General features: G+C 45.1%; 1 protein-coding gene across 2 annotated transcripts; it reads left to right on the top strand.

Annotated features, from left to right (window-relative positions):
- The first annotated feature begins 10509 nt into the window (after positions 1-10509).
- On the top strand, positions 10510-45489 carry LOC135378648 (uncharacterized). 2 transcript variants are annotated; one of them, XM_064611737.1, is made up of 8 exons: positions 10510-10622; positions 11838-11965; positions 13373-13441; positions 21412-21554; positions 37173-37225; positions 37308-37419; positions 41008-41115; positions 45250-45489. In XM_064611737.1, exons 1-8 carry the CDS (start codon positions 10565-10567, stop codon positions 45395-45397), a joined length of 819 nt encoding a protein of 272 aa, XP_064467807.1. In that variant the 5' UTR covers positions 10510-10564; the 3' UTR covers positions 45398-45489. The 2 variants fall into 2 exon arrangements, with proteins under 2 accessions (XP_064467807.1, XP_064467808.1); XM_064611738.1 differs by having other exon boundaries at positions 45256-45489.
- Positions 45490-72089: the final 26600 nt, after the last annotated feature.

Here is a 72089-nt window from a genome sequence, read left to right on the forward strand (position 1 = left end):
TCTGGCACTTGGCTCGTCCGCCTTGTCCTCGAAGTACTGTATCGTACTCTGAATGTGATTCCAAGCTGAACGAGCTGTCACAGCTTCGGAACAGTCCTGCTAGTTATCTTCGCTCTCACTGCATGATCATCTTCGTTACCATCATTTGACAACTGTCCTAAAGCACCATCATCAAGCGGCTCACATATGCGTTCACCGTCAGCAGTGGAAATCCACTTCTCTGTTTTCTGTCTCTCATTCTTGTGGCTGCGGGACACTGCACGGGTGTTTGACATTTATGCTTTATCTTTATTGACGCAATACCAATACTTCCCCGTGCATTAAAAACCCCGTTCATAAATCGATGTCAGGACACACATATTTTTGCAGGTTCGGATATCAAGCGTTCATAAACCGAGGGAGGAATACGTAATGGAGAGAGTTTGGTTCCTTCTGACGCCGTTCATAAACCGAGGGAATTCGTAAATCGGAGGTTCATAAAACGAGAGCTGACTGTATATGATGTTGCGACATGCGTAAACGTGCACCAGATTAATTTTTTTTTCCAACACAGTGTAGAACGACCGTAGGGCAGGGTCGCCTGTGGGCTCCTTGCCAAAAACCAAGGCACGCTTTGGCGCTTGTGGAGGGAATATGGCTACAAATAAATAAAGAAATTCTCATTAGATCGTTTTGAGGAAGGATAGTTTAATCTCTGACAGCTTCCATACCTCAGACCTGGACAACTCAACAGACCTGGACAACTGGCAATCGCCTATGGGAGAGCCGGGTCATGGGATAGTTACGGTAGTGGCCACTGCTAGCGCCACATAGCAATATTGGGGAGAGGGAATGTTGCTGTCGCCTTTGCCACCGTCTTTCGTGCTACCAAGCTGTTGCTAAGAACGCGCTATTTTCTCTCTCACTGCTTCGTCGTCGTTGTCAACTCAGCCCACCATGCATTGCCGCGGTTTCGGCAAGTCACGTGGTAACGAATAGTGCGAGCTAGCGCCACATCCCATAGCCAAGCGGCGATTGCCAGAACTACTACCTCAGCGCTGGGAGCTTTGCGGATGTCCAAGTCTCTAGTATAGTAGTAGGTCGTGGTGCAGCGGAGGTGCGGGACCTTTGTACCGCGGCACAAACCTTTCCTAGTGCTGTCAGCTCTGTGGCTGCCAGGGTATGTTGGATGCTGATGTGCACTACAGCTGCAGCCCGCACCATTGTATGCGATTGTTTGTGCCACACGCATGAAACGCATCGGTATCCGTCATAATCAAAAACAGCGGTCGCGTGATAGCTGCAATGGGTAATTGTCTACGACGATGTGGCTACAGATCTTTAACCATGCTCTTAATCTCGTTCTCGGAACTTTTGTTTTTGAACACATCTGTTTTGCAATACACAGGCAGAAAAGGGTGTGTGTTAGAATCATGCAAATAAAGAACAAACTTACAAAATGAAGTATCAATGTGGTAATGGCTACATGTGTGAGAGGAATCCTGACATGCACCGTACTTCCACAGTCCGTTTGCATTGGCGTTGCACTGTGCATTATCCGGACTCGTAAAACTATGTAAGGGTGCCTTTTCAGCAGCATAAGTGACGTTCGTAGTGCAGAGTACGAGAACACGGGACACAAGGCTACATTGAACTACACACATTGGATCCACAAGGGATGAACAACAGTGTTCTTTCTTCCAGTAAATACTGCACTAACTGTTTCATCCTTTCTGCTATGTGCATTATGTAGCCTTTTTACGGATGTCAGGCGTTTGTTGTACCCTAAGTTCCTTGCTTCCAGCAGGAAGAGGGCATGATCAAGTAAATATTGAAACAATTGAATATGAATATCTCAAATTGTCATTCACATATTGAACTGAGTAACAGAAATATTCTATGTCTTTAGTGTAATAATGAACATTTGTATATCTGTACTAAGATTTGTGAAATACAACTTGGAAATATATTTAATGAAGCGTTTGTGCATGTCACGCAGAGCCTTTTCAGACATTTCGAACTAAAAGACATGGGAATGCATCACAGGCATCATACTATGGGCCCAATGAGGCAACAGCATGTTCCTGTTTTTTTTTTTTTTTCAATCAACTTAGCCTCTCAATTGGTCGCATGCTGCAACAATTTGCACCATTCCTTCTTGCTGAGACTGCTTCCTCATAGCCATGTGACTTCGCTGCATAAGTGTAATGAAATTTGATATAGCAAACTTTGCTTTAATGAAATCTTTTAATATACGACTTCTCTTGTACGTCTCATAGAGGCCAATGCATTTCTGTGCTCAGTTTAATGAAGTGTCCTCATTGAACATGTTTTGATTAACAGTCTGTAGCAAAACAAGCCCGACAAAACTTCTTACATGCAGTTAGTCTTTTCTTTTTCACCCTTGGACGTGGCATAAATTATCACGAGTTTCTCGTCAACTGGCAACACCTTTATTTTTCTGGCAAGACTAATCGCAAGGAACTGCTCGAAAGCTACAGAAGAACACATGATCGACCGCATGGTTACATAGCAGAAGCGTTTCGGTGGTATAATAGCAACTGTATTTGCAGGTTATGTCATTGCATGTGACATCAATAATGCGCTCTGATTTTGACATTACTCCCCTTCTCTTGCATGCAGTGTCGCAATAGTCTTTTGGGGTTCTTGTGTTTTAAGCCTAGTTAAACAGAACACGCTGAGCCAAGACGCTTCGTTGAATTGACCTCAGAAATGTATTGGCCTCTATTGAGAAGCATACGTGTCGCAGATAAATCGATGTTTACTATATCACGGTTGAATGCCTAACATTGAGTTCTCCATGTAACAGGTACCCAGATTTTTACACTAATTCAGGAATCTGTCGCTCGTTTCAGTGCCTCTGAAGATGTGTGCCCCATCACAGGCCAGGTTTCTAACTCAAGAAGAAGATACGCTCTGCCTTTTCCTGTTTCTGCTTACCTAAGAGGACATTGATGAATCTGGGACTTCCGCAGGTGTATAATTGTGAACTGCCATACGTTTCATAAAGGTGTCAAGGCTAGATGGCTGGTGACAGTATTTGTAAGTATAGGTGATAGCACGAAGCATAGTTTTCAGTGAGCACCCTTCTGGATATTTATTCTAATAAAAAGCGACAATGTACTGACTGCAATATTCTTGTCTGGAATCACTCGCCTGTGGCCCAAGTGGCCCTTTCCCTATAAGAGGTAGGCGGACTTGTGTCTGAGGGAACAATACAATTATCACCTCCTAGGGGAAGTGATTCCAGACAAGTATGTCGCAAGAAGTACATGCAACTCTGGACAAGACGTGTCAAAACAACAGTTCCTGATTCACATGAATTAACCCAAGCAGCACACAATATTAGGCCCATATTGGCTGGTCATTGGCGATACGGGTCCAATATGGGGCCCGTTTCCCCCATATTTGCTGAAACTGGGCAATATGGGCCCCATATTGCCCAGTTTCAGCCAATATTGGGAAAATCCCCGCAATATGGGCCCCACATTGCCCGTGTACACACCATATTGACTCGAAATACAGAAAGTGGTAAGTACCCGTGTTACACAAATGCCAAAGCACGGCAAGATTGGACGTCGAAGCTTGTGAAATGTCCAATTCAGTACGTCGTTACATCCAACAACTTCCCGCAGATGATACACATTGTCCGAAACAGTCAACATACGTGGCAATCCCATTGTAACGTTCCCTAGAACGCGACAACTAACTTTCCACGTTGTGGAAGCAGCCGCCATCTTGCTTCGCGATGCCAATGCCAATCGGTCAAGACGACTGAGAGCGAGCGGGTGGTTTGAGCGAAATCACGCGTCCTTCAACTAATGCCCATGCGCGACAGCGGGATCGGACGTTTCATACGCGCTAAAATTTCGCTGGTTCCGCTAATGACAACGGAATTGCGGAAGGCCAAGTAAAAAAACACAATGTTTGATAGGAATGGATGGCTCTTGTGTAAAGCAAGGTGCTTTTAAGTTGATGCAAGCAGTGTGAGTTGCTCTGGCGTATGTCCGTCACCGTCACGAAAGTGTTTCGCTGCTTTGTACTCTGGGAGCGGGTTGGAAACTTTTCGTTCATAGAATATTGCGGTCCCAATGAACGCTTCTGAGGGATCATTGGCATTGCGGTTCCGTGGGGCTGCTTGTGTCCTTCAGCAAGACGGGCGTAGCACCCGTTCTCTGTTTTTGCGGCGATGCATTTTTTTTTTGTGTCTTTTTTTTGTTTGTTTGCGACGTGGATCAATGAGATCTGCAAAAATGAAAAAGCAAAAAGAAGAGGGAAGTAATTTCAGTGGTGGATATTAAACCGGATAATGCTTTGTTATTACACGGACTCCCCGTTGGTGTTATCACAGAAATATTGGCAATATTGGCGCAAAATGGGCTTGCCAATATGGGCAGCCCATATTGGTCCAATATGCAGCCTGGTTGCACTCACCATATTGGTCCAATATTGGCAATTTCGGCAGCCCATATGGGTCCAATATTGGCGTGCTGCTTGGGAAGTCATTCACTAATTGCTTTTTTCTGTGTGTGTGTCTGTGTGTGTGTGTGAAGTATTTGTTAGCCAAACTAGAGGATTTTGCTGCAGAGGTACCAGAAACATTCCAGTAGCACATGCGTTTGACCTCTTCTAAGATAGAATAACAGTCCAGTAGGGTGCTTCTGAAAAGTAATATTCGCTCTGTCGGCTATTTACGAATTAGTCATCGGGGGTCCTTTGTTAAACGCTGATTCAAGAAAACTTGAACGTGTGATAAACTCACCATTGTGAACCTCAGAAGCGCACCTTGTCGATAAGAAGGGAAAGCTTGTGTTGTAACTAGTCACTACTCACAAGAGAATACCCAGCAGGTGACTTGCGTGTGTGAACTGCAGCAGCAACACTTAAAAAAATAGAGTGCAACGCATTGGTGGTAGATGCGTTTCTCAAGTACAACTGCATTACTGTTATCAGGATTAGAGCTGCCTTGCATGCGAAACACTTACAGTTTGCACCCTCTTAGCATTATTTGCAATTGTTGTCATATTTTGACATGCATAACAAGGGTGGGGAACCTGCGGAGCGGGAAGACAGCCACCCTAGTAGCGCTTAGGAGTAGTAAAGGGAAATAGTGTTTCGACTGTCTCACTTGTGCTATGGGTGTGTCAGCCTCGCCACGAGCCGTTCACTAGGCATTACCCTCAACTGTTATCATCGCGATGTTTATTTGTGTTTGCGACGATCATGTGAAGGTATGCTGGTGTGTTGCCTTCGTGTGTATCATTGAGATAACGGCATTGCATCTGTGCGATATCGGCCTACATACACTTTTACATAATCGCAGCAAACCCAAACAAACATCGCGATGATAACCACACCTGAGGGCAGTGCAGATTCAACAGCTCGTGGTGATGCGGACTCCCCCAGAGCACAAGTGTGACAGTCGGAACGCTCTTTCCCTTTATTTCTCCTGGGCGCCGCTAGGGTGGTTCTCTTCCCGCTCCGCAGGTCGGAGGCGCGTTCAAGTTAACTCTGCTTCGAGCTGTAGCTTATGTTGCCACACATCACATTTTGACACCTGAGTGCATAAAAACACATTTTAGATTCTTCTGACCTTATTCAAAATTGTCATTGTGTTGAAATTGTCAAAATTGTCATTCAATTGTCTTGTGTTCTGTCAATTCTTCTTCTGTCAATTCTTGTCATCTGTCTTCAATTTTAGGGGCATAACCTTTATATGTTGGTGCACATTTCAGGAGATTCTAACATTTGTGTGCTTTATAATTTGCACATGTTTATGAATGAGAACTACTCAGTACAGTGTTTGGCTGAGTGCAAGCGCAGGAAGTGGAAGGAATTGGAAGAAGGCTTTGTTCCTAATATGATACTAATTATCTTTATATACATGCAGGAACGGATGTGTTCCTGAGCCATGCTGCCGTTTTGCTGTATAAATGTTGGCATATGTGGCCTTTCTTTACAAAAGCAGTTGCATGCCATCTACTCAGTATCAGCTCATGCATGATCATGATGATGATTTAACGCAGCACACACCCTCGTGCTTTTTCAGGCTGATTTCGCAGATGCTGACACACTAGTCATTGTTGTGTTCAACTATAAGAGATTTATAAAGTTTTGCATTTAAATCAATTTATCCAAGATTACTGCTGTCAGCCTGCTTTATTCACAAACGGCGCACACATTCCTGCAGCTGTGCACAGGGAGCTACGATGCTACATGTAAGACATCGAAACTACGTTTCAGGGCAGCAGAAGTGAGGTATAACAAAATGCGGCAGCAGGGCCCTTTAAAATGACTAAAATCATTTGTATCATGGTGCCAAAAAGATACTATGAACAACTTGTACTGGGATTGTAACAGAGGCTACCACAACGTTCGACAGCAGATCGCGCCCTTTAAAACGTGCGAAGCCCCTTTAATCCTGGTGCCACGGCGTAACTGTTTCCCCTGTACATGGAGAGGTCGCGTTTGAAGAAATTGCTTCCAAAACGACACTCGCGAATGTAAAAAAAAATAACAAATAAAATGCTATCAAATTTGGGGCTTAATATGAGCTCATATAAAAATAATAATAATAATGTCTTAAGCTGGTTTTACAGAATGTATACATGGAATCCAGATTTCGGAGTTTGAGCCCCGTACCATTTTCTCCTGTTGCACCCTGACAGGTAGCGTTTGACAAAATCGCTTCCAAAATAGCACTCGTAATGGCCACGTGGCCAATTTCGTCAACTTCGGGGCTTAATATCATTTGATATAAAAATCATATTAAAGATGTTCTAAGGTGCTTTTGTAGTATGTATATATGAAAGTGAGATCACGGGGTTTGAACCCGGTATCTTGTTCCCCTGTTGCAGCCTGAGAGGCCGCGTTTGACAAAATCGTTTCCAAACCGGCACTCGAAATGTCCAAATGGCGAATTTCATCAAGTTCGGGGCTTAATATCATTTGATATACCGATGATAATACAGATATCCTAAGCTGATTATGTAATATGTATATGTGAAAGTAAGATCACGGGGTTTGAACCCCGTATCTTGTTCCCCTGTTGCACCCTGAAAGGTCGCGTTTGACAAAATCTCTTCCAAAACGGCACCCGAAATGGACTTTTTGGACGTTTTATCAAGTTGCATAGTTTAATATAAAAGCGGTATAAAATACAAAACGGAATCATTTGTATATTACTCACTCAATATAAAGTTATCTATTCTGTCAGCTCTTTCGAGTTGACCGAGTCGAGAAAAAATGACCGTTTGCCTTTCGAACTCTTTCAGACCGGCCGTACAGTCTCAGCGCATGCGTATTACGATAGCACTGGGACTTAGTCCGTCGAGTGCCTAGGAGGGGAACAATGTCTGAGTCGCAACTTTGAAGGCCCTGGGTGCATCAGGATTAACACTCACACATCGTGCCGTGGTTGGTATGTGGCCTGGAGGACGCACTGAACTAAAATAGGTGATGACATTTCCAGAATTTGACTGTCTGTGTCGAAAAATCGTAGTCTAAACATGGGCGCTGTGCAAAATCGACGGAATCCCCATAGGCGCAATGCATTAAAATTCATTTGGCCAGGGTGCGCTAGGTTTATATTCTGCTAACGCCTCTCATGTCTCCAGGGGTTCTTTACATGGCGTTCTTCTCTATTAGACGATGACATCTTTTTATTCTGTTTTGCTGTTAATTGCATAAACGCTGTCTCCCATTGAATTTACATCCTGTAAGGCAGCTTCCCGCATAGCGGCTGAGCATAGTGGCGGAGTGCGCCTGCGGGGGGGGGGGGGGGGGTGACCGCGAATTTTGCGGTTGTGCCGTACAAGAAAACGAACAGCTTTGAGTAATCAAAAGCAGTAGTTTATCTCGATATATTTACAAGACTACACAAGCCGAAATTTAGAATGAGAGCGACAAATGATTTCACTCAGTTTCTATGACAAGGTCACTTTTCTGCATTCGCTGTCCATTGAGCTATGAATGTTTCCCGGCCTCCACTTTCCGATGTCTTGCTTTGCCACGCATGCAAACCTTGTATGCCACTTTGATGCAGTCTACATTTACCCATTCCTTTTTCTTTGGCATTCTAAAAGAAGCCGCATACTCAGCGCATAGATGGAGTAAATAAACGCGCTTTAGGTGTTTTGGCAAGCACGTTATACTATCTTGTGACCCTAGGATGACATCTTGCTCGGGTGAACGCAAGTTGGGTGTAGTGCCATGGTGCTTGATTATTTCACCGATCCTGTCACCCGCACTTCTGTCGTGGCCTGTTCCTGTGAACAGCCAGGACGCGCTCGCAAAGCTAGATTTGGAGATCTCATGGAGCCCATGCCGATTTTTAAAATGGCTCGCTGCTCCATCTGACATGTAAATCATTAACTGCAAGAGGAACAATCTCATCATGCCACTCTTCAACAACGACGGAAGCTAACAGTGAGTATGCTGAATTGTGACACAAGTCTTCCCTCACCACATCAAAACTGTACGTTTCCGTGCCAGCTGCTATCACACATGTGAATATGGAAATCTGTTTTTCCCCAGTGGCACGCTTGTATTTCGCTAGGCATAGCTACTGTTTACTGTTAAGCGAAATCAAAGTGCATTATGTGCGTCTTGGAAGGTAGATTAGTATTTTTCTCCCGTATGGCGTTGCTCTGAAAGTCTCTAATGTAATTATGACAAATGTGAGAACTCGGCCACTTCCTTAGTTATGAGAGGAAATGTACTTCTGCAACTTCAGCACGGAACACGCGTTTTGTGCTGAAAGCCCTCTACATAACTTAAAAATGTCGTAAAATGAAGCAAAGCAAGCTTCTAAGGAACTTGCGGGAACCCTGGAAAAAGCAACTCCTAACCCGATATTTATTTGTACCGTTTGCTTATCACAATGCAAGCAGCTTGCAAGAGAGGTTTTACCTCCGCTGACCATTTAGATGTTGAAATACTGCTTTACGGCAACATAGGATTTCATTCAGATGCTTTGTGGGAAATAACGAACTCCCAGGCGTGGATTCTTTCTCAGCAGGACGTCAAAAGTTTGCCGACGGATAGCTCAGGTAAGGCTAAGGCCAGACAGCCTTGCCCAAACAAAGGACGCATCGACTGGAGGCCCGTCAACCCGCGGTACCGCCAGTCGTACGCACGCAGAGTGGGGCCGCGTATTAACGCGCTAATCCCCAGTGTACGAATTTTGAAGCAGCATTTTTTTGCATCACGTGAAAGGTCTAACATCGGGCCATGCCCTGGCAAAATATGTATAAATGAAATTAAAAGGGGCCTTTTCAAGAAACAGACACGAAAAATCCTGGTTTATCGAAATACGCCTAAACATTTGCCTGCTTCGAGGACTGTGAGTGGTACACGTGTGAACGCCGGGTACTTCAACGCCAACTTGAACTCCTCGACCATAGACCATTCAGCTTGTCCAAAGTACTTGGCCCATGGAGCTCCCCTGAACATCAGTGCCGGGCTCTTCGCTCCCTTTTCGTTTTCATGCAGGCCACTGGACTCCTTGAAGAGCTCTAAACAGAACTCCGACCTGTCGTTGCTTCATTCTCACCATAATTCATCCTCTCATATTAACCACTGTGAAATGGGGCAGTGTCCTGTGGCTACCACGGGGAAACATCCCATGTCATCATCACTTCTTCATTTATTGTTGTTGTTGTTGTTGCCTGCTTCACCAGATACCTGCGGGAGGATACGCACGATAGATATGACAAATGAAATAGCATTAAAAGCTGAGTAAACTGAGTTTAATAATGAGTGACATGTACAGTCAGAGAAATCATGCGTCGAAGTTGGAACCAAACTGCGCGAGAGGGCATGTTCGCCATTTTTTATAGCACAGAGTATTGCACCTGCACGCCAAAATTTGCGCTCGAACTGCTGGCCTGCAGGCATACTAAAGAAAAAGACAAAATCACTACAATATATCTTAAAACTTAAGAGACAAACGCGTGCAAACACGGCAAAACTGAAACACTCGAATTCAGGGCGGGATTTTCTCGATTTTTTGCACGAAAACTATTGGGTAGAAATTATTCATTTTACAGCTGCTGTAGAAGCTCATCATGTACGATGAGCTTCTACATATAAAAAATAATGAAAATTCACGAGGTCGATAGGACCTCCCTGCCTGAACTGACGTGAAACCGACCTTCTGTTACCCCATAACGATGACCCCGCTACAAATTGTCATTTTAAATTCTTCTGGACTTTCGCTTTGTTCGGCGGCGTAACCGATTGAAACCGTAATGTCCCGTTAACTTGGTTCTGAAGTAGAACAATAGCTTACTACACATAATAAGAAAGCCTTGATACGTCTGCTAGGTACGTGTCATGTGGATGACGGGAAGCGCGGTAATGCGTTCACGCTGGATATATCATATGCGAGCCGATATACATTGTACTCTGGGCACGAAATGTCATGGCGCACTTGAATACTGTTAGATGAAATTTCACGTCTCCTATAACGCGCATGCATTCGTTCGATTTGTGAGTGGAAGCGTTCACCTAAAAAGGCAGGTAGCACAGCGGATAGCTGCGCGCACAAGCACGTGCAAGTAACATGAAATCCGGCGGAGTTGTACTTTCCTTTGTCTGGGGTGTCGTTGCTGCCACTGCCAGTAAGTACACAAATTTGCCACTGCAAATTCCGCGAGTCGTGAGCCAGAAAGCGTTGGCGCATTCAAGAAGCTTACACTAAGTGGTAGTGGGAGAGAGGAAACGTATGTTCGCGTTTAAACATCAGAAAGTTCTCACTCGTGCACCATGCGTATGTTACCCCAGGACAGAAGACTCCTGACCTCTTTTCCCAACGCACTCTGGACCTCACTCAATGCATTTTCCGAGCGGGATACATTTTCTTCAAAACATCTGAAAAGAGAATTTGACTAAACAGAATAAATACGTCCAACGACAATTCCCAGTCCACGAATGAATGAGAAGAGGCTTCCTGTACGCTACCGGATATTCGAGCTAAATTTAGGGGCTGGCTATGTAACATCGATGAGAATTTCGCATATTCGGTTGAGCTGTTGTCTCTCAGAAGCTCGGTTCGTGTTGCTTAGTAGTCCATTCGTGTGATCGCTTTATCTGAACTCGCCACTAGGTCGAAATATTAATTCTTTCTGCACTGCGAGCCCTACTCTTTCTCTCCATTCGCATTCTTCTTCCTGGGTGCACCGTCTTTCTTTCTCACCTGTGTGCATGTTTCATTGCATGACACCACCCACGTCACAGAAACTGTGACATGGGTGGTGTCATGTCAGTGCTCCGCGACAGTGAACGGAAACGGTTCACTGTCGCGGAAGGCGCAAGCACCGATACACTCGATATCTCGTAACCGACCAGTACTGCTCAAATAACAGATACATTTTTGCATTACATGATTCTTGTGAATTCACAGTTGAATGGTATGTACATATAGAGTAGGTGTAGTAAAATATCTCACCTTCTGAACGAACTGTGGTCGGGATCGCCTCATCTCATACGTGTTCCATGGGCAGTGTGAAGAAGCCACGCAAAGTAGTAAGCTCCATGAAGAAATGGTTTCATTCAGCCTTACATACATTTGAAAGCGAACTCGTTCGTCATCAGCACGCGCTCCCGCAAAGCCTGAAGCGTCGAAAGCATGTAGTACGCATCCATATACCTGAACGATGAACGTGGTGGTTACAACAGCATGATAACAAGACGTAGGCGTGAAGCCATGTGACGTACCGTTTTTGAACTTGTATCTCGCGAACTACGAGCACTACACTGGCAAGCTGCGCTATGCCTGCGCTATGAAGAGAGTCCATCGGTCGCAAGCCGTTTAATTACGCTTGTATCCCACGCAGGTGGAACAAGTTATGAAATCCCAGAAGAAATCACATTTCAGGTTTACGTCGCTTTCGACGACGTCCTGCATACCCATTTTAGCAACACCAATCGGGCAACGCAGTACACCAGCGTGTTCTTCAACGCAGTAAGTTACACTGCATTACTACATTGCTCTTTTTTGTGTCGTGGCAGACCGGTATTATCGAAAGGCATCCTACACACCGCAATATGGTTGCCTAAAGCATGTATGATATCACTTTTAACACGTTTTTAACTTTTCGAATGAGGATCTGGAAGGGAAGAATAGAAGAGACGTAACGTGGTACAGAGAAAATTAGCTGAGCTACTATCTTCTGTATTTTTGTCTCAATAGAGCAGAGACAAATAATCGAGCTTGCACCTAGCTCGCAAGTTAACTTTAAATCGGCATGAAATTAGGTCTACGAAATGAAACATGTGGGGATATTAATCTTGTCCAGAGAGGATACCCACTATTCGTAGAGTGCGTATGGGAAAACATGCAGAGGAAATATCTACAAAAGGAGGAAGGACCATGATAGAAAGGTGCATACACACCCTTCATCGCCTGACATCACAGATTGCATACTGCCTTGCACGACTGCCTGCTTTTCAAGTCAATGTTAACACACAAGAATAAATCCAATACTTTTTCTTTTCCCATGCGCGAAGCAAGATGAAAGCGCCACCGTTCGGCCATTCTGTTAATGTTTTCCACCACACACACACACACACACACACACATACATTGGGTGGTGGTGGGGTGGGTGTTTTCCACCAGCTCGGCATTTGACTATCCACATATCGGACATGGCGTTCGAAATGTTTCCACATTTATCAAACCTGGAACCTGGAGGTAAGTATGTTCATTTAAAAAGAGAGAGACAGAGAAAAAAATAACGACGAAAGCAGTGGGATCGCTATTCAAAAAAGCAAAGAGAGAGAGAGAGAGAGTGTGTAGGCAGTGACCACAACAACGTAACAATCTCGCGGGCTGTTAATGAGTACTGAGGTTCCTAGTTAACGGAAGAGAGTGGTGGTGACAGCCAACTGGAGGCTGCAGGACGGCAGGCGGAGCAGGCTTCAGGTGCAGGACGGAGCTAAGCAGAGTGACCAAAAGGAAAAGTGCCTTTTCCAGGAAGACTACCCCATATTGAAGAGAAGAAAAGGGAGGAAAGGGGGCTAACATTTAGGAGTAGGTTGGTGTCTTTGCTACCGCAATGTCGAGCTAGGATAAACTCCAAACGCAATGGGCGAATAAAATGCCAGGACACATTGTAATCTCGTCCCGAAGGACGCAATGTAGTCCAGGTTGCACATGCGGAAAGGTGTGGTAACCCAAATTATAGCGAAGGCACATATGATGAAATTGTCGATCTCATGTCGTATCCTGCCTGCGGCAGGAATGGGTCGCGCTATCTTCCATAGCCGTTGTGGCCGATTATTCATGCAAGCTAAGATTAAGTAAGCGTCTCCCTTATAATGACCAGCGCGGTCACTACAATTTAAAGAGGAAATTAATCTCACCATGCAGATTAACCTCCACTTTCGAAAGATGCAGAATCCGAGAATCAAGTTCGAAGTCGTCATGTTTCACAGTCAGGTAAGAATTGTGCCACCAATGTAGTAGATACTTTTTGTTCGCATCCAGGTTCCACTACTGACTAACTGGAATTCTGAAATGAAATATTATAGCTTATTATTCTATCAGTTACATTGTCCATCCCACGAACGTGTGGGGAATTGACGGAGTTCGAACAACAAACTCGCAGCTTTTGCAGTGAATGGCAGTCGTTGTAATGACTGGCAATGAATAAATCTCGCATATAAATATAAAAATATATAAACAAATCAAACGTCGAGTGTTTCACGTGTGGAGAGGCATGCACGTCGAGTTCGAGTCTCAAACCCAGAGGCTAACTAATCAGGGTGCTGATGACTACGGGACCGACGAAATCAGACGTTCCCGTTAGAGGGACTATCGCATCCCACCCGGTTATGAAAGTATAGTGCCGGCTTGCTCCACGTCCGTCATTCATAATAACGCCAGAAATCCGACATGGAGTGGTGGCGTTGTTCATGCGCAGTTTGATATAACAATGGCAAGAGTAGACCACGCATGTTGAGAGTTTTCCGGGATTTCCTTTCTGCGTACGTCTGCCGCACAAGGCCGATCAGTTAGCGCCCTTCGGCACGGGTGACAGCAATCAGGTTGTGGCTGGAGGGATTTTGGTAGCCATGGGAACCAATGCACCAGGCAGTCCCCGACACTTCAAAGAGGCGGTCACCGCAAAGCTCGATCAAGACCATGCCTAGCGACGAACAGGACAGTTCCTCAGACGAAATGGCCGACGAATGATTGTCCAAGGAAGTGACAACCGACACGCTTCGATGTCAGAAGCAGTTGCAAGTTTGCACACATATGAGTGACCGTTGAGACGGAGAACTACCTGCAAAGAAACCGAAGTTAATACCAGCTTGCAGTCTTCTCACATGAAAGCTGGTACGGTACATCATTTTGTAACTTCCGTCCTTGCAACTGATACAGTCCCACAGTCATCTGGAATGTAAGGACACAATTAGCCTCACTTGTAATGTACGCCGTTTCTTCACCCATGTATGCGGTCCTCGCCTGCCGCCATTTGCAATGCGTCCACCGATGTCTGCAACAGAACGTACTTCATGCTCAAATACAAGTAAAACGTCGGCGTCGTACGATGCATCGCAGCTAGGTTCACCTATTTTTCTTGTATTTAATCAAACATTAAACCCAGTGAAAAGCACGGTTGTCATCCTTGTCAACGACGAGGTGCAACGCAGACAACGGGCGTGAAAGGAAGGAGAGCTATGCGGAAGAATACGCGGTGCCATGTCACTCCTCACCGGCCTCACTGGCGGAGCAATGTAGTGCGCTCCAACAAGGGCACACATATTCAGCGGGCACGCAAACAGCTGAACAAGCACACGAGTACACAGCTTATGAGGCACACATATTATTCAGCGGGAACACAAATTATTCCAAAGGCACGTGACAACGACATGTCAAACTACAGACAGTTTTTGTGTATTGTTTTAGTTGCCCTAGCATGTTCCCTAGCGTGCCTCAGTGTTCCTTGCCCATGCGAGAATGTTCTGCTTGTTGTGATTGAGTAGCCCATTCTACCAATATTGAAAATGTGTTGTTCAAACGAGAGCACATGGGAAGTGTGAAAAAGACATGCCTCCATGTAATCTTATGCGAATGTATCGCTATTACCATCGATGGCAGACGCTATGCTTGTCCACTAAACGTCAAGATCAAGTGTCGGTAAGTGCATGAGGTGACGCCACTAGATTGCGCAAATGGCTTTTTGTACTTATCTCAATCTCGAGTAAATTTTGTATGATGGCATTTCCACCCAAAAAAATTGATGCTGTTGACAACGGATGATCCCACGGGTGGCCCATGTGCTTCTATGTACAACTTTGTATTCAACCCCCCCCCCCCCCCCCCATATACATAGACTTCTGTTCACAATTTTTATACATTTTTAGCCGGCCTTTTCTATACACAACTTTTATACATTTTTGGCCATAGGCATAGCAAGCATATAGAATGATATAGGAATATATAGGTGCTATGTACTCAGTCTATAGGCCGTTTTCATAAGGGTGACGCGTCGTCGTCATCGTTAATGGGTCGCCAAATATTATCCGGTTCCCCTTGGTAAAAAACTAAAAATTCATGTCATACTCCTACAGACAACATACAGCCTCCCGAGGAATCCCAGACATCCCCACCTTCGATGGAGTTGACTTAGGGAACGCTTGCATGTGATGAAAACCGCCCACTTCGTTCGCCATCAATTGATTTCTCTGAATTGAACTCTGAAATTTGTAATGTTGGCATACTGGAAAGCGTGGATCGACCCAACCATGGCTGACTCGATACCCGAGTCAGCCACGGGAAATTTGGGCTCGTGCAATGACACTAATCTGAACGAAGTTGTCGAAGCGTTCATCGGGTAGCACGTGCTACTCAGACACGAACAATTACTTTACCGCTTATCGCGTTAAGTTATACAGTTACCCTCGATTTATGAACACCCTCGGTTCCCCGAAAAATCGTTCATAAATCGAGGGATTCATAAATCGAAAATTCAGTTAACTGAGTACTATCGAGCAAATGGAACAGTATTTCCGAGTTGGGATTGTGTTTATAATGCCATATATTGCGTAATTTTGCTTTTGACCATGCCTTCTGCTGTATCAATCTCACAAAAAACAGACGTTAGCGCATTCACACTCTGTTTATTATGCAGTACTAAAGAGTTTAATTTTGCTTTGGACCATGCCTTCCGCTGTGTCAATCTTGGAAAGAAGAGATGTCACCACATTCGCACTGGACTGGTCTCGGATTTCCTCCGGGATTTTTAACCTCCGTTTATTAATCTCCGGGTGACAGCGACCACCTTATTCATCAACTGAGGTCTGAAACACTTGGTCGCATCTTGTGCGACCCCGGAAAACCCGTTTGTTGTTCGGATTTCGAGGGGTTAAGAACCGAGGGTGCAATACCTGGAAAACGTTTTGTCCGTTCAGGCGTCATTCATAAGACCACGGAATTATCCCTTTGAAGGTTACTGTTGACCTCGGAACGATCCGTTCATAAATTGAGGGCAAAAACGCTGGGCAACTCCTAGTTGGTTCCCAGAAATTCCGTTCATTATTCGAATATCGAGGTTCATAAAACGAGGGAAAAATGAATGGAAAAAGTTTGGTTCCCCGTGCTCGTGTTCATAAAACGAGGCAATTCATAAATCGAAGGTTCATAAATCGAGGGTTGACTGTATACTGCTTAACCCTTTGAAGGGCACTACATTTAGAATCAATTTTTTTTGTCATAATACTTTGTGCTGTGCCTCATGACATCTCCCTGAAATCCGCCAGACATTTTTTTCTCGAATATTTTGTTTACCCTTCGGGGATATAAGGTGGTACTACACGTATTTAACCAGCGCACATTTGGTGTCAAAACATTACCTCGTATGATGGTCTAGGATACAGTTGCGTTCCTTCGTCATGCAAAGCCTGACATTGCCCATTTGATGTCAAAACATTACCTCGTATGGTAGTCTAGAAAATCCGATCAACAAAGATCAAAGATGTTGACCAGCACACGCTTCTCTGTCTTCACTTTAATTTTCCCGCGCGCGCCTTGGCGCGAAACGAGCGCGTTTGCACCGGCATCCCCGGGATGGCGCTCCCTGAGTGTCGTACCGTCGGGTGATAGGGTTTCAATGCCATACCACTGCCCGCTTGAGGTACAGAAGGCGAAAACACGGGTGGTATCAGCATGAAACCATGCAGCACGATTATTTTGACGGTATTTGGCTGCACTGTAAAAAATAGTCGTGAAAAATATGGGCATATCGCCGCGAAAATAAAGGGCGCGAACCCGTTGTTTCAAATCACACGCGTTTGCTGTTATTTCGCTGGGGAGGAGGACTCTGGGCATGCGCACTGGATCTGCATGGCCCTCACAGCAACCGGCACTCGTGTGAGCAACGCAAGTGTGCCCCGACCGTCAAAGTCAAAGCTGTGCCTGCCCTCGTGGGCTTTCGCAAGAAGATTTTGAAGGTATGTGAACTCTTATTATGACCTTTATGCTGTCATCTTTTTAGAATAAAGGGAAACATGCGCCGCCGTGACCAAATACGTAGTGTATGGTGCCTTCTTCAACGGAACGCTGTCGCCTTCCGCTGTGTTCTCACTTGCCACACTGTCCACGTCGTAGCCATGCATGTTCTTCAAATTTCCCTCTCAAACCACTAAAATGAGCAATGTGTAACTTTCTGGAACTAGTGGAAGGGTGTGCGTTCACCCGCGTGAACATTTGAAATGGGCCGGAGTTCACCAACGCCGGTTAACGAGATTGAACACTCAACCGAGATTGAGGATCCTTTACACCTTTTTATTAATAAGATTAATTCGGGACGCTAGATTTGTTTTAGAAATGCTTGACAGTGCGTCGAAAGAGTTGAGTCGCAATTCCAAGTCGAGGGACCCTTGATCTCGTTTAACCGACGTTGATCGAATGAGGCCATGTGTACGCCCGTCGGCCATATAATTTTTAAGTGTTTGCACCATTTATGAGGCAAATATCAATGCTCTATACAGAATGCATCAAACAAACATGTGGATAAAACAGTAGCAGAAATGTTGGTAAAAGCGTTGGCGAGACGTATATTCCCTTGTCCCGTGTACGCGAGAGTATCTTCGTTGTTAGCACCAAAAGCGTTCGACGACATCTCCTGATATGAGCGGGTATCAAGTTACGGCACCGCACTGATGGCACACCAGCAAGAAGAGCACGTTTTCAATGGGAAGAATAACGATTGCGCGCCTCTGAGTTTAACGAAAATCTGGCGATGGGTTCGCGATAATGATGTGACACGTTTCGTTAGCTGAGATGTGTTTGCATGATGAAGTGATAGTGTAGCCGCACAATACTTTTTTTTTTTTGCTACACAGCTTTTACTCTGACGCAGACAACACCAATTCCTTTTCAGGCATCTACCTGTATACGCTCTTTTTTAATACTTTTGTCGGCTTATCTCTTCCTCTATTATTATCAAGCAGCAAACGAGTATGTACTCTGCTGTGAATGTAAACTACCTCAAGTATACCATTACGACTATCAAAGGCACTTCCAAATACATTCATGTATACATGAGGTATCTGTGTCATATTCCCAAGGAGACTGGAATGGAAGCCGCAAACAAGAAAGTTGCTGCAGCCCACATAGGGCACCCGTGATGAAAATGGCTGCCCAGGACAGCATATCTTTGTGTTGAAGCCAGTCTGCGCATATTTTAATGGAGACATATTTCTTGGTGACACACATGGAAAAGAAAATATCAAAGATCAATGTAGTATGATTGGCATGTGCAACATGGACTCTCAGATCATTTGCAGCCACTGCAATAGATTTATGGTACATCTCTCTCCCATAGTGTCATGACTGCTACACTTCGACAACCCTTGGACAACGACAAAATGCTAACTGCAAGGAGCGTGGAGAAAGTATTTGCGCTTCAGCTTGGAGTGTATTTCAACTACGATGTGCAGTACCTGCCACCAACGTTTCTTATGTTCGAATTCATGCAATAGTATGCGTTCTCCTATATTTATCGTAAATCGTTATCACGTAATCGACAACTACTCCGCTGTATTCATGCTTGTAGTGTTCATAGTTACCGTGGGGTGACAATAAGCTTTACGGCCATGTGTTTCAAATGTTTCTTTCTTCTGTCTTTATATTCCTTGGTTTCACACATGCTGAAAAACCTGCTGCTGCTCTACGCAACGTGGCATTATTGGACAACTGGGTTATCATACATTAAAAAGTGATAAAATCCAAAAAAAGTCATCGTGCTTCGTCTGTGTTTCGTCTGTCCGTGCCCCTGCACTGGGGATTTATCGCTTTTAGAATTTATCATACATTCACTTGTGGACAGCTAGGTTTGCAAATTTTATTGTGACACTTTCGATTGCCGAAGGAAATTAGCAGCCATATCTAATTCATTAACAGATGGCCGACCTGCCCATGAAGCTGGGAAGGCAGTCCACCACCTGACATGGTACAGCATGAAAAATTAGGATTGTTGAAAAATGACCTCCTTTTTATTTCACAGTAATTTTGGACACACAAGCCCTGAAAGAGGAACAAAGCACCCCCAACGGTAAACAAGATTAAGTGGCATTCCTGTTCGCGTTCTATCGCCCCTCTGCAAACTGGGGTAAAGTTGAAAGGTAGGTATCCCTTTAGCCCTTTCTTAGTCTGCAATTTCGTATTAATTATTTCTATTTGGTCCACATTTCCGAAAATTTCATACTCTTAACCATTTACCAATATGCTTTTGAGTCCCTATTTGTGAGTCTTGATATTGTTCATTGAATATTCTTCCACATGTGTTAGTTAGGATAAGCTGAATACTACAGCGTAGGCACAACAGATATTCTTCTGTGCTTTCACGTACTTTGTCTGCGTACGTGCATTGTGCTTTTTTCAGGTGCACTGATTCAAACAGTGTGTGAGCACTGGAGTTTGTACATAAACATGTCTTGTCTCTTCGTATGCATTACACACAATGTTCCTAATTTCATGTTTTGTTCTGATTTCAGGAGCCGTTGCAAGCTGCCGTTCTGCAAAAAGTTACTGCACTGTACACTTTAGTGAATATATTGTTTTATGAACACATAACATGTGGTGTGGGTGTCCGATAATGATACAGGTCGAACACGATTCCATAAAATGATAGACAGTAATTTTTACAGGCTGGTGCGTGTTTCTATAATACAGTATCCCATCATAATCTCCTTCTTTGGCGTCTAAGACGCTAGAAGTATAAATAAATAAAAAAAAAATAAAATAAAATAACGGTGAACCATTAAACAAGAACACGGACTCAACTTTTACATGGGGTGAACACGTAATGTAGGAATACAGCGACATGTGAATTTCACGAGTTTGTGTCGTATATCTCGAAAACACTTTCCCGTATTTTTCACGGTGTTCACAATTAATACAGCTGCCATGCATTTTCACGTTTTTTTCATGGAATATTTTTTGCAGAGTGGTTAGTGACAAATCATTCGCCCATTGTTTGCACGAGGTAGCGATGTTAAACGTTTTCTACTGGATAACGCAGGGTAGCTCATTGAATTTTAACATGTGAAATGTATTTAAAAAAATGAAAAATATATCCTTTTGGACTTTCTAGTGAGCAAATTAAAAGACGCAGTTGTGTAATATGGCATCTTGTCTTGAATGTCACAGGGAAATCAACTAAAAAATACTGCATTAAAAACTGAAAACATAACATAATACTGTAACACGCAGAAGACACAGAAGTAACAGATATGAAAGCGGTCATATAGCAACCGGTGTAATCACAAACCCTAGCCAGGATTATTTCGCGGCAAAAAAGCAAGCTCCACGGGAGAAGGGTTGACCTACTTCTGCCTGATATTTTTTCAGCGAGTGCACATGGAGGCGTTCTCTACAATCTCGCGACGCGGTCGCGGAGGAGGTTTGCGGACAAGGCTCGCCATCCATGTACAGTCGCTATTGTGGGCAGGAACTCGAATGTCTTTTCTGAGTTCGTGCGAAGTTCGGACAGCGACTGAATCTTAATTTATGCTGACGAAGCCTATTATCTAGGCGTTTGAGTTTTGGACCGATTTAGTGTTGGCCACAGGACAATGTGTATAGAATTTGGCATTTCCTTAAGTAACCTATAACATCCCATGTACGTCAGAAAACTACCTCTGTCATGGCGTTCAGGGGAATTCGAATGCTCTTCGAAAAAAAATCACGGGAGGTAAGAAATATTATAAATCATCATAGTGTCGTCATTTTTCATTTCCGTGTGTCATGAGTTCCACCTCATCACTGTGTTCCAGGTAACGTGTTTTCACTCCTAAAGGTTCTAACGAATATTTTTATGTTTCGGTCATTTCTCCTGCTTTCATATCGAGAAAATCTTTTGCAACCGACGAATATTTCCATTGAATTATTTGTACTTACAGTACATCCCCTTTACGAAGCCTGCTCTTATCTTGGGTGACTCAAAATATGAAGTGGATGCTACCAGCAGCCTCGGTTCCCTCTACAACTTCACACGTACAAAAACACAGTTCGAGCCGTCAGATATTGTGTTTGTCTTCTCAGGGTGAGAGAAAATTACCCATAGTATCCTTTTTCTCTGTATGGGTATTAATAGTATGAAATAGTAGTGAAACACTGCGCGGAACCAGGGCCTTCATCTCTCACGGTTCCATGTGGTACAGCAGCTCGGCAAGACACATAGAAATACACATAGGATACAACCCACCAACAACTGCTAACTCGCAACTGGCAGTTGTCTCGTCTGTCTGTACCGTTTGTCTGCGTGTCTTGCTCGGCTGCTGTTCGACATGGATGCATAGCAACTACCCTGTTGTCTACGCTTTCGAACATCCTTGATATGGACTGGAGGAGCGACCACTGCCAGCTAGAGAACAGACTCCCTAACTTATGTCATATGCGCCCATTTGCCTAAGTCGGCTGCAGGCTATATCAGCCTAACCTCCAATTGCCTCAGTCGTCAGTAGTATAACGGGGACCGCTATAAGAACATCATTTTTCTAATCCAGTTCTAGGAATTTCTAATCCACAACCAGCCAATTCTAATCCAACACAAGCCTGTTCTAAGCCCACTGGTTGGTGGCTCCACTTTGATTGACAGGCCCCCTTTTTGGCTCCGTCCCTTCACGCTGATTGGTTCAAGATGACTCTACTATGATTGACAGGCCCCCTTTTGGCTCCACCCACTTCACGCAGATCGGTCCGCTCCAAACTTACTGATTGCCGATTGGTCCATCCACTTCACGCTGATTGGCTCCTTCTAAGCCAGCTGATTGGCCACCCCAGATACCCTGCTATGGCTCTATCTTAGATAGACAAGAGGAATACATTGCAATGTTTATTGAGTACATGTTTTAGAAAAATCATGGCAGTCTTGGAAAGGTTGATTCCTTTGATGCTGGGTATGGTTCCTCGGAAGTGACGGATCATGTAGACGTCTCCGGGCCAGCGACTAAGAAAAATTTCATCCTCCATGAGTTGACACATTCCACGTGCACTGGATATCTTCGTAGGTGTCGCTCCCGCCCAGCAATTGAAGGCACGCGCATAGCGATCCAGTAGCGTTCTTGTCCAGCTTAATGCCGGACCACATAGGTACCACATTCCTGTCTCTGATAGCCAAGATATCGCCAGGGCATTCATGCACGTAGGTGTGCTTACCCTTCTCCAGCTTCATGCTAGCAGTACAGTTGCAGGCACCCAGCACCAGTGTGCACGACACAAGCGAGGAGAGAACGAGGTACCACATCTTTCCCGTGGTCCAAATGACGCTACACCTTCTCATCCTCTGCATTATCTGAGGGAAGAAAGAATGCCAGGTTAAATCCCACTATCAATGTCATCCACTCAAGCTTACCATATTTGCAGCTTCCGTAGGGGTACGAGTCGACATCATTGTAGAGGTATCGTTTGTCTTCGTATGCCATCAGACGTCTTTTCACATTTCTGTTGGTGTACATGCACTGTTTCTTTCCCACTATTGACGCCTCTTCATGCGATACGCTAGTGTGCTTGAATAGGGTATCATGGTACGTATCATGGCAGAGGTGTTTGCGCACAATGTTTTTTTGGACCCCTTTAGCTCTTGCAATTTGTTTTCCCCCGCCTAATTTGATGGAATACATTTTGGCAGAGGATCAGAGAATTCGTGTCAAAGTAGCAGGAAATCACCGGACAAGTGAGCTTGCTCAGCAGGGCTTCGTTGCAGAACGAGTACATGGTTAATTTACTCAGTTTTAAAATCGCAAAGCCAATCTGCTTGGGGAAATTGCATTGCACTTTTCTTTTGCACATTTCGTACATGACGCAATTGGCTACTCGAATATCCGTCATGTTATCCTTGATGTCAAATAATGCGGTTATTTTCCAAAGACCGCATTATTTGAGATTTTATAGAAATTTTTCTCGAACGTTGTGCTCGAGGCAACGCGTCCCGCAACATAGTCCTTGATGTAGGGACGCTGGAATGGTGCCTGACGAAATTTTAGAATTTTGTGAATTTTTGTCACCCTCATGCCGGGTCCAGATAAAGCAGCCCCACATTTTTGCATGTATGGCGTTCCCTGCTTACCGTATGAACTTCCGGTGGCGTAGGATGACGCATTTATCCTGTACAAACGCACAAAAAATCGGAGTAACCCAACTCCAGTCAACAAAAAGTTATCCACGCAAACGTTGCTCTCCGTGCATCCCGATTTTCCTATACAGAAGTCAATATGGCGGTCACGGCACAGTGGCGTCTAGCTACCGCTAGGCGTACCAAATCTCGTTTTGTTTCTGTGTAGGTGGTACACCCAGCAGTAGGGCAATGCAGCTGTGCTATACTGCAATGTTCCATGTGAAATACACGGAGCGAAGTTCACGTTGTGAAGGATTTTATTGCGCAGAGTTTGGTTACCACGATTTTTTTTCACGATTTCCACCGCATAAATGCACCGTCCTACGCCGCAGGAAGTTCGTACGGTATGCAGGGAACGAGCAATGTGCGAAAATGTGGAGCTACTTCATCTGCACCCACCCTGTACAATAGAGTGCGAGGTGCGCGTAATGAACGACGTACTCGACCTTGTCCTTGCACGTGAGCAACAGCTTTTTGCTGTTAGTTGGCTGATACATTAATTCTTCGTGAAGCCCTCGCTGGAATGGGAAGAGCCATTCGTTTGGGACTTCCGCCTTCTCAGGAGCCAGGGGGAAGTACCGCGTTAGAGCATGGATAGATTTTGGATACTACAAGTCGGGCACGTACACGTACCCCACGTCCGAATCCGTGGGGTGATGCATAAAATCCACGGAGCTAAAATCCTCGACCCACACGAAATCGCCGACGGGGAGGTCCTTTATCATACTGAACCTGTAAAGATTGTTGCAATCTATGTATGATATGGTACACCTCCTCTCTATCGGGATCATAGCCACTACACAGGGGGTTGTTAGTCAGCAAATGACGCCTGCTCGCCTGACAGAGCCCGCCCCTAACACCCTATTCGATGGTTCTGTACATGTCCTCGTCGATAATTAACTCCAATTTCGCCTGCATGTAATTTAGAGCGCATTGCCAAGAATAGGACGCAGGAGAAACACAATGAAGCAATTCAGATAAGCGCGCGTCGTAGCACAGGCGTCGGAAGTGCTGCATTATGTCAGCATGTAATAGAGCATCTGTTTTCAGGTACAATGCATTATAATCCCTTAGATTCGAGTATCCAAAACGATCAAATACTTGCAGCGCATACTGGTAGTCTTCGTCGCTTATATCCTCCCCGGTGAGGTCGTTTCGGAAGGCGGATTTTGCCGGAAGAGCCAATTCATTGTACTCCGCGAAGGAATTAACGTGCGTGTACGGGAATACACCTTCACCTTTACGAAGCAGAATTTCGTAGTCGCTTCAGTTGTTAGCTGTTGTTCAGTTGTTAGTTTTTAACACAACGAGAGCGAGACTTTTTAGCGTTTCCTGTCAAAAAATACCACGCGCAGCAGATGCTTATCCTTGCGTGAAGTCAGTGATGTTTGTGAGATCAGTGAAGTTTGCAGCCAATGATGACGGAGTGATATTTATTTTATTTGAGTCATTAGTGACTCACCTATTTATTGAATGGTGGTGTGCGTATGAACATATGCAGACTGGTTTACTTCAAAAATTATAACAGCTGTTGTGTATAGCGAACGCTATTGTTCTTTTACCCATTCCGCTCCGTAGTATTTCTTGCAAAATATTTGGATGCATGCAAATAAAAGTACAAAGAAATGAATACCCTTCTGTATTATAATTGCTGCACAAAAGCACGACGCCGTTTTTCTTCTTAGATGTGTAGACATGTATTCCTGAGTTGCTGTGCTGCTTTTTTGGTTTGCGGTATCGTATTCGGACAGAAGGCCTATTGTTTCACATTCGCATATGTGTGTACCGCATGTTGACGATGGTTGGATAATTATTGACCTGAGGAATAATATGGCTATATGTGGTTCTGAATATACTTCCGGTTTTTGCTCGTTGTGGGCACAAAATATGTGTGTGTGTGTGCGTGCACGTTTGTGCAGCTGGGACCCCACTTGACAAGTAACTTCTTTGTCTTTGACTTTTAATAATATTGTCGATATTGCTGTATACTATGTCGACTGCGTGAAATATTGGTTTAAAAAAAACTTGATCGCATTTTCAATAGAGTAGGGCGAGGTGCACATGGTATATAGGCTTGCTCCAAGCAGCGTGCTTAATTCTTATCGAATCGCTCACGACCGTAGCGAGAATTCAGAAAGCAGAAGTGAATGGCTGTGTTCCTCAGTGTTTGTGTTTGCCACCCAAGCTTAATTTCAGAGAATATCGTATTATTCTGTTCAATAATTTTCTGATTGTAGAAAATGCGGTTTGTAATGCCTGACGCTTTGCTATTCGAGCAAATGTGCGCGTGTAATTTCTTATTTTTCACAGCTGCTCGTTGTGTCTGTGTTTTGTGTGTGTGTGTGTGCGCGCGCGCGGGTGTGTGGAAAATGTTAGTGAGTGTTGTGTTTGTGCAGCTGTGACCCCACTTAACCAGTAAGTTCATTGTATATGCCTTTTCGTGTGACTCGAGTGATAAATTAATGTAGTACTGCGTAAAATGTTGGTTTAAAAAATAAGGTTGTTGCATTTGTTTAGCAGTACCCTTCTTATATCAATTTTTACCTGCAAAAATAATTCAGCGTATATTGCATTATGCTTTCAGGGTAGAAGTGATTTTCCCTGTTCACTTAAAAGAATTTGTGTGCCATTGTTCTGTGCTTTCTTTACACAGGGGCAATGCAAATGTGCTTGAGCATGTCACGCAAGGTTAGTTTTCCTGGAGAAATTTAAGAGAATATCGTATTACGCTGATCAATAATTTTGTGATAGTAGAGAATGTGTTTTGTCATGCTTCACACTTTGCTATTCCAGCAAAAGTGCCTGAAAATTTTCACTGCTCTTTGCTTCTTTCACTGCTTTTACACAGAAGAATTCCGCTTGGTACAGCTGAATAGCATTCTATCAGGAGAAGTGTGTTTGTTTTTGTTTGTTAGATGCTGTTGCTTGACAGTATTCACTTTGCTCGATGTTGAAGTAAGCTGTTTGCGATTATGGGTATTCGAGCGGAAATGCTGTGTCTGGGCGCGGAGCAGAAATTCCTATCACCCTCTGTGGTATTTTTTTTTCTTGGCGTGAGCCTGCTTCACTGCATGACAGGGCGCTGACGGTAGAAATGAGAAGAACTTGGAGCACTTGACTCCTAGTAAGCAACATTTTAATAGCAAAATCACAAAGAAAATACCATTTTTGTTTTAGTCGTGAGAGCCTCCATTCAGTTATTGCGGCAATGGGTGCGTTGAGCTATACATTTCTTCAAGCAGAGCGCTTTGTTCATACTCAATAGCTCGGGAATTCTACTCGATCACTAGAAGTGAATGGGTGTGTTTGCCAGTTGGCCACCAGTTGTTAGTGTTGTTGTTTCTGCATTTGTCGTGCTTGGAGCTGTGTTCGAGCTTCGTTTCCCCTGTAAAAATTCAGAGTATGTATTATTTATGCTGTTCAATAATTTTATGCCAGCTGAAATGGGTGAGTTTGTCAGTTGACGGTAGTTTGGTAAGATGCGTTAATTGTTGAAGTCATAGCTATTTTGCTATTAGAGCCGAAATGCGGGTATCTGAGGGCTTAACGCTTAGTGTAGAAATTCTTGCCTCCACGAGATGAATCTGCATTTCACTGCAATTTGTTCACTTTAAGTAATATTACTGAAGCTCCATAACCACTGTGAACAAACAAAAAGGGGTGCTTTGTGTGCCTGCTCATGGAAGCAACTTGCAGATCGAAATGACATGTGATGAGAGCGAACTTTGAGCCCAGGTGCAACACTGGCTTAGGCGGAGGGAGCATTACATAAAGCCAAGGGCAAGCTGCGACCTTGAACATGCAGAGCAGGTTATTTTTAGGCTATGACGACTCCCATGCATGTTGGGGCATGCAGTGGGGTCGCCGCTATATAAGTGGTGAGGATGTATAGAGAGGCAGCAGTCTTCACGTCGCTTCGAGAGTGTGCAGAGTTCGCTTCCAAAGTAAGTATTTTTCATTCCAGCTCCGTGGCGCATATTTTCGTAGTGCCTCTTCTTTTTTCAGTGCCTAAATCCGTGTTCTGCTTTTTTGTCCTCATGATATCGAGGATGATGAGCCAGTGGAAGATAATTCACCATCTTCTCGAGACAGTGCACCTGGTACATTGTGTGCTCACGTCGAACGATCATATCGTGGACATTTCCTTCCTGTCATTCTTTCAAACTGATAGTGCATTTCGAGGTACCGTCAAAGCGTTCGTCCTATTGGCATCTGTTCACGATCAGGGAGTAGAGGATCTGCGACAATATTTAATGAATCACTTCCACAATATGATTGCTATTTTGCGAGCGCAATGAATACCAATTAGGTTTTGCATTTGTTTCGACGTTCTAATGATGAAAGAAAATCGATGGGATATAACCGCACACATGGCTCATTTTATGGCGTTTGCTCGCGACGGTTGTCCACAGTGACGGAACTATCACAAATACTTTGATGGACGTGATTCCGGAGTCCAACAGCCGCGTTGAAAATTAGCAACGCGAGGGTCGTCGGTTTGTATCCAGTGACGTCCAAATTCAAAGTCCAAGTTCAAATCTGTATTTCCACTGTGAAAACTAAAAAAATCGGGTGCAATGGGGTACTTCCCACTAATTTGGCTAAACGCAGGAACGTGTTAACGAATATCCATTTACCAGCACGCAAGGAGGACGAATGTTTGAAATACAATATGCTCGCTCTCCTGTACCCACAGGAAAGGAATTCGCGGAAAAAATGTTAAAAATTATGCAGCAGATTACTGGTGACCAAGCCACTTCCCTGTTTCATTTTCTGATCTGGACGAATTCGAAGACAAAAACAAGATATCCTCTTCAGTTTACGAATACGTCGATCCGAGAGTGCACGTGTCGCGACCCCGCGAAACTCGAGTGTGAAAAGGAAATTCACATATTGGCTATAGATGAACATTTTTTGTAATCAAGTCCCTCGAACGATTACTGATGAGAGACAATAGGTATTTCGTATGCGAACGTTGCACACGCTCTTTTAACGAGGAAAAGAGCATGGCGAAACATCGTCGCCTGTGCGCGGACGTGAACGAAATCTTATTGGAATTTTGCGAACCGGACAAAAATTTTGTAGAATTTAATAAAATACAGTACAAGCAGCAGTACAACTACGTCGTCGCGTAGGACACAGAGTGCGTACTCTCGCCAAGTGGTGTTGGCATGCAGCGTCACGTCACCTCTAGCTTCTGTGCCGTGCTCGTGCGCACTCACGACTCGAAGGTGATGCACATCAGGACACCCCACGGTGAAGATTCGGCGAACCAGTGTGTGAAAGCTTTGATGGAAATGCGGGACGAGATGATTGCCCTGAACGCCTGGCCCACCGCGATGGTGCTGAATGATGAGCAACGGGTCGAGCACAGAGCTGCCACACACTGCACGTACTGTAAACGGGAGTTCGTGCAAGATCTACCCCGTGTCCGGCATCACGACCATTCCAAGCGATGTACTGCCGGAGAGACTAATTACATCGCGACGCTGTGCAACCCCTGTAATGTGGCGTGGACGACGAGATAAATATTACTGATCATGGTGCACAATCTGGCCTACGATTTGGCCGGACTGCGGCGGGAATTTCACCTTCTCGGGTGGAAGAAAGCTCCCTTCATCGTGGCCAGTTCCATGGAAAACATTTGATAGTTCGAAATTGGCACCTTCCTATTCACGGATACCATGCAGTACCTAAAACCGTCGCTGAGGGAGCTCGTGGAAACCGTAAAATCCATGGGCGGCACAGAGGCGTTCTAGTGCCCGAAGCAGGTATTTGGAGACGACTACGAAATTCTGCTTCGTAAAGGTGTATTCCCGTACAGCCACGTTAATTCTTTCTCGGTGTACGACGAATGGGCTCTTGGTAAATAAAGTAGTAAACCCATATATTTTCCCCGTTCGCTTACGTCATGCCACTCAGGGTCACGTGTCCTAGAAGTCTTGAAAAATAACGCGCGCTTGGTCCTTTCTTTTTTAGATCTACCAGACGTCCCAGGGACATAGAAAGTAAGACACTTTTCGAAGTCACATTGTGGACGTACAGGTAACGTCGCATACACGTGGCGGACATGTGCGACGTGTGTCACCTTTGTGGGATGTACCTGAGATATTTCTGGTTTACTGGGTCCTTGTCACACGGGTAGTCTTAACCGCGCTTAGCTTAACCGCCGTTACCCGAGCAAACTGCGGTTATCGTGAACCACAGTTTGTTGTTGCTACACGAGAGTTTGCGACATGTTAGCAGTGACCACATGATTGTGACACAAGTGCCAGGTATAGTTTCATTACGCTGTATATCATGGAAAGAAAATGAAAAATTGTAATTAAAAACCTTAATGATCATTAAACACACGGTACGATTATATGTGGGAAATGTCATTCCACGCGTATTGACGTCGGGAAATCGGAATCGCGGGGACACCGTGGTTACCTCGCAAAACCGAGATTGCCAAGCTAGGTTTCCCATCACCGCGCTTAGCGGCGTAACCACCGTTCGGTCGGTCGTGTGACTGCGGCGAGCCTTGGCCGCGGTTAGCGCTGCCCATGTGACAAGGGTATAGAACAGCTTCTACATTTTAAAACTCCTCAGAGGCAGGGAGGAAGCGCAACCCCCACTCTTGGCCTTTTCCTGTTGGACTGTGCCTGTCTCAGTTGACTGGACAATGTATCGAACTGACCTCTGACTTATTTCTGCTATGCATCAATTCCACATTCGTCACTGCCTTAATCTTTCTCATGTTGCGAATTAACCCCTAGTATGTGCCTACTTTACATCACTTCCACACACTTTCCCAATGTTGCTTCATTGCTATATCTGACCCACCCCTTCCACGTCCCTGCCACATATGATACGACTGCATAATCACGTTAACCACTCATAGGTATTCACGGTCAACACGTGAGGGCACAAAAGTTGATGAGCACTGTCACGTTCCTGTGCTGATGTGTCCCATGTTTTCTCGACTATAACGTCCATGCCTACCTACAAGCTCGTAAGTAGTATGGAATGAAGCGCCACAAGCTGTGGTTTTTCTAAGCCAACAGTAGCCAATTCTATTAGAACACAATCCATTCTAAGCCAAAATTCAGTTCTAAGCTAAAATCGGGTTCTAATCCAACACAAGCCAATTCTAAGCCATCTGATTGGTGGACCATAGCTCTTTAGCTTATGCTAATGTCATGCTGACCCTACAGCCATAGTTTTATGCTAATGAACTGGCTTGGCTCTGTCCCTTCACGTTGATTGGTCCATGCCAAGCTTACTGATCACTGATTGGCAGGCTTGGTTCTGCCCCTTCATGCTCATTGTTCATTCTAAGCCCATTAATTGTTTGGCGCAACCCCACTGATTGACCTCACTCCACACTAATTGGTTAGTCATAGCTTTACCCCACACACTGCTTGGTCCATTTTAAGCCAACTGATCGTGAATTGGTTGGATCCATCCACTTCAGGCTGATTGGCTCCTTCTAAGTTAGCTGACTGGCTCCAACCCACAATTTCTACTCATTTCTAAGCTGCCAGGACACCCCACCCCCTGCACAATTTCTGTGTCTTGCCCCCCCTGCAAGATGGCACGCTCAGATAGCTCTCTGCGAGAAATACATTGAAACACTTATTGAGTACATGTCTGACAAAAACTGTGGCAGTCTTGAGGAGATTGATTCCCTTGATGCTGGTTGTGGTTTCTCGGAAGTGTCAGATCATGTAAATGTCTCCAGTTCACGGGCTAGAAAAATTTGATCCCTGGTAAGTTGACACTTCGACCTGCATTGGATACCTTCGTAGTTGTTGGTCACGTTCAATGATTGAAGGCACGTGCGCAGCGATCCTGTAGCGTCCCTGTCTAGATAACTTCTGTGTCGCATAGGTATCATGTGGCACTCTCTGAAGGTGAAAATATTGCCAGGGCATTTGTGCACGTTGGTGTGCTTATCCTTCTCCAACTTTTGCCGGTGACGAGCGTCGGCGCACATGAGAGAAGTGAGGAGAGAACGAGGTACCACATCCTTCCAGTGACACAGTGCAAATAACACTATGCTTACTCTTCTACGGGAGAAATAATGGGGTGAAATATGTCATCCACTCAAGCTTACCATATTTGTAGATTCCACATGTGTAGGAGTCGACGTTTTGAACGTATCATTTGTCATCGTACATCATCAAACTTCTTTTTACATTTGTGAAGCTGTAGATGCAGTGTTTCTTTTCCACTATTGACACCTGTTCATGCGGTATGCTAGTGTGGTTGAATATCGTATTGCGGTATGTACGAAGGTGGTTCTATAAGTTTCCGGCCCGGGGTAGAAAATGCGTGCAAATTTGAAAATGTGATTAAGGACGCGTGGCGCCATCTATTGGAGGGCCGGAGCACCACCCTCAACCCTCTCCATGCTTTTGTCAGTTGGAGAGCGGCATTTCAAACAGCCAGGGTGCACTCTTCAGTTAAAATGGAAAAAAATCGAGTACAGCGCTGTGATAAAATTCTTAACAAAAGAGGCACTTTTACCTAAAGAAATTAAAGAATGACTGGACAACGTGTACAGGAAAGCCTCTCCGTCGTACACAGCGGTAGAAGACTGGGCTAAGCAGTTTCGACTGGGGCGAGAGTCCATTGAAGATGATCCACGCGATGGTCGTCAAGTGGAAGTGGTGACACAAAAAAATTTCTCTCTTGTCAAGGAGGAAGTGCTGAGCGACAGGCGTCTCAAGGTGAAGGAAATCTCAAAAAAGCTGGGGCTTTCCAAAACAACCGTTTTTCGCATCATCGGCGAGGGCCTGCACATGTAAGAGGTCAGTGCGAGATGGGTGCCACGACTTCTGTCGTCAGTTCAAAAGCAACAGCGCGTCGTCTGTGCTAAAGAGTTTTTGGAGCTCTGTCAAGAGAACGAAGAAGAAATATTGAAGTCAATTGTCGCAGGGGATGAGACTATGGTGCTCTACTATGACCCCCTTTCGAAAAAGGAGTCGATGGAATGGCGCAAACAAGGAGAAGCACCCCAAGAAAAGCCAAGGTCACACAATCTACAAAGATCATGGCAACAATATTTTGGGATTGTCACGGAATCCTCCTCATCGACTTCAAAGGGAGGAACAGCACAGCGAATGTGACTTATTATGCTCACTCCTGCACCGACTGCGAGACGCCATCAAGAAAAAGAGGCGCGGCAGGTTGAGTCGAGGTGTCCGGTTGTTTCAGGACAATGCCCCTGTCCTCACGGCTTCTGTTGCCAAAGCTGCACTGAAGGAGTGCGGCTTCAAAGAAATCCACTACCCTCCCTACAGTCCAGACCTGCCACCGAGTGACTACTTCCTGTTCTCAAACTTGAAGAGGGATCCCAGAGGACGGAGATTTCAAAACGATAGTGAGGTGCAAGAGGCAGTTTTCGAGCATTTTGCGGACAAAACTTCGGACTATTTTGTCAAGGGTATAAGAATGCTGATTGAAAGGTGTCAAAAGTGCATCGAAGTTAAGGGTGACTCTGTCGAAAAGTTATACACTTGTTTCGTCTCTGTGACTATTAAAAGTTGGTCCTGCCGGAAACTTATGGAACCACCCTCCCAGTAAACCACAAACGTCTAATGGACATCCAAAGGATGGTACACTGTGGATATTTTGGAAGTCTAGTAGACATCCGGGTATGTCGAGCTAACGTGGAATGGATGTACTATTGATCGTCGGAAGCTCATCGATAACTGTATAAATGGATGTCCTCTGTATGTAAGGATATTTGTCACATTCAATGGACGTGCTTGTGAGGCACTGCGATGTCTAATATTCGTCATATCGATGTTCCTACTGGATTAACATACGACAATATACAGGGTGTCATTGAATTATAGATTGAATTACAGAAAACGTGTCATTGAATTATAATAAAAAAAACTACGCCACCTAGAATCATGCGGTCAACAGCATTTCTTCTTATTAGGTTTTTGCCACCTCCTAATGTGAATGTCATGTACTCCAAGTTTAAATATGTAAATATTTGCGAACTAAACTCGGAAATTTGCCAAGTAAAGGTCACTTTTTTACCCCACCAATATGAAGAGCGTGCCGAATTCACTCAAATCCATGATAATTCACAATAATATTCACGAGCTATTCCATCGGAAAAAATAGCCTATTATCATGCTTTTCGGAGCACCGGACCGTAGCGCGTGATGATTTCTTGAGCGCAGTCGCTCTCAGTGCGACAAAAGGAGGTTCCGAAGCCGCCCCACAGAGTGATAGTAGAAAAAGTAACTGTTCCTAAAATTGGGAGAGGGAAAGCTTTATCCCAGCGAAAGTCGAATGTGATAAGCCGTGCCTGTTTTAGCTCTTTCTGCGATGTCGAGGAGGGCTGGGTTTCCAACCTCCTTTCGTCGGACTGTCAAAGATTGCGCTGAAAAATGTATCGTGCGCTATTCTGTGCGACCTCCATGTTCGGCTATTATTCGTAGCTATTCTGGAGCATGATGTTCGGCTATTTTTTCCGATGGGATAGGTCCGGAATATCTGTGTCAATTATCATTAATTTGACTAAATTAGACACGCTCTTCACTGGGGTAGAAAAGTGTCCTTTACTAGGCAAATTTCTGATTTAAGCTCGCAAAAATTTACATAATTGAAGTTACGTTACACGACATTCACATGAGGAGGTTGCAAAAACCTAGTAAGAACAAATGCCATTGACCGCATGACTCTAGGTGGTGTAGTTTTTTTTTATTATAATTCAATGACACTTTTTCTGGGGCACCCTGTATAGACCGGATTGCAAATCTATTTTTTCAGCTATTTTGTGTGCATGAACAGCGCAAATGCCGTAGCCGTGGCCGTACCTCACCCGACACGGCTTGGGCATTTCTCAGTTTCTATTGGCGTACTGGATGGAACCTATACTAAAATACCAATCGTGGCGGGGTGTTTGTTAAGTGTAGTGGGGGCCGAAAACGTTTGTAACGGTGACGAGGATGTGTTTCTGCAATTAATATGTACGTGTTGCAATGAGTCAAACTGCCCGCTAACATTTCTGATATTCCTTCCTGGCAAATATTGTGTTTGTAATTCAGGCTATTGTCTATGATGAGGTTACCTACTGAGTGGAGCTGTCAAACTCACAGGTTTTCTGTGTTGGTGGGAGAGTGCTATGTAGATACTTTGCAGAGAGCAGGACGCGAACAAATGGAAAAACGTGCTTTTACTTGTTCTCCAATTTCTCACGTTCTCACAAGATAGATTCGCTTTCTTCTAGCACTATACGTAAAAATTACTATTGAATTGGTAGTCAAACAACGTTTTGTAAACGTACGTCGCTTTTGCAAACGTACGTCGCTACGTCGCTAAACGTCGTTATCGCATGTTAATCCGGTAGGAACGTCGATTGGACGTATATTAGACGTCGCAATGCCTCACAAGCACTTCCATTGGATGTGACAAATGTCCAGCTGTTATATCCAGAGGACATCCATTTATACAGTTATGGATGAGCTCCCGACGATCCATAGTACATCCATTCCACGTTAGCTGGACATATCCGGATATCTACTAGACATCCCAAATATCTTAGATGTTTGGATCTTTCTGGTATGTCTAATAAACGTTTGTGGTTTACTGGGCTCGTATCATGGAGGATGTGTTTGTACACAATGTTCTTTTTGATCCCTTTAGCTAGTGTAGCTTGTTTTTCCTAGCTAATTTGATGAGTACATTTGGCTTCCAAACTTATTACTTCCTATTTGGGAACTCCGAGCCTACCATGATTCCATTCGCTGTTCAGGGGGTGAGCCCAATAAAAGGAAGACAAACCTAAATGGTCGTCGGTGATAGCTCGTAACCGTCCACTAGGCATGCCAGAATGGGCCGAAGACCAGGGAATCTGTATCAGAGTAGCAAGTAATCACTGGACAAGTGACGTTGCTCAGAAGGGTCTCGTAGTAGAATGAGTGCACAGGTAATTTACTCAGTTCTAAAATTATAAAGCCAATCTGGAGTAGAAAATCGCATCGCGGTATTCTTTAGCGCGTTTCGTACATGACGCCAACCGGGGGCCAAAATTTTCATTTCCATGCGTTTTGCATGACTCCCGACGTCACTCGCCATCTCCTCATCGATGGCTACTTGAATATCCCTCATGTTAAATTTATTTAAAAGCATTCCTCTAAAGACCGCATTATTTGACAGTTTCCAAATTTGTTTCGAACGTTGTGCCCTAGGCAAGGCGTCTGGCAAAGTAGTCCTTGATGTAGGGAGGCACGAACGGTGCCTGGCAAAATTTTAGAATTTGGTTAATTTTCGTCACCCTCATTCTCAATGTACAGCAGAGTGCGAGTAGCGCGTAACGAACGGCGTACTCGACTTTTTGCTTGCACGTGAGCATGAGCTTTTGCTGTTAGCCAGCTGATACATTAATTCTTCGAGGAGCCCTCGCTGGAATCGCCAGATCCTTTCCTTCGGGACGACCCCCTTCTCGGGAGTCAGGGGGAAGTACTGTGTCAGCGCGTGGATAGATTTCGGATACTCCAACTCATATATGCACATGTACCCCACTTCCGAATCCATGTGCCGATACATAAAATTCATGAAGCTAAAATCCGAGACCCATTCAAAATCGCCCATTGGGAGGTGTTTTATGACACTGAATCCAATTCGTAAATATTGTTGCAATCTATGTATGATATGGTACACCTTGTCTTTATCTGGATCATATTCACAGCACAGAGGGTTGTTGGCCCATAAATGACGCCTGCTCGCCTGTCAGCGCCCGCATTGAACAGTCGGTTCACGTATGACATCCAGCAACTTGTTTGTAGCTTAACAGACGAGCGAGAAATGGTTACACATCTCGATGAAGTTCTCTCGCTCGTCTGACGCTTCGAAGAGAAACCATTTGGAGTCGAAGCACATGAGTTGCACAATCTAGTGGCGCTCTTTCCAGTCAGGTAGGTTTGGACATGCACCATCTAAGACACAGCTGGTTTTTTTGAGCCGCTGCCGAGCGTGCCATCGGGCAGCAATCCAAGACCTAGAAATTGTGCAGGGGGGAGGGGGGTGGAGTTATGTGTAACGTGCCTAGAAATGAGTAGAAATTGTGGGTTGGTGCTAATCAGTTGGCTTAGAAGGAGACAATCAGCATGAAGGGACGAAGCCCAGTCAGCTACTTAGCTACTTAGCATAAAGGGGCAGAGCAAATCAGGAATCAGTAAGTTTGGCGTGAGACAATCAGCGTGAGGGGCGTAGGCAAGCCTACTCTTTAACATAAAGGGGCGGAGCTAAAGGCGACCAATCAGGTTGCTTAGAATTGGCTCGGGTTGGATTAGAACAGGACTGTGCTGGATTGGAAGTTAATTGTGTTGGATTCGAACTGGCTATCACTGGCTTAGAAAACTACGGCCTGAGGGCTTCATTTCATACTTGTGTAGGATTGATGTGAGTATGCTTTCGGTCACTGACGATCAAGGCCTGTTGCCCCAAAACGCCTCCACTTCTAAAGTGCGAGTGGGAGGAGTGTATGCTGAACACTTCGTCAGCAACTTTGAATATATTTCGTTCTTGATATCGCAGACGAAAAGTATACACCGTGGACATCAACGGCCACAGGAGTTATTATCCACAAGGTGCGAGTAGCAGGAAATTTTTTTTTCCTTTTCTATATATCCTTTTTGTATTAAAATAAGTCATGCTCTTCGTTCCTTCAAGGTCTCACCTGGGAGGGACGGATATGCAATGCTACCAAGAAGTTCATTATCGTTAGCGACATAGGCAAGCACTTCAGCGCCTTGCCCAACGCTGGGTTCCAGCTCTCTCGCCTGTACGTTGACCACGTCACACTGTACGCGTTTTGAAGTCTCATGATTGGGTCATCACGCCACTAATGCATATCCAGTTTAGTAATGCTTGTATCATTTTGAGGAAGAGTTTCAGCAGGGTTCACAAGCAGGCTATCCCAGGATATGGAGGGTGTAGAGACTGTCTATGTGTTGCTTGGGCTAGGGATGAGACAGAAGTGTAAGACTGGTGATCCGTAGAGTATTCCGGAAGGAAATCTCAGAAATTGGAGCCCATCATCCGCCCCGACCTCTAAAACCACTCTCACAGGAAGGAGGTTGCCACATGTCCGCTCTGGCTTTCCACTTGTTTGATCCCTTGTTCTGGTTGTTGTGGTTCCCACTAGGTTATAGACGTGGCACATGGCCACACAACATCACAATCCGTGTTGTTGCGGGCCAAACAACATCCGTAATTGGTGAGCGGGATGGCATGCCTCTGTCTGCCACGCCCGCTCTTTTTTATAAAATCACTGAGGTCATTCTCACAAAGTTCAAAGCAGCGGCGACTTCTCCGTTGACACTGCCACACACAATCTGGATAAGCACTAGAACATGGTAGCCGCTACCCGGTTCCACATGCCTACGCCGTCTGTACTTCACATTGAAGACATTGGTTTTCAGCATGCACAATATGGAAGAGGCTGAGAATAATAGCCACTCAAGACATTAATTAAAAATAAATATTTGCTTCAGATAACGGTTTGACTGGACGAAAATCATGGTAGAGCACAACAGAAGTATGACAGGTGCATGTTGACAGGTGCACCTCGGCACATCAGGAGCTATGCTGAGTGCATCTGCGGTAGAGGCAGGTGGAAGAAGGATTCCGAATCAAGTGATAGGAACCATTTGTCACGCAATAAGAAGTGTTTTCGATTGTCTTGCTAACCGGTGCGGGAGTCCGCAGGATAACTCACTGTTGGGGCATACATGCGCCGAAATTGCAAGAGCAATGAACTGTCCAGATGGCTTGATGTACACGAGTAGGTCGAAACTCCCGTGTATACTTCCACTGCACCTAACTTTCAGTTCCCTTGCGTCTGTCTAAATAAAAAGTGCAATTGCCAGTTGTCAATCTGCCCTGCCCCCTTCTCTTCCTCGTGACACATTTCTACTTCCCCGTCGTTCCGTTGCACCACAGACTCAGATGATCCCTTCGTCACGCTGACATTAGACAATTTAGTAGACAGGTTTATGCATCTCCGCAACAGTTCCCGCTATGGCGTCGGCGTTGGCCGGCGATGGCACATGCCCGCGGCACATACATCGGCGCGGCGCCAACAGAGCTTCGCTAGCATTGTATTCTGCTTCGTAGCATTTTTATGCTGCTCAAGGTGATTGCGAGTAATCCCTTCGTGGATGCAACGAAATGGATTGTAATAACAGACCTCCTCCACAGCGCAACATTGAAAGTGTTCATGTCTGAGGGTTCGGGATTTGCCACGCGGCAGCGCTATGTCGTTAACGAACCGCAATGTCTCCTTCCAAGGTTTACGAAACCGTCAAGGACGTCCGTCTCGCGAATCGTGATAGCATTTCGGATTAGCGTACCGTGTACCGTAGTGGGACGTTGCGGATGTAGTTTTGTATCGGGACCATTGGCTTTTTAAAAGAAAAACAACAAACAAGAAAAACGAAATGATTTTACCTTAAAAAACAAAAATACTGAGCAAAATATGACCGAAATAAAAGCGTAATGTTATGTGAATCATATGAAAATAAATTTTCATTGCTAGTTTCCTTAAGACAATCCACCACGTTTGATCAGACGGCAGAAACACCCGAATTGTCCCTCCAGAAGCGCGGCAGTGCCCTGTTTAGTGTAAAGAGCAGAACATCGCTTGACAGGTAAAAATAGCACGAACCAAAGAGAGCTGCCTGGCATTCGCTCCACGAGCGCGGAATTGTCCCGAGGACCAGGAAATGTCCCTTTAGTGGTACTACTCCTTTAGTTATAGGACACATATCCACATTTGGAGTAAAGACGATACCTTGAGAATTTGAGAAAGGAGACCTTGAGAAACTTCATATTCCGGTACAACCACAAGGCGCAATGTTATATTTCAACTAGACTCGTGTGAGTATGAAATCTCGCATCTATTCCCCACCATAAACTTCCACTGACATTTTTTTCCGTCTGCAGTGTTTCAAACATTTACGAAGCCTCTAGGTCAACAGTTACAGACGCATCTTCTACATGAACTGACTCACTCACGAACATGTGGAATACCTGACCCGTCCTTGGTCAGTTTCGAGGGGTGTATATTCTACATGAACTGACCCACATGCAAACGCACGAAATACATAAAAGGCGCTCCTGACATGACCTCGATCAGTCTCGACGGGTGCATATTTTACATCGACTGACTCACTCACTATCGTGTGAAATACGTAAAATGCTCCCTGTACCTAACCTCGGTGTGTCTCGACGGGTGCATATTCTACATCAACTGACACACTCACCACCATGTGAAATATATAAAAGGCTCTCCTGATGTAACCTTGATCAGTCTCGACGGGTACATATTCTACGTGAGCTGACCCGCTCACCAACGCGTGAAATACGTAAAAGGCTCTTCTAACCTATCGTCTGTCAATCTCGACAGGCGCATATTCTACATCAACTGAGTCACTCAACACCGTGTGAAATGAGTAAAACGCTCTCCAGACGTAACCTTGGTGAGTCTCAATAGGTGGATATTCTACATCAATTGACTCGCTCACCACCATGAGAAATATATAAATGGCTCTCCTAATGTAACCTTGATTCGTCTCGACGGGTCCATATTCTACATGAACTAACCCGTTCACCAACGTGTGGAATATGTAAAAGACTCTCCTGACGTAACCTCGGTCAGACTAGACGAGTGCATATTCTACAGGTTCCACAATCTGGTTGCGTATCAACCTGGTATTCACATCAGCAACATGCTATCTCGCCTTCGACACTACTGCCACAAGTCCATTTTCCTCCTCAGTCAACTCGAAGAATGACACTTTGTCTCCTTTCTTCAATTTCCCCTTATTTTTGATATTTACAACTGTTGCAACATTAAAACCGGATATATATTCTACTTCTTTTTTGCCCACAGCGTCACAAAACTCCTCGTCCTTTCACATGATGGCGCCCTTGCTATTTCCTGTTTAGCAAGGCCGTCGCAGTGCTCAGCGAAGTGCTCAAAAGAGCGCATCAGAAACCACTCTTCTAGCGCACAGACTTTTATAGCTGTTATATTGTTCGACTTTGTATGTGATGATCTTTGAAAACCATGCAACACCTAACTTGTAAACGGCCCCATTCATTTTTTAAAAAACATTACTCCCTATATGAAACTACACCCGATGTTACGAGGTGGTTTACTAAAACTTACTCTAATCTTGTTTTCGTTGTTCAACGTTATGCTTTTGTGTGTGGTAGTGCTGCTAGTAGTAGTAGAGTTGGTGTGCAGGCACGGCGCGATAATCGTAGCCCTAATACGTTTCCATGTAGCGTAATGCATCATACTCCTATTTTCTGTCTTTGCATAGATTTGTCTAAGGATTGACCTTTTGTAATCTCCGATTTTCAGTCTGGGTGCTCCTTCGGCATGCACGCCGAATTTTGGTAAGCTGGAAGGCAACTTTATGCCCTTTGTGCTCACGGATTGCGCTATGAACGCCATTAGAAAGTTTCTTCAGTGAGTATGTGATCGTATCTGTTACTTATGAATAAGAAACAAATTACATTACACAATGAAGAAATGAGGGCCTGTGGTACTCTGGTATTGGTACCATTGTTTATGATCTATTCACATTTAAGCAAATAAAAATGCTTATTATGGGTGACATATGAAGTCTCACACACGTGCCAACAATTCAAACCGTTCCAGTAATACAGACTTGTACAGTAATGCGATCGATTAGGGCATCTAAGCTACGTATCTTAGATAGTTTTGCGAATAACTTGGTACCTCTTTAACCGCTCGGACTCTGGCTCTAGCAATACAGGGTTCGCTCTTCATTATTCTAATCATGCTGTGCAGAGGAAATAACAGCAAAACAGTACACACAAGCAACAAAGAGATGCTGTTTTAGCTGTGTCAATGGTACAACAGTTGGTTATGGAGTGATTTCATGAAGTGATTAGTGCGAGTGCCACTTGTGATACCAGAACTGAGTCTGTTCAGATAGTAGGGATTAAAAATAGTGTGGGGATTGAGCGCCATAATTGGTTACTATTCAGGCAGTTCCACAGCTGAGCCTCCCGATTGAGGAACCCCATCAGGGATTTCCTAATGGTCCATCAGAGCCTGTAATTTGGGACCAATCAGACCATCAAGTTTGATGAACTGACGGACCATCCAAATGTCTGGTGTTTCGACGATTCCACGAAAATGCGGACGAACACCAAAACCTATGAGTGTTATAGTAATTCTTAATCGAAAACCTGATCTCTAGGGCAACGATAGAACATTTATTTATTTGAAGCACAAATCAATATGCACAACTTAACCTTTCAGCAGGTTCAAGATGATGGAATAATAATCATATTATGAGATAACTGCTGTCCAACAAGCATATTTTTTGTTTTCTTGAGCTATCCAGCTTCGCGCATCCTTTGGCTCTGCACATTTCACCTGAAGCCACCTGAATAACAAAAAAGTAATAAAACAACAGTTGCCAACAGTTGTTTTAACTTATTTAATGGCACAAGCTTTCATGTAGCAGCCTACATTTCTTCAGGTGTGAAAAACACAGGGCACATGGTGTACATTATATAGTCATAGGAAAAGTTATCTCTGGTTGTCCATCACTGCATCAAGCACATACCGCCCGTGCTTCCTTTGTGCATTAAAGACACCAGCGAGTTCCTATACAAAATCGGCACTTTCAACGCTAATTTGACTGGATCCGGAAACATTCTCCTGGCTACCATGGATGTTGTTTCGTTATGCACGAACATCCCTCATGAAGAAGGCCTTCTTGCGGTTGACTCATTTCTAAGTTCCTTTCCCTCCGATATCCTACATTGTTCTGCCATCATCCCGCTCCTAGAATTGGTCCTTAATTGTAATAACTTCGTCTTTAATGATAAACACTTTGTACAAATCCACGGGGCTGCCATTAGTTCTCGGGTATCTCCCAATTACGCCAACGTTTTCATGGGCCGTTTCGAGAAAATTGCTCTAGAATCTTTTCCCATAAAACCGCTACTGTTCCTCAGATTCATAGACGACATCTTTATCCTCTGGTCTGGTAATCAAGCCTCTCTCCGAGCATTTTTCGAACATTTCAGTTCTATCCATGACAAAATCAAATTTTCTTGCAACTACTAACGGACTTCTATCAACTTCCTTTGACGTCAAAGTGGCCCTTAAAAATGGCATGCTTGACACCTACCTTTACAAGAAACCTACGGATAAGCCACAATATCTCCATTTCGAAAGCTACCACCCCAACACACAAAAGAAGAGCATACCATATGGACAATTCCTCCGGCTAAAACGAATTTGCTCAGATAATAATAATTTTGTCAAGCATGCTCGGGAGATGAACTCGGACTTTCAGAAAAGAAATTATCCATCCGGTCTTATCCAGGAATCCTTTTAGTAGGTCTTCCTAGGTTAATAGAGATACCCTACTCATCCCTAAGCCAAAAAATGACAACAATAACTTGATCTTTGCCACCACTTTTCACAAATCACTCACTAATGCCAAATCCATCCTTAAGCGTCTCAACATTCTGCACCTCAACATTCTGCATGCCGACGAGAAGTTAAAAGAAGTTTTTCCTTCTCCCCCTGTGGTCGCCTTCCGTAGATCTAATAACTTACATAATATTCTTACATCATCCAGATTAACACAAAACCAACCTGGTCGTCACCCTTGTGGCAATACGCGTTGCCATACATGTAAATTCATCTTCCCCTCCATAACCGCACGTAGCTCCAGATCTAACTTAAAACTTGAACTTGAATCTTGAACTTAAAATACGTCAATCTCTTCACTGTCCTCCTTCACCTTACTTTACCTCTAATCTTTGTTATCTAATAGCTTGCAACAAGTGTCATGTGCAATACATTGGAGAAACTTCGAACACTATGCGAGAGAGATTCTACGGTCACAAATTCGATGTCCTAAATAACCGGCAATCTCTAGTATCCATTCACTTTAACCTTCCGGATCACAACATTGATAATGATCTTCAAATTGTGCTACTACAGTCTGGTTTCAACACAGTCATCAAGCGCAAAAATCGCGAATCATTCCTCATATCCAAATTCCCTAAATCCCCACGGTCTCAATATTAGCCCCGGTTCCCTTCATCAGTTAATCGAATTTTTAACTTCCCTATTCCCAAAGCCAAACATACTTTCACCCATTTTCCACGAGCTCAGACAGACATCCTGTCGCCGTTAAGCATTAAGTAGGACCGCCACCCCGTCGGCCACCTTGGGTGTCTTGTTTCCACTTGACCTTCCCAGTCTAAATCCCCGAACCCCGACATAAAGGCAAGGTCACTCACAAGGCAGGTTCCTCTCCTCCTCTTCCTCCTCTTTTTTCATTTTTTTAAATCTGTGTTCACGTGGTACCCTGTGACTATATAATGTACACCATGTGCCCTGTGTTTTTCACACCTGAAGAAGTGAAGTCTGCTACATGAAAGCTTGTGTCATTAAGGAGTTTTAGTGCATCGTACGTTATCGCCTTTGGGACAGCGTGGTGGTTCTGCGCACTGCGCGAATCTCTTTTTATGGTTTACGCGTGCGCAGAACCACCAACGCTATCCCTTACGCACGCAAAGGCGATAACGTACGGTACACTAAAACTCTCTATTAAATAAGTTGAAAACCTCAGTGTTGGATTTTTGTACCGTTTCTCAAGCTTCCCAAGATTGAGAACGTAGCCAAATAGCAGATCAAAAGGCGAAAACTGGGAGCTTGTGTTGCATGATGTGTTTATTGTCAATGGAACTTTAGCGAGTTTCTTTGGCCACTGATCCAGTTGAGGTTCGCATACTTTTCGTAGTACTGTTAGGAGTGCGCCGTTACTGCGGTCAATTAAGCCCTTGCTGGCAACGCGGTATTCAACAGAGTAGTCCGCTTGCACGCCATGTAGGTGTAAAAACTACTGATACTAGCGAGATTCAAGTCCCGCTGCGTGGTGGGAAAGACAGTGGTCTGGACAGCAAAAGTTGTGGAAGACTGTCTGTAGATAACTCACGGCTTCCTTCCATATGGCCACTCCCATCACGCACGAGCTCCAGGACTGCCTGACGGGCCTTGCTAGGTGTCACAATAACATTGTGACCAGACGTTGAACGGCGGTATAGAATGTCATTAATTATGAAAAATTCTTCTGGAGGGTTGCACCAGTAGTAAGGTTGCGACGAATGTCACGGCATTGGTCGTCCTCGTGCTGCATTAGTGACAATGTGATAATTGGGAATGCGATGGTATAAGAAAGACGAGAGAGAATGTCGGAGACAGCGTTATGACGGACCTGGCCGATGCTCGACACTTAAATCGAATTCAGTCAAGTCGAGTAGCATGGTATTAAACCGACGAGATGGCTTAGTGGCGGTGGTGAGATAGCAGTTTTCCGTCAGCAGATGCAATTTGTGACCTAGGAGATAGTGACAGAACTGCAGTGTGATCGCTCAGTGGACATCAATGGCTTCCTACACATTACTATGTTGTTTCTCAGTTGTCTCGCGACGTAAACCCCCAATTATTATTATTATTATTAATTATTATTACTATGTTGTTTCTTTTCCTCCGCCGATAATGCACGACTTGCATACTCTATAACCACATCTCTGTTGTCCTGAGTTTCAGACAGGACTGCCCCGATACAAGAGCAGAAGCATCAGTAGTCACAGTAGTAGGGGCCTTTGCTGGAAGTGTCCAAGCAATGGTGGAGAGGTCAGTGCGGTACAGGTGGTCTGGAATGAAGATTCGCATTCAGGGCTCCGTGTGAAGATTCCAGTTGAACTAGGCTTGTTGGCGAGCAGCAATCTTCGAGAAATCTCGTGTGAATCATCGATGAAAGTTTGCGGCTTGTATCCACGACACCAGTTCCTTTGTCATAGTGGGCTTAGGTATATTCAGTAGGGCTTCGATTTTCTGTGGGTTAGGCTGTTTCCCCGCATGAGACAAAACAAATCCAAGGAATTTGGTCCATTCCATACCGAATTGACACTTTTCTAAGGAAGCCACTTCAAGCTTCAAGCCACTGGCCCGTAGTAGACAGAGAACCTCGTCTAAAAGTTCAATGAATTCGGAGAACGTTGCGGCAAAAAGTAAGATGCCATCGGGATATGTTCGCACACCGCACTTTGGATGTCGAGGCCTGAGCTGTGAGACTTTCATTTATAGCCCTCTGAAATGTCGCCCCTGCATTCTTGAGCCCGAAGGGCATTCTTCTCCATGGAAATGTGACAGAATGTGCGACAAATGATGTTTTGGGCTGGTCACGAAAGCGTACACGAATCTAACAATAGGCAAACTTTAGATCCAGAGCATCAAAAAGATTCAGCAGCCACCAATGTCGCCCATAATGTCGTCAGCTTTGGGCAAAGTTTGAATGACAGACTCAGTTGTCTTGTTGAGAGGGATGTAGTTCACATACAATCATTTTTTGTTCCCTCGTGACACAACGACTACGGGGAAAGCCCGTGGACTTGATCACGGCGCCAACTATGTTCTTTATCAGAAGTTCACTGACTTGCGACTCCATAAACTTTCTGTCGTCGGGAGTGTACCTGCCCAGCTCACGACTGTATGGAGTACTTCCAGGTATACCCTCAAAGTATACCCTTCCAGGTATACCCTCTTGAGAACCAGCAGAAAAGAGGCTGTTGTGACCCTGCAAGACATCTACAATCTGTTGCTTTTCTTCTGTGATGTGGGCCTACTGATGCATTTTGAAGACCAGAATCTACAGAGTCATTAGAGACTTCAGTGTTGTGGGATGCTGTGCTTGGGGTTCTTTATGAAGGTTCTTTATGGGGATGAAGCACATACTCATGCTGTAGAGTAGATCACATACGTCGAGGGCAGATTGTGGTAGGGGGCTTCGGAGACTAGAGGCAATATCTGAAGCGAATCCGCAAGGTGAATCCGCAAGGTGACTGAAAGACTTGGATAGTGAAGACTCCAATAGCCAAACTACATTTGACATCATTGGGAGGATATTTTCTGTGCATTTGACATTTATTTTGTGATCTCGTTTGTGAAGCTCTGTAGGTTTCGGAGGCTTCACGTGAAGTTCGACGTGGGCAGCTTCAAGTCAATCTTGCCCTAAGATCAGAGGCAGGGCATTATTGGTTACACTGCAGTCTTTACTACACCAGAGGTGTCACCAAGAGAAATTCGAGCGCAGAGTGCTACAGTTGCTGCAACGACACCCCCGCCTACGACAAGCAAGGGTGACTTAATCCATGGAAGAAATGGCACAGTCTTCGCAATCTCAGGTGAGAAAATATGAGAAAACAATCACTTTTGAGCCGCTATCCGGGAGCCGTTAGTAAAGTCCGGACAGGGTGAATGGCATGCTAGGTGTGGTGTCGTACCAAAAGTTGTGTGGGGCGAGCTTGTGTTGCCTGGGGTGGAGTCGTGGGTGTGAACAGCGAGGTGCAATGTGTTCAGTCTGGCGTCAGTTGTAACATACAGCTTCGTTTAAGTTCTGCCCTGCTGATAAGCAGGTGTGTCATGTTTTGCACCGGTTTCTTCGTAACTGGAGGCTTGTTCTTCTGGTAACATGGCCGAAATGCGGAATGGTGGAGGACGCATAGCCTGTGACCTGTAGTGGCCTTATTGGGGCTTCGTGGCAATCGTGGGAGACTGTAAGACTCAGGTAGAACATCTTGATTTTGCTCTATGCTGGGGACTGCAACATTTGTGTTGTTTCTTTGTCGAGGATGTGCTTGACGGACGTTTCGGTCCAGATCACCAACTATCTTCAACAGTTCAGCTAGTGTAGTGGGTCGTTGCACTGTATTTGCAGCCTGAATGTGGCGATCGTGGATACCATGAAAACCGTAGTCAATGTGTTAATGTGTCAATGTCAATGTGTACCTCTCTGTAAGAGGCATGGGGCCCTCTTTCAGAATTTTCAGCTTATCGAACGTGTAGTGTTGCAAGCTCCCGTCATGGTGGTGTACACGCGTGAGATTCGTTCCTGCCACTCAATGACTGAAAAATGTCCATTAAAATGGGTGATGAGGGCAGATATACATTGACCCACGTGTTGTACTTGGACCCGGTTACTGCATGCCAATCAGCTGCAGTACCTTTTAATTTACCTATGGCTATGACATGGAGTGTTGCTGCATCCCTCTGTGCAAGCTGTTGTGTTCTTTCAAGGTCGTGGACCCATGCCGAAACGTTAGCGCTTTTATCGACATTGAAAGTTAGCGTGAGTTCGACAAATCCGGCAACCAGATCGGAGCAACATCGGGGTGATCCTATATTCTTGATCACATGACCGTCAGTCGAGAAATGATCGGGGCACCGTCGGGGGAGGATTCTATGTTATCTTGCTCACTTTCCTCCTCCTCTCCTACACGATGGGGAACCAGTTGGGCAATACACCCCGCTCAGAAGCTGGGACACCCATTGCGCTCGCATTCCTTCCCTGATGGCCTGTGCTGCCTGGGATACAAGCTAAACCAAACTCTTTCGTTTCGCATCTCTTACTTGTGTATAACGGCCACATATGGCGTTTCAATGCAAGGCGTAATGCTCACTGACATCTGCCTCCTCTCAGCCCGACGGCAAATAGTACTTGGGCAAACCGAGGGAGCGCTGCGTGCCACGCAGCCGAAGCGCCATCGCCCTCTGCCACCGTACGTACGCCTCTCCGACCTACGGCAAATCGCTCCTTCCACATCCAGCGAGGGCGCAGGGAGCCTCCTGGAGGCCCCGCTGCCGTAGTGCCGGCACCCTCCTCCACCGTACGGCTCTGCCCCCTACGGCAAATCGCTTTTTTCGCATCAAGCGAGGGCCCGGGAAGCCCCTGGATGACCCACTGCCGAAGCACCGGCAACCTCCACCACAGTACGCCTTTCCGCCCTACTGCAAATCCTACTTGGGCATCCCGGAGAGTGCTGGATGCCCCGACGGCGAAGCGCCGTCGACCATCGTGACCGCACTCCTCTTGGCCCGACAACAAATCGAACGTCAGCACCCCTGGAGAGCGCTGGATGTCCCGACGGCGAAAGGCCGTCGACCACCGTGATCACACTCCTCTGGGTCCGACAGCGAATTTTTTTTCCGCGCCCAGCGAGTGTGCGGAAAGCCTAGACGAAAAGTACACCTGGAGCTACTGTTATCCGAATATTGTCACAAACAGTCGCTTGAATTGCACTTCAGCCAGCGGTAAACGACACAATATATCGACTACACTTACACACACACACACAAAAAAAGAACGTATCCACTTATAGTTTGAGACGCGCCGCTCGGTTATGTTCCCATAATCAGCGGCGTCTAGTGGTTGCTTACTTGCATTTGCATCCGCGAACCGTAGTCCCTGATGCATTGCACTAAACTCAGACGATCAAGGACTTGTTGTACAAACCAGCAGCCCCGATACGAAGTCTGCTGTTGAAAGAAGCCACGAGCCACACAACACTACAACGGACACCAACCGCTGAAGAAAACAAGCAAAAGAGCACACTGTTACCAGACCTGTCGTAGCGAAGCGAAGTCTTGAAGTCTTGATGCGAGTCAGAACAGCTCCAGGTACTGAATCTTGATGGTTTCACGGACAGGCTTGGGAGTGCGTCAGAACCCTCTGGTGGTGCGTCAGAATGGTTTGGTGTGTTAGTCAGGGTCTTCGATGGACCACAAAAAGCGCGGCGTTCCATAACAAAATCCTGATGTTCCATCAGATGCGTCTGACGTTTTCTTCAATAGGGCGGTTTCTAAAGGGATAGCGTAATGAATGGTTTGGAGTCGTTGTATTTAAGCCAGTTTTTATAGTACTGTGTACATGTGTGCCTGCTCTGCGTGTGTTATCAACACAAGTTATCAACTGGATGTACATGGTTTCTCGGAAAATATTTGGTGTGTGAGTATATGAACATATGCCTACTATGTATCAGACACCCTAATTTTGAAGGATATCCAGTTTGCTGTAATAGAATGTTGCTGTATTGCCTGACATCAGGCACTACTAATAGGGCTTGAAGTAGATGAAAGCACAACATATACTTTTTTTTTGCCCTTACAGGAATTAAGTGCGTAATACGGTACATAGCCCTTATTGTTCTGAAAATATCTGTACTAATCAGCTCTACGTGTGAATTCCAAGAGAGATTCCCCTGGAACCATACGCTAAGTAATTTTATCTTGTCCACGTTCTCGATGCTTATTTTGTATATCTGACCAGAGAACGCAGGTTCGATTGTTTAATTTTTTGCTCAGTAGATTACAGTTTTCGTTTTTACTCTATTTTAAGTACGTCTCTTTCCGACTAGCAAGACTGATTATCGTCAAAGTTTTTTGTTTTTAAATTGCGTGTTAGCGACTCGAAGTAAATGTGGCTATGAGCGGCGTACTGTCGTGGACAGATGGAGTGAGGACAGCAGGAAGGAGAGGGGGACAGGGTGTGTGAGTATGCGTCCTGGACCGACTTCAGGGGGATTCGTCAAAGTATTTGTTTATTTCTGTGGTAGCGTGCTTTAGTGGTGGTAAAGAGAAGAATCCGCCGGCATCATGCGTATACGTAACAATGCTTGGTGGCCTTGGAATGGCTATAATGTCGTTGGTAGAGATAGGCAGGGTTGGTCGCATTATTGAGCCATAGGGGACACCATATTCCATCTCACAGGACCAAGACTGGGAACCATACAGCCTCACAGTTAGTTCTCTGCTCATGCACTAATTTCGCCGGTTTCACTAAACTTTAAGAAGCACTGGGGTGCCCCTTCAATTTCTTTTTCGGTGCGTAGTGTTCTGCAACGAATCAAATGAACTGCGAAACAACGATGATCACAGGTGACCTGCAGAGCAGGCGGGAGGCCTCTGTTTCCCACACCTTTCAAAATTCGTCCCCTGGTGAAAGAGCGAATTGCAGAATAAAAAGACGTCGTGGCGTAACATGGTCCCCAAACACGTGACCCATAACGGACGGTGGCACATGTCAAGCATATATAAGCGGTGCGTAAGCTGAGGAGAAATAAACAAAGAAAAGAAACGCGTGGGGCGTTTTGCGCGAGACGGGAGGGTACTGTTCGACTGTAAATTCGATTGCTCAGCTATAATATACTGCAGACCGGAAATAATTTACATGGTGACTTATGATGGAAAGCTTGACGTATGAGTCAGGGATTTGAGCCACGTTGTACGTCATCTCATTGTTCCTTTAACTTACGTACTTTTTCTGAATTTCTTGCACAAGTCCACGGTAAAGATCAGGGCTCAACGAGTAATTTTGGATTAATCGGACTGCTGGTTTGGGATCTTGAATGTAGTCACTAAGGGACACTAAAGTTCATGAATTTCTCTTCATGGAAAAGAAGGTGTCATTACCTTGACAGAAATACAACAGGAGCAAGATCCGTTCGTGACAGGGCTATTTGCACAACGCGTAGCAACTGTTTCCTCAAACGATATCCCACAATAATTGGACAAGGAGAAGAAGGGGAAAGAGAAAATTCCGATTTCATTCGCACATAAACCACGAACGACGCGACGGAAGAACACATTCTTTTTGTGTAGTTCTCAAATGGCGGGATCTCTGAAGCTGGTGTGTGAAACTTTGATCTTTGAGGTTGTTTTTTACAACAGTGCCCATTTAGATCAATAATTTGCTTATTCACTTGCTTGAGAGGGATTTTCATCGAACGCAGCACTAACAGAAAACGCAGCACACGGTGGACCAAGGCGGACGATTTACTCATTTTATTTGCTGACAATTTCAGAAACATAGTGAAGAATGATCCTTATCGGGCGAAAGAATGCTTTAGAAGAATGTATCAACTGTCAATTAGCCAATACTACAATGGCCTCCCAAGCTCTATGGTTGATGAAGAAGAGTTTTGCAAGAGCTCAGAAAAATTCGCAGAAGACTATCGTAGAAGAGGGCGCTGTGAGGTAAGTCGGCCCAATATAATAGGACCACACACAGGGCCCAAGGAAACACCTTGAAATTCTTTTTTTTTTTTGCTTCTTTTGAATGTCCTTACATACCGAAATACCAAATTCTCGTTTTCGGTTTCAATTCCTCTCAACGTAGATGATTTTGTGCGTAGTAGGTGAAGCGCCACAACCAAGTTCTCATTACGTTTAATGCGGTGTAGGTTGGCACGTAGCGCGCAATTGGATGTAGCCCGAGTTGGAGCTCGAGGAAGTGTATCTGGTTGCCAAATGGCAGGCAGTGTTAGGGTAACAGTACGCATAATACGTGCCCAATACTTAACAGTTGCACAGTGTTAGGAGCCTGTTGTGCGATAAAGGTTCGAATTTAGGATGTATGACCGCACTCCTAACAACAAATTAATTACAGGCCAACAACTGCAGTGCATAATACTGCTAGTATTAGTAGGAAGGCTAGCTAGTAGGAAGGCGCACGCTGTCAACAACCACCTCATCCACATGCGTCAGGTACACACCAACGTTATGGTTAACACACACGCAGCTTTCGAATACCACGCTGAAGCACATCTCGCTCGGGACGGCATCCACCCAAACCACGCAGGCGTACGAGCTATGGCACACAACATCAAAGACCTAATGGTCCATAGATGCCGTCCGGCACTGACAAACGCTCAAACACAACATCCTCAACCAGCTTACACTTTAAGTGCCAGCACCGCAAACACGCCAGAACACACGATGGCATCAAAGGGGACCACAACGACCACTACACCCACGCATACACACGCGGCAAACGACAACACTCCGAACACAACCCGCACACACACAAAGTTCACGCAAACTGTGACACGGAAAACCACAAGCACGCAAACACAGACAGATGACATCGAGGAACACAGCGAGTCTCCACAGCCACTGACCCCACAGCCACCGACCCCACAGACACGACGCACGCGCACATCACGCAGAAAACACCGTTGACTATCTAATCACCAGCCTACCATGCAGTCAACGAACTTTCTACGAATGCGAAAACTCATGGAGAAACGTAGCCGATACCTACATCATCTACGGATCTACACCCACCACCTGGCTCACAACACAGTACCTAAAGGCCTCACCCCTAAAACAGTTCCTGCATTAGGAAAACTGACACCTGAACTAGAGCTAGAGTGGGCATCAGCCCTTAACAACACAGCCCGTATGTTTCTAGAAATATTAAAGAAACAGTGCCACGCGCAACTCGCTACGATCCAGGCCCATATGAACAATATCAGTCTCACCGACGCGGAGGCAAACACTCTCGAATTACACATTCAACAACTCAACCGCGAGTTAGCTAACAAGGAACACTCAAAACTCGGAAAACCTAATTCCAACAACGACACGGATACCGGACCCACTAACACGACGCACGCACCAGCCGAACAAATAATTTCCAGCACCACAACCACAACTCCCCGCAACATCGCTGAGTCACTCCGAGAAAACGCTGACGCAAGCACCGTAATAGATATATCACGTTCACTAACCTGCGACGAACTACAAGTCCTCTCTAGGGGGTTAACATTCTGCCCTACACTCAATTCTGTTAACGAATACGAAATCCACAAAGACATATCAGACTTTGCGAGACGGCTACGCCTTAGAGAATTCTTCGCTCATACAACACAAGAAAACAACAACGACCTCCGACTACCATCACCCTGGACACCAAATCACGGCCGAGAACCCGCATTAGACCTGTACATTAAACAAGTAAGCAACGACATCCTTCGCGGTATTTCCCAAAGCTCGCGTGGTCACAACCTCACTAAAACACAGCGTGACATCATCAAAGCGCTAGCTGACAGAGATGATATCATTATCAAGCCCGCAGATAAGGGTGGGAGTAAGTAGTATATGATCAGCTCAACTGGCCCACAACTCACACAGTGGCCTGGACGCCATTAATTAGCAATTAGAGCTAATTGGGACCCCCCACATTAATCAGGATAATTCAGGGAGTCATTACACTAATTGGGGAGCATCTAGGACGTGTCCAGACCACTGTGTGAGTTGTGGGCTAGTTGAGCTGATAAAAATAAAAAAATAGATAGAGATAGAGTGGAGAGAAGGAGTTTCGTTGAAGATCAACGACGCCATCTTGAAGGAAGCCGTCCGGAACGGCCGCTGACTGTCGCTGGGCAACGGAGCACGGAGGCAGGTTGCAAAGCATCGCAGCTATGACCACCAGTTCCGGACATCCTGTGACGTCAGCTGTGACGTCATCATGGCATGTCTGGGCAAGTTAGGACAGCTCTGGACATGCAAGGAGAAAAACACTCGTAATACAGAGGCTGGGAAAGCAAGAGTATGCAAACCATCAATAGCTAACAAGAAAAAACAATTAGTTACACAACAAATGAGCTCACCAGAACAGGAGCGCAGAACGATGCGACTGCTCCATCCGAGAGGCAGGCAGAGAACTGACTCGTAATGGTTTTTTTCTCCTGAATATAGCCCCACAGCTGCACCCCCTAGCGGTTACTTTCTCAACTAATCTCACCACAAAATTATTAAGAATCATGCCAGCGCTAAAGTTGGCGAAAGCATTAGTTACACAACAAATCACCTCACCACAGCAGGAGCGCAGACCGATGCGACTGCTCTCTGTGACAACCAGCCAGAAACTGAGCGAGCGCGGGGAGCGCACGTCTGCTTTCCGCGACAGCCGGAGAGAAACTGACTGGGGCGCCGCACCGCGGCCGCCACGCATACGCGCTCCTAGCGCCCTCTGGGGCGACCACCTCCGAGAGGCTAAGAGTGAAGAGCATTCCTGCGCCCCCTGCTGGCCGTTCTCATTGGTCGTGAGGCTAAGAGAGAAGAGCATTCCTGCGCCCCCTGCTGGCCGTTCTCATTGGTCGTGACGTCATCCTATTGTCTCAGGGCTACCCTGTTTTTTCCACAAATGGTCCTTTGGTCAATCTACAATGAAGCCACAGTATGACGTCATCACGCACCTGCGTGGCTCAAGGACGCGTACGCTCTAGACAGGGGACCTATTATTTATTGAATCACTATCCCAAGGTTATTTCCTTTATTATTCTATAACAACTGAATAGGAAACTATTGCAGAAGAGCACCATGCATGAAAGCTGATCGTAGGAATTCCAAAGTCTTACTAAATGAGACTTGCAAAAGAACAAAATATCCTAACACGTAACTCCATCAACGGCAAATAAGAGGACTAGGTACTCAACAAATCAACACAGAGTACGGGTAAACAGGAGCGCAGAACTCAGGGCAGCACTATCATCAAGACAACAATGTTCCTTGTCAAAAGAGAAAAATTACAAAACGTCAACACAGGAAAGCATGCATATCGGGGCATGTCAGAACACGTCAGCACAAATTGTACGACTGCTGGGCAACAGAGGAAAACAAACACTTGAACAGAGTGAAAAAGACACTCACCATCATTTTTCCCGTTCACAGCATTCCCTCATTGTAAATCCGCTCGTCACAAAATCCACCTGCATCGTCGAACACCATTCACCAGTGACGAACCACACATCCGCACCCCATCAGAGGCAGACAGAACCCCACCGAAGCTACGCTCTTCCACTGACGGCCAACGCCAGGAGCAGAATTTGCGTGTCGAGACCCGTCAGTGTCCAAGAGAGAAGTGAATCCTTGCGCCCCCTGCAGGCCGTTCTCATTGGTCGTGACGTCATCCTATTGTCTCAGGGCTACACAGTTTTTTTCCACTAATGCTCCTCTAGACACGGTCAACCTGAAACAATAGTCTCTCGGTATGCGGTCATCATGCAGGTGCGTGGCTCAAGGACGCGTACGCTCTAGACAGGGCACCTGTTATTTATTGAATCACTATCCCTAGATTATTTCCTTTATTCTACTATAATGATTGCGTAGGGACTATTGCAGGAAAACACCATAGACAAGAGGAGATTGTAGCATTTCATTCCCAAAGTCTTACTGTACAGGAAAAAAAAATGGTTCAGCAAGACATAAAGTCACACACCTGTCCCCCTCGCGGTTACTCTCTGAACTAAATGAATCGCAAAAGTATTAAGAATAGCTCTACTCCCATTCAAGGCAGCACTATCGTCAAGAATATGCCTTGTACAAAAAGAAAAAAAACTACATGCAGAAGGAAAGCATGTCAGAACAGGCCCAGGCATGTCAGCGCATGTTTGTCAGACAACAAGGGGGGGAAAAGCGAAAAGAAACAAAGAAGAAAACCAATATCAAACTATTTCTAAGCACACGCACTCCTCTTATTCAAAAACAGTGCTCATCATAAATCTGTCCAGGGGAATACACACCATTTTGCTACACTTTTTTCCAGTAACGGTCAATGCATTGCTACAGACTGCGTGACGTCATCACATCCTGTCCGAAGAAGAAGACAGCGGCAAAGACTCCTATTAATTATTGAATCGCAAGAGTATTTCCTTTGTCCTACTCTTAATGACATTCATTCTCTCATTAAAATTCAACAAAAAAGCACCCTGCATATTAACGATTTTCACCCCAAAGGCTCATCATGGTCATTAGAATTACAGTAAACTACCACTACTCTTTAAAATAATAAGTGAGTCCACTCCACATCACCTCCGGGCCCACCCGAGAGCCAGGCAGATAATTGAATAATGATGCTTTGTTCCTCCTGAATAAAGTCACACACCTGTCCCCCTCGCGGTTATACTCTCTGAACTAAATGAATCACAAAAGTATTAAGAATAGCACTATTCCCATTCAAGGCAGCACTATCGTCAAGAATGTTTCTCTTCAAAAAGGAAAAATCTACATCTAGAAGGAAAGCATGTCAGAACAAGCCCAGGCATGTCAGCGCATGTTTGTCAGACAACAAGGGGGAAAAAGCGAAAAGAAACAAAGAAGGAAACCAGCATCAAACTATTTCCAAGCACACGCACTCCTCTTGTTCAAAAACAGTGCTCATCATAAATCTGTCCAGGGGAATACACACCATTTTGCTACACTTTTTTCAGTAACACTCAACGCATTGCTACAGACTGCGTGACGTCATCACATCCTGTCTGAAGAAGAAGACAGCGGCAAAGACCCCTATTAATTATTGAATCGCAAGATTATTTCCTTTGTCCTAGTCCTAATGACATTCATTCTCTCATTAAAATTCAACAAAAAAGCACCCTGCATATTAACGATTTTCACCCCAAAGGCTCATCATGGTCATTAGAATTACAGTAAACCACCACTGCTCTTTAAAATGATAACTGAGTCCACTCCACATCACCTCCAGGCTTATGTAATACATGACCCTTTCTATGCTCATACATTCGTTGTCTGAGGCTACACCTGCGAGCAAAAAAGGCGCGGAAGCCGGGTGGGCAAAGTTCCATTCGCGCATTGCGAGCATAAAGGCGGGAAAGTCTGGGAGCAAAGTTCTATTCGCGCACTCCAAAGCACAAGACAGATCGCCTTTACGGGAACATGATGGCATTCCTATACTATATTAATGATTATTGCATTGCAGTTTAGAAAAGCTTCTACAAAACTACAATTTTAGGAGCCCATTAAAGTTCAACTTTCTATGGAAACTATAATTGCCCTATTACTTGGATCGCTACTAATGAAGCGCTCCAATTTTTTCTCTCTTCCCATTTCAGCCTTGTCATGCAGTGAAGCCGTCTCACATCCAAAATAATTAATTTACACTGAGGGTGCCGTGCTTCAGGAATTCCTATCCTGCGCTCAGATGCAAGCATTTCTTCACGGATACCTTTAACAGCTGACTTCCTCAACATACCGAGCTCCTAACAACATCTAACAAACAATCAGAGAAACCCACTTCTCAGCTGCACCATGCGACTTTCTTCTGCGTAAAATCGGTGATTTGAGGAAGAGAGCAGCGAAAAATTGCGCGCACTTGTGCTTGACTTATAAAACCTGAAGCATATGCTAATAAACTAAGAAAAAGACACTCAGGTCTGGTATGTGATAGTGCCACATACGCAGACGCATTGCCCTTGCGTAAAGAAAGCACAGGACAGGGATACACAAATTTCTTTAGGTGAGCAGGGAAAAGGCTTAAGACCTCAGGTCACTACACATCGCCACGCGGCTAGCACAACATGACACCAACAAGATACTAGCAGCGGGAAGAACTGCAGCACTGCTAAACAAGTCCAGACATGCCACGATGACGTCACAAATCAGGAGAAAAAAAAGCACACGCATGCACGCACAGAGGACAACGCATTGAACACACGGAGCGCTCAGGAATAATCGTAGCGTTACCGCACATCGCTACGAAGCTCAACGTCTAACACAAGACGACAACAACAACAAGATATTAACGAAGGGCAAAAATTGCAACACTGAACAAGTCCAGACATGCGACATCGCATACAAAACACTGCTCATCGGGGAAAAGGCCTAAGCCCGCGGCGGATCATCATAGAGCATACACAACTTCATTTTTCTACTTCGCGTAAACTAAACGCGGTCTGCTTGGAAAACGACGTACAAATTTTCTTAAGGAGCAGAGAAATATAGAAATTTCTACTCCGTGCCCAGATACCAGCATTTCTGCTCAAAAACCTGCAAAATTAAGCACTGCTTACTTCACTGCACTGCACTGCTAAAAGCAGCGAAATATTACACGCACTTTTGCTTGACTTAAAAAACCTGAAGCATATGCCAATAAACCAAGAAAAAGACACTCATGTCTGGTATATGATAGTGCCACATACACAGACGCATTACCCTTGCGTAAAGAAAGCACAGGACAGGGATACACAAATTTCCTTCAGTGAGCAGGGAAAAGGCTTAAGCCGTACCGCCTAGGAATAATCGGAGAATCACCGCTTATCGCTACGCGGCTAGCACAACATGACAGCAACAAGATATCAGCGAAGGGTAAAAATTGCAGCAAGAAAGACACTACTGAACAAGTCTAGACATGCGACATCGAATGCGAAAACACAGGGTGATCGGGGAAAAGGGCTAAGCCTGCGGCGGATCATCATAGAGCATACATAAGTTCATTTCGCGTAAACTAAACGCGGTCTGCTTGGAAAACGACGTACAAAGTTTCTTAGGGAGCAGAGAAATATAGCAATTTCTACTCCGTGCTCAGATACCAGCATTTCTGCTCAAAAACCTGCAAAATTAAGCACTGCTTACTTCATCAAGATATCGAACACCCAACAAAATCAAACAAACAACCCCACTTCCACTGATAGAACACTATTCAGCTTTTACGCAGGAGGCTTTCTTCTACATAAAAGTTGAGAAAATAAGAAAAGAGCAGCGAAAAATTACACGCACTTTTGCTCGCATAGCAATAAGAGGAAAAAAAAATAACGAGGCACACGGCTAATAAACTGTGACAAAGACACCAATTTCTGCTATCAGATAACTATTGCATAATGCTAAATAGTCACTTACATTGTCCCTGCGTGAAGAAAGCACAGGACAGGGATACACAATTTATCTTAAGCGAGCAGGGAAAGTCACTTCTACTCGAACAGCTTAATACCATAAAGTCTGAATTTTTGCAAAGAAAATAAAGCTTGAACAGCGCTACGAACGTGACAGTGTCAGAAGAAAAGAACCGCGAAAAATTACACGCATTTGTGTCATAGGACAGGGATACACAAATTTCCTTAAGTGAGCAGGGAAAAGGCTTAAGTCGGTACCGCTCAGGAATAATCGGAGAATCACCGCGCATCGCTACGCGGCTAGCGCTTGAACAGCGCTACGAACGTGACAGATACATACTAACAAACAAACAAAGAACAGCAGGACCGGCGTCGGGCGCTCATAAAATACCCTGCCCAAAACAAAGACTTCGCCAGGTTCGCGAGGCAATTCCATTAAAAACGCTCGTCCTATCCTACAGATAGCAATGCAAACGCGACTGCCCTTATTTTTTAAACCACTATTTCACGCAATAGTACATAAATGTATCACTCGTGCCACACGAAAAGGCAAACACTTACTTGTCAAGTGGGGTCCCAGCGCGTGCGCGCGCACACACACACAGGCACACACACACACTAACATTTTCACACTCACAAACACAAAGTCTATTTTCACAACCACATAAATCCATATTATTCCTCAGGTCAATAATTATCCTGCCATCGTCAAAAGACGGCACAGACATGTATGCTTACGCAAGACAATCGGTCCTCGTTCCGGATGTAATAGGATATCGTCACTCGGCCGGCGCGAACCAATAAAGAAAGAAAGGAATGCATGTTCGCTATACGAAGAAAACGGTGCCGTGCTTCTACGCAGCGATCATTATACAGACGCGTAAATGTGAACATCATTCGCTACACACTGTAGCTCTCATCATTTTTAAACCAAACCGTGTTCATAGGTCTTCACTAAATAGGTGAGCCGATAATGACTCCAAATAAAATAAAATAAAATAATCATTCCAGCGTCGCTGGCTGCAAGCTTGGGTACCCAACAGAGGAGCGCGCTCCTATCAACACGCCTTGGGCTGACCCTACACACCCGAAGCCTTTTCTGAATACATACTGCCGGCGCTGGAATAAAAGATTTATCGCGAGGGTACTACGATGTCAGCTCTGTTGCTGTTTAAGTGATAAAACAGTGCGCTTACTCGGGCAATCGCGCGCGTCCAAACCGCGAAAACGGGTCCGCGTTGCGCTCGCGCCGCGGGGAATCGCACGCGTCGCGAGTCCAAACCGCGAGACCGGGGCCGCGCGCGCGCTTCGCGGTTCGTGCACACTGTTTTATCACTTAAACAGCAACAGAGCTGACATCGTAGTACCCTCGCGATAAATCTTTTATTCCAGCGCCGGCAGAATGTATTCAGAAAAGGCTTCGTGTGTGTAGGGTCAGCAAAAGGCGTGTTGATAGGAGCGCGCTCCTCTGTTGGGTACCCAAGCTTGCAGCCAGCGATGCTGGAATGATTATTTTATTTTATTTTATTTGGAGTCATTATCGGCTCACCTATTTAGTGAAGACCTATGAACACGGTTTGGTTTAAAAATGATGAGAGCTACAGTGTGTAGCGAATGATGTTCACATTTACGCGTCTGTATAATGATCGCTGCGTAGAAGCACGGCACCGTTTTCTTCGTATAGCGAACATGCATTCCTTTCTTTCTTTATTGGTTCGCGCCGGCCGAGTGACGATATCCTATTACATCCGGAACGAGGACCGATTGTCTTGCGTAAGCATACATGTCTGTGCCGTCTTTTGACGATGGCAGGATAATTATTGACCTGAGGAATAATATGGATTTATGTGGTTGTGAAAATAGACTTTGTGTTTGTGTGTGTGAAAATGTTAGTGTGTGTGTGTGTCTGTGTGTGTGCGCGCGCGCACGCCCTGGGACCCCACTTGACAAGTAAGTGTTTGCCTTTTCGTGTGGCACGAGTGATACATTTATGTACTATTGCGTGAAATAGTGGTTTAAAAAATAAGGGCAGTCGCGTTTGCATTGCTATCTGTAGGATAGGACGAGCGTTTTTAATGGAATTGCCTCGCGAACCTGGGGAAGTCTTTGTTTTGGGCAGGGTATTTTATGAGTGCCCGACGCCGGCCCTGCTGTTGTTTGTTTGTTTGTTAGTATGTATCTGTCACGTTCGTAGCGCTGTTCAAGCGCTAGCCGCGTAGCGATACGCGGTGATTCTCCGATTATTCCTGAGCGGTACCGACTTAAGCCTTTTCCCTGCTCACTTAAGGAAATTTGTGTATCCCTGTCCTATGACACAAATGCGTGTAATTTTTCGCGGTTCTTTTCTTCTGACACTGTCACGTTCGTAGCGCTGTTCAAGCTTTATTTTCTTTGCAAAAATTCAGACTTTATGGTATTAAGCTGTTCGAGTAGAAGTGACTTTCCCTGCTCGCTTAAGATAAATTGTGTATCCCTGTCCTGTGCTTTCTTCACGCAGGGACAATGTAAGTGACTATTTAGCATTATGCAATAGTTATCTGATAGCAGAAATTGGTGTTTTTGTCACAGTTTATTAGCGTGTGCCTCGTTATTTTTTTTTTCTCTCTCTTATTGCTATGCGAGCAAAAGTGCGTGTAATTTTTCGGTGCTCTTTTCTTATTTTCTCAACTTTTATGTAGAAGAAAGCCTCCTGCGTAAAAGCTGAATAGTGTTCTATCAGTGGAAGTGGGGTTGTTAGTTTGATTTTGTTGGGTGTTCGATATCTTGATGAAGTAAGCAGTGCTTAATTTTGCAGGTTTTTGAGCAGAAATGCTGGTATCTGAGCACGGAGTAGAAATTGCTATATTTCTCTGCTCCCTAAGAAACTTTGTACGTCGTTTTCCAAGCAGACCGCGTTTAGTTTACGCGAAATGAACTTATGTATGCTCTATGATGATCCGCCGCAGGCTTAGCCCTTTTCCCCGATCACCAGTGTTTTCGCATTCGATGTCGCATGTCTAGACTTGTTTAGTAGTGTCTTTCTTGCTGCAATTTTTACCCTTCGCTGATATCTTGTTGCTGTCATGTTGTGCTCTCATGTTGTGCATGATTCTCCGATTATTCCTAGGCGGTACGGCTTAAGCCTTTTCCCTGCTCACTGAAGGAAATTTGTGTATCCCTGTCCTGTGCTTTCTTTACGCAAGGGTAATGCGTCTGTGTATGTGGCACTATCATATACCAGACATGAGTGTCTTTTTCTTGGTTTATTGGCATATGCTTCAGGTTTTTTAAGTCAAGCAAAAGTGCGTGTAATATTTCGCTGCTTTTAGCAGTGCGGTGCAGTGAAGTAAGCAGTGCTTAATTTTGCAGATTTTTGAGCAGAAATGCTGGTATCTGAGCACGGAGTAGAAATTTCTATATTTCTCTGCTCCTTAAGAAAATTTGTACGTCGTTTTCCAAGCAGACCGCGTTTAGTTTACGCGAAGTAGAAAAATGAAGTTGTGTATGCTCTATGATGATCCGCCGCGGGCTTAGGCCTTTTCCCCGATGAGCAGTGTTTTGTATGCGATGTCGCATGTCTGGACTTGTTCAGTGTTGCAATTTTTACCCTTCGTTAATATCTTGTTGTTGTTGTCGTCTTGTGTTAGACGTTGAGCTTCGTAGCGATGTGCGGTAACGCTACGATTATTCCTGAGCGCTCCGTGTGTTCAATGCGTTGTCCTCTGTGCGTGCATGCGTGTGCTTTTTTTTTCTCCTGATTTGTGACGTCATCGTGGCATGTCTGGACTTGTTTAGCAGTGTTGCAGTTCTTCCCGCTGCTAGTATCTTGTTGGTGTCATGTTGTGCTAGCCGCGTGGCGATGTGTGGTGACCTGAGGTCTTAAGCCTTTTCCCTGCTCACCTAAGGAAATTTGTGTATCCCTGTCCTGTGCTTTCTTTACGCAAGGGCAATGCGTCTGCGTATGTGGCACTATCACATACCAGACCTGAGTGTCTTTTTCTTAGTTTATTAGCATATGCTTCAGGTTTTTTAAGTCAAGCACAAGTGCGCGCAATTTTTCGCTGCTCTCTTCCTCAAATCACCGATTTTACGCAGAAGAAAGTCGCATGGTGCAGCTGAGAAGTGGGTTTCTCTGATTGTTTGTGAGATGTTGTTAGGAGCTCGGTATGTTGAGGAGGTCAGCTGTTAAAGGTATCCGTGAAGAAATGCTTGCATCTGAGCGCAGGATAGGAATTCCTGAAGCACGGCACCCTCAGTGTAAATTAATTATTTTGGATGTGAGACGGCTTCACTGCATGACAAGGCTGAAATGGGAAGAGAGAAAAAATTGGAGCGCTTCATTAGTAGCGATCCAAGTAATAGGGCAATTATAGTTTCCATAGAAAGTTGAATTTTAATGGGCTCCTAAAATTATAGTTTTGTAGAAGCTTTTCTAAACTGCAATGCAATAATCATTAATATAGTATAGGAATGCCATCATGTTCCCGTAAAGGCGTTCTGTCTTGTGCTTTGGAGTGCGCGAATAGAACTTTGCTCCCAGGCTTTCCCGCCTTTATGCTCGCAATGCGCGAATGGAACTTTGCCCACCCGGCTTCCGCGCCTTTTTTGCTCGCAGGTGTAGCCTCAGACAACGAATGTATGAGCATAGAAAGGGTCATGTATTACATAAGCCTGGAGGTGATGTGGAGTGGACTCACTTATCATTTTAAAGAGCAGTGGTGGTTTACTGTAATTCTAATGACCATGATGAGCCTTTGGGGTGAAAATCGTTAATATGCAGGGTGCTTTTTTGTTGAATTTTAATGAGAGAATGAATGTCATTAAGAGTAGGACAAAGGAAATAATCTTGCGATTCAATAATTAATAGGAGTCTTTGCCGCTGTCTTCTTCTTCAGGCAGGATGTGATGACGTCACGCAGTCCGTAGAAATGCGTTGACTGTTACTGAAAAAAGTGTAGCAAAATGGTGTGTATTCCCCTGGACAGATTTATGATGAGCACTGTTTTTGAACAAGAGGAGCGCGTGTGCTTGGAAATAGTTTGATGCTGGTTTCCTTCTTTGTTTCTTTTCGCTTTTTCCCCCTTGTTGTCTGACAAACATGCGCTGACATGCCTGGGCTTGTTCTGACATGCTTTCCTTCTAGATGTAGATTTTTCCTTTTTGAAGAGAAACATTCTTGACGATAGTGCTGCCTTGAATGGGAATAGTGCTATTCTTAATACTTTTGCGATTCATTTAGTTCAGAGAGTATAACCGCGAGGGGGACAGGTGTGTGACTTTATTCAGGAGGAACAAAGCATCATTATTCAATTATCTGCCTGGCTCTCGGGTTTGCCTGGAGGTGATGTGGAGTGGACTCACTTATTATTTTAAAGAGCAGTGGTAGTTTACTGTAATTCTAATGACCATGATGAGCCTTTGGGGTGAAAATCGTTAATATGCAGGGTGCTTTTTTGTTGAATTTTAATGAGAGAATGAATGTCATTAAGAGTAGGACAAAGGAAATACTCTTGCGATTCAATAATTAATAGGAGTCTTTGCCGCTGTCTTCTTCTTCGGACAGGATGTGATGACGTCACGCAGTCTGTAGCAATGCATTGACCGTTACTGGAAAAAAGTGTAGCAAAATGGTGCGTATTCCCCTGGACAGATTTATGATGAGCACTGTTTTTGAATAAGAGGAGTGCGTGTGCTTAGAAATAGTTTGATATTGGTTTTCTTCTTTGTTTCTTTTCGCTTTTTCCCCCTTGTCTGACAAACATGCGCTGACATGCCTGGGCCTGTTCTGACATGCTTTCCTTCTGCATGTAGTTTTTTTCTTTTTGTACAAGGCATATTCTTGACGATAGTGCTGCCTTGAATGGGAGTAGAGCTATTCTTAATACTTTTGCGATTCATTTAGTTCAGAGAGTAACCGCGAGGGGGACAGGTGTATGACTTTATGTCTTGCTGAACCTTTTTTTTTCCTGTACAGTAAGGCTTTGGGAATGAAATGCTACAATCTCCTCTTGTCTATGGTGTTTTTCTGCAATAGTTCCCTACGCAATCATTATAGTACAATAAAGGAAATAATCTAGGGATAGTGATTCAATAAATAACAGGTGCCCTGTCTAGAGCGTACGCGTCCTTGAGCCACGCACCTGCATGATGACCGCATACCGAGAGACTATTGTTTCAGGTTGACCTTGTCTAGAGGAGCATTAGTGGAAAAAAACTGTGTAGCCCTGAGATAATAGGATGACGTCACGACCAATGAGAACGGCCTGCAGGGGGCGCAAGGATTCACTTCTCTCTTGGACACTGACGGGTCTCGACACGCAAATTCTGCTCCTGGCGTTGGCCGTCAGTGGAAGAGCGTAGCTTCGGTGGGGTTCTGTCTGCCTCTGATGGGGTGCGGATGTGTGGTTCGTCACTGGTGAATGGTGTTCGACGATGCAGGTGGATTTTGTGACGAGCGGATTTACAATGAGGGAATGCTGTGAACGGGAAAAATGATGGTGAGTGTCTTTTTCACTCTGTTCAAGTGTTTGTTTTCCTCTGTTGCCCAGCAGTCGTACAATTTGTGCTGACGTGTTCTGACATGCCCCGATATGCATGCTTTCCTGTGTTGACGTTTTGTAATTTTTCTCTTTTGACAAGGAACATTGTTGTCTTGATGATAGTGCTGCCCTGAGTTCTGCGCTCCTGTTTACCCGTACTCTGTGTTGATTTGTTGAGTACCTAGTCCTCTTATTTGCCGTTGATGGAGTTACGTGTTAGGATATTTTGTTCTTTTGCAAGTCTCATTTAGTAAGACTTTGGAATTCCTACGATCAGCTTTCATGCATGGTGCTCTTCTGCAATAGTTTCCTATTCAGTTGTTATAGAATAATAAAGGAAATAATCTTGGGATAGTGATTCAATAAATAATAGGTCCCCTGTCTAGAGCGTACGCGTCCTTGAGCCACGCAGGTGCATGATGACGTCATACTGTGGCTTCGTTGTAGATTGACCAAAGGAGCATTAGTGGAAAAAAACAGGGTAGCCCTGAGACAATAGGATGACGTCACGACCAATGAGAACGGCCAGCAGGGGGCGCAGGAATGCTCTTCACTCTTAGCCTCTCGGAGGTGGTCGCCCCAGAGGGCGCTAGGAGCGCGTATGCGTAGCGGCCGCGGAGCGGCGCCCCAGTCAGTTTCTCTCCGGCTGTCGCGGAAAGCAGACGTGCGCTCCCCGCGCTCGCTCAGTTTCTGGCTGGTTGTCACGGAGAGCAGTCGCATCGGTCTGCGCTCCTGCTGTGGTGAGGTGATTTGTTGTGTAACTAATGCTTTCGCCAACTTTGTTCCCGCTTTGTTTGCGATTTTCGTGCCCGTGCACGTCGGGTGCTGGTTGCTGTTGTCCGGGAATTCCCGCCATTTTCTATCATCTTCTGCCTTGGGACCGGGAGTGCGCTGGCATGATTCTTAATAATTTTGTGGTGAGATTAGTTGAGAAAGTAACCGCTAGGGGGTGCAGCTGTGGGGCTATATTCAGGAGAAAAAAAGCATTACGAGTCAGTTCTCTGCCTGCCTCTCGGATGGAGCAGTCGCATCGTTCTGCGCTCCTGTTCTGGTGAGCTCATTTGTTGTGTAACTAATTGTTTTTTCTTGTTAGCTATTGATGGTTTGCATACTCTTGCTTTCCCAGCCTCTGTATTACGAGTGTTTTTCTCCTTGCATGTCCAGAGCTGTCCTAACTTGCCCAGACATGCCATGATGACGTCACAGCTGGCGTCACAGGATGTCCGGAACTCGTGGTCATAGCTGCGATGTTTGCAACCTGCCTCCGTGCTCCGTCGCCCAGCGACAGTCAGCGGCCGTTCCGGACGGCTTCCTTCAAGATGGCGTCGTTGATCTTCAACGAAACTCCTTCTCTCCACTCTATCTCTATCTATTTTTTTATTTTTATCAGCTCAACTAGCCCACAACTCACACAGTGGTCTGGACACGTCCTAGATGCTGACCCCAATTAGTGTAATGACTCCCTGAATTATCCTGATTAATGTGGGGGGTCCCAATTAGCCCTAATTGCTAATTAATGGCGTCCAGGCCACTGTGTGAGTTGTGGGCCAGTTGAGCTGATCATATACTACTGGAGTATCGTCATCTGGCCCACAGATAAATATATTTCTGAAGCTCATAGGCAACTCAACAATACGCAACACTACCTCAAACTGGACCATGACCCAACAAAGGAGTACACGGCGCTAATAACCCATACCATACAGGACCTCCACGAACGAAAGCTCATCACACGTGATGACCTCAGACATCTCACCCCATCAAACACAGGCGCAGGTCGTTTCTATTTACTGCCCAAAATCCACAAGGTACGCGCTAACGAGCTATATACGGCTGACATCCCCGGCAGGCCAATTGTATCTAATAACAACACACCAACAGAAAGACTCTCGAAATTCCTGGACCACTATTTAAACCATATTCCGACAACACTGCCATCGCATGTACAAGACACACCCCACCTCCTCAGAATAATCAGAGATATAAACAACACTCGTACATTTGGTAGGGACACAATACTAGCCACGCTGGATGTGACATCACTGTATACTAACATCCCACACAACGACGGAATCACAGCCCTCTGCAATACACTTTCTACAACAAACACCAGAAAAGACACGGAAACTATACTCGCTCTAATGGACTTGGTCCTTAAACTGAACTACTTCGAGTTCAATGGCGAACACTACCTACAAGTACACGGTACAAGTATGGGCACACCTGTTGCACCCACATACGCAAATATCTTCATGGGGTTCTTAGAAAACAAACTTCTCAGCGCCCTCTCATTGAAACCCACGGTGTACCTTCGATACATCGATGATATACTGATAATATGGGAACACGGGGAACATGAATTTCAAAAGTTCATAGATCTACTGAACACCGCGCATAGCAACATAAAGTTCACATCACAACAGTCAACTCACTTAATTAACTTCCTCGACACCACAATATCACTAGACAACGGCAACCTCATCACAACCCTGTACAAAAAGCCAACTGACAAACAACAATACCTTCACTTCAAGAGTCACCACCCGCGTCACTGTAAGGTTGGAATTCCTAATGGGCAGAGTGTAAGACTACGCAGAATTTGTTCAAACGACACAGATTACGCTGAGAAGCTTGACGAACTCTGCAGTACACTTGCCCAAAGGGACTATCCAGACTCCCTCCTAACCGAATTCCATCGTAAGGCACTCACACTCGATCGAGACGAGGTTCTGGAAAACCGAAAAAATCCTGACGCGTGCCAAATAAGCTTCATCACAAGATATTCCAACGCACTTCCAAACATCAAAGCCATTCTACAGAAGCACGAGCCCCTCCTTCAAAGCAGTGACCGACTTAGCAATATATTCACAAATCCCATACAGGTGACATACCGACGCGCAAAAAACCTGGCAGACTCCTTGGTCAATGCCAAAATAAGCAAAACAAGCACCCCGTACACGGGAACACGACCCTGCAACCTCCCGCGCTGCAAAACATGCAAGCACGTTCAACACGCTAACTCCATCAAAAAGCACTGCGAGCAATTACACCCACCCCGTTAACCACGCATTCACATGCACAAGCTCCAATGTCATATACTGCATTGAATGCGGCGACTGCTCTATGCAATACATTGGTGAAACCGGCCAACAAATGAACAACCGCCTTACCGGACACAGAACCGACACGTCCAACAAACTCCCCAAAGCAGTCGCCGAACACTTTAACGTTCCTGGTCACAATTTTGACTACATTAAACTATATATTCTAGAAACCGGGTTTAGATCCACACGTGACAGACGTGATAGGGAGTCTTATCTCATATACAAGTTCAACGCTCTTCACCCGTCCGGTATCAACAAATCACAAGGCACCCTAGAAACACTTCACAAATAAAATATGCTTTTCCCTTCTACCTCCATTATCATCTGTTATGTTCTGCATGGCCACTGCTATCTACTTTCTTTATTGCATGCCACAACTTTGCATTACAAAAACCAAAAGAAAAAAAACCCGTTGCTGGTTCTGGAATTTTCCCCACGTAATCACTAACCTCCTTATCTTTCGCTATGCTTGCCAATTCTTGCCTGTTGTCCCGTTTCGTCCACGTGTTCGTGAACCTCCCATTTTTCTGTAACCGGTCTGTACCCAAGCAGCACAATGTACTGAAAGCCGAGTGCAATAGGGGTGGACGGTATGTGCCGTATCAATGTTTTTTAGCTTCACGAGTCTGTTCAAGGTCTTCCACCTACCCGTCCACCCCTATTGCACTCGACTTTCAGTACATTGTGCTGCTTGGGTAGCCTAGATCACTACGTTCACATAATCCCCTCCACACTCTAACAAAGCAGCCATTCACTCCGGCCGTAAAACCCCGTACGGAACCTTTCTTCCCTCCGGGCTGTTGACCCACAATTCGCATGAACCTTTAAACACGTCACACCTAACCCTTTAAATACCATGCCAATGATGAGGACGGTGCCCAGAAGAAGAACAGTCTCTGTTCGAAATATCGGCGGCTTCTGTCCTGAGGCAACTCCTTCCTACATTCTACCGGTTCGCTGGATTTCTACCCATCTATGCTAGTATTAATGTTCACTTGCGGAGTGAGCGGGAGTCTTCTTTAAAGTTTAACTTTCAGAAAACTTTGTGCAGTATTATGTGTACAGTAAATGAAAACAATCTACCAAATGATGGGAAGCGCCTCAGGACGAGAGTCGCCGATATTTCGGACCGAGAGTGTCATTCTTCTGGGCACCGTTCTCATCATTGGCATGTGATTTAAAGCGTTAAGGATGACGTGTTAGAGGTTCATCGGAATTGGTGGTCAACACCCCGGGGAAAGACAACGTACATTCAGTCCTTAACCGAACGAAGTGAAGGGGGCGCTTTGTTAGAGTGTGCGGGGGAATACCGGTCGTTAATTATCATTATTCACTCCGTGCATGTCCCGGAAGTTTTTGCAAAAACTGCCTAGATTTGAGTTCCTTCATTCCGGGATTTCACGACTGTCTGAGGACTCTGCATATCTGCCGCTGGGGCAGTTTCGGCGCAATCTGTCTAACCGTTAACTGTTGTCCGTTTGAGCAATATATGACTCCTCGTCCTCTGCTGACTCTCAAGCACCCTAAAAGCGTACAGATATTTACATATACAACAGAGCAGTTTCTTGTATGGACGGTTAACACCAAAACGTGCATTTTCTATCCAGCAAACTTGAGACCGGAGACCATCAGAAACGAGTTAACAACATTTAGTAAGTGCTGACTGCGTTGGAGGGGCAACGGCACCTTCACGTGTCTGCTCACCGTAATAATTATAACCTCTCCTCTCGTCCCAGCTTTTTGAGTCTTTTTTATTTTGTTTTGATTTTCACTGCTGTTCAGGAGCACACAACGCTCTGGGGATTGCTGTGCCATTTTGAGGGTTTCCGCCGTCGTCAGGAGCACAGAACGCAATTGTGCAATCCCGAAGCAAGCAATCCCCAGAGCTTTGTATATCGCAGCCATACACTGTCAAGCCTGCTCACCGGCGCAGTGCAAGGAAGGAATTATGTTATTTGGGGTCTTCGGAGGTATAGCTAACGACAAAGAAATGTAGATTATTAAACGAGTACTCCAAACTAAACTGTGCAACTATTTTAGTGTGGTGCCCAGGGGTGGCACCCAATGTATTGCTCCGTAGACGAAAGCGTGCTGGGCAAACGCAATGCATCCTGGACAGTTCCTGGTCGCACATACAGCAAACGTCAAGGCACACGTGACCTTAACGATGGCGGCGCCCGTGATCGCCGGCCAAACCATTTGTAAACAATGCGGTTGTTGTTTCTGCGGGACGGTTTGGGTGTCTTTCGATCACGGTAATTATCGTTATCCGATAACCTCGCAGTAAAACGCGTAGTTTTGCATATAAGGTCGTACTGTTGACAACTTCCAAAGATGTGATGCGAACCGCGCGTTAAGACCCACTGAGCCGATGCGATGTACTTAAACTAAGAAAAAATGAGACACCATGTTGCGGAAGAAGCACCGCAAAGTTTACGCTGACAAAATACGTTCATCTCTTGGCTTTATGACGACGGAAACATGTCGGTAAACGGCAAAACGACAAAATCGGCAAACTCACATGACCTCAAAATGACGTTTTCTATGACGTGCGACCAGGACAAGATGGCAGTTTTGCCAAAAGCACCCGCTTGAGGGTAGTTACAACAATGGCGGGTTTCTGTCCCCCTGTGGTGTGGTGCGTCGCTCGTGGCGATGACAGTACGGTTGCAGCACTCGCCTCAAACCCGGTATATACCAGCACTAGTCTCGAGAAACTTTTTTATTGCCATGGCGGTGACTGAGTAAGGACACATACGTATACAAAAACCGCACAGGAAACGCTAAAGTTTCCACTCAATGGTTATGCGTGCGCGTCATTTTATCTCAATCCCGAAATTCCTTCTTGGGATCCTGTGATTCTTCGCGTACATTCCCGAAACCAGGACTTCAACAAAATTGCCGGGGAGTCCCCATAGCACAATTAGTCCATATGGACGTTCACTGGCTGTATGTTTGACAGTGAGGGTTTGCTTTTATGTACAAGGTCGGCGTCGTATACTGACGAGGATCGGTGACGAAAATGCATACTCGAACGACATCTCCATTGTTCCAGAACAAGTACATCAAGCCTCTTTTGGGCGACTATCATCGATTTCTTGAAAGCCATGGGCATCCGGCAGATCCTGGACCCTGCTACTTCGATTGCTGCGGTGTTAAGTTGGATGGTTTAAACTATCCCTATCAGCTTATGAGGTACTTTGCGTTCGATGGCAAGCCCTGTGGGCCAAAAAAAAAGTAAGTACTGACGAATTTCATTGACCATAAGAGGCTGCCCAAATAATAAATCTTGTTTCCTCGAAATGAAGGATCCATACGTTCCACTCCATTTCGAAACTATGGCGTCATTTTATTTCCCTTTCTCAACTGACCACGGTACCGAAGATCTCAGGTGAAATAGTGACGTGGTTTCAGTGCTCTTCGGCGAAATACATGAAAAGAGCAAATGTCGGGTTTTGTTGAAAGAGAAAAAAAAGGACACACCACCCTACACCACCATTCAGAATTCGGCCTTC

Source organism: Ornithodoros turicata, chromosome 1, assembly GCF_037126465.1.
Source record: "Ornithodoros turicata isolate Travis chromosome 1, ASM3712646v1, whole genome shotgun sequence".
In the NCBI taxonomy this organism is placed as follows: Eukaryota; Metazoa; Arthropoda; class Arachnida; order Ixodida; family Argasidae; genus Ornithodoros; species Ornithodoros turicata.

Coding starts and splice junctions, on each gene's coding strand:
- LOC135378648 (XM_064611737.1), top strand. CDS start 10,565: ATGAAATCCGGCGGAGTTGTACTTTCCTTTGTCTGGGGTGTCGTTGCT. Junction 11,966..13,372: donor CCAGCGTGTTCTTCAACGCA/GTAAGTTACACT, acceptor CTCACCATGCAG/ATTAACCTCCACTTTCGAAA. Junction 37,420..41,007: donor GGGTTCCAGCTCTCTCGCCT/GTACGTTGACCA, acceptor TCCGATTTTCAG/TCTGGGTGCTCCTTCGGCAT.